Below are 72,089 nucleotides of genomic sequence, written 5' to 3'. Positions count from 1 at the left end.
CTATCGGGGACAAAAGTACGTGGAACCACGCAAACTGCAGCCAAGGCGCATGACTGTTGTTTCGGCCAGTAGTCTCAAACCATACTTGTCGATGTGAAAGTTGGACTTTAATTCTTTCATATGTGCTAGAAAACTAAGGTGATGATCATTTACATCATGCTTCAAGTCCAAAATCGCTGGACGTGCTGTCCAGAGACGTTTGTACGAACCACAAAAAACAACGGGGATCATGCAGCCTTTAAACGCATCCTGCATTTTAACGGCTAATAAGGGCAATATTATTTTTTTTCGACGCGGAACAAACGATACTGACACAACATATGACACGCAGACTGAAACATGGAATCGCACAATGAGGGAAGCATACGACCTTTGTGTGGCAACCAGTAAAAACTTTAATGCAGGATGCACTATAGTCGCCTGATATGATGCTGGTAAATTCCACTGACGAACGCGACGCACACATCACGGTTACACCATCAGTGAGTATACACACGCATCATCTGCAGCAATGTATTTTAAGAATGCTTCTCACGCACAGGTTACTATAAACTACAGTGCAGAAGCGACGACGAGCATAAACAAATACATCTCTGCCGTCGTGCAGTGAAGTTGTGCAGCGAAGCTTTGCGAAAGTTTAGAGCCCATAAAAGCTTTTTTCACCTTTTTCTTTCTAAGCCCTGTAGTGCAGCTCCTGCAGGATTCATTGAAATCATAGTTATAGGGGGCATTATCAAAACTAGTCTTACCTTAAGGAGGCTCACAACACTGGAGATGTATTACAAGCAACACAGTGCGGCTCACAGGCAGAACCCTTAGGCTACAAGCTTTTGACAAAACGGTGTACTTCACTGGGTTGACGACCACTCCAGTCTTCGTGTGCGCACGCAAGCTTTCCCTAATGCACAGATCAGCCTAGAGCTGCACAGGTAGTTCCAATGCGAAAGGAATCCGGATTCACCCAATGAGTTGGTAAAAAGTACACTTTTGTTTTCTTCTCTGAACGGACAATACCCCTGAGAATGCTTCAGCGCAGAAGTAACAACTCAATTCGTTGCTCTGCACTAACATGACGGTTCTCTCTTGCATTGGAGCTCCGTGTGCACGTTATCCAGATTGTGCATGTTCTGTAGCATCGTTCCCTGCAAACGATAAATGAGTGGCACGTTGCAAAAGCGAAACGCCTGCACAGGGAAGCGCGTCGACTTCATCGATCTCCAGTGAGAATCGGCTGCTCCCTACGGAGTAGTATAGGGCTCCACCATGTCACCGGTTGCGGGATTGTCGCCTCTCGTGGTCAGTGTGGGCACATGTTGATATATTTTCCTCCTACATTCTGCGAGTTACCTCACTACTGCGTAGGTCAACTACAACACGAGTGCAGTTCATTCCGACCGTCAAAACCTGGCGTCTGTTTTTTTTTTTTTCCTTATTATTCTTAAAAGGCGTTCCTGTCTCTCTGTTAACACAGGTACGCCCCCTCACACATCCTGGCAGCTCGGCTATCCTATCTTCTCAGGATATAGCGGATTTTGGATGCAATGCAAGCAAAGTTCGCCTGTAATACTTTTGCATCAAAAATGCACGCCAGCGCTGTTTTAGTTGGCTACTACATAGGCGCAAAGCTATACTTATATGTTTTCCCACAAAATCGGCTATGTTTCATTTTTTTTTTTATTTTACGTCTCATCGAAAGGTATTGCATAAAAAAATGCTTTGAAATATTGTTTGTTTCTTCTTCGTTAATGATAACTACCAATCCACGCATTGAAAACTAGCTGCTTTGTAGCAGTTTCGTTTTATTTTAGATAACTGCTAATGAACCGTGCTGTTGAGCTACAATTTTTACTGGTTGACTGCTGGCTTCCTCTGGGGCAAATGACAGCATATTTCAAATACCCTCCGTAATTAAGACATATTAGCTACTCAACAGCGATAGTTTAATTAAGATATGGAGTAGTGCAAGCCCTAAAATAGTTTGTCAATATTTTATCGTCCTCAGCGACAATAAATGCCTCGTCACATTGATGCTCGTTTTGTTAAGACAAAAAAAAAAAATACTGCGCACCCTTCACGCAGCTCGCATTATGTTCGCTATCGTTCAGCATTTTACGCATTTGCGGAATCAAAGAAAGTATCGTTGAAGGGTAGAAGTAGGGGCGCATTGTTGAAAGGTTTTCGGTAGTGATGACGGCACTTATGCGGTGACATTTATTGGCAAAGTGAATAAAACAACGACAAAACTATATTGCACTAAAGCCATTAACAGCTTGCGCCACAGGAAGCAAGTGAAGTATGTGACGCACAACTTGTTATTGTACCTATTGTGCGGAGTGTGAAATCGTGACAGATATCCCAGGCGACATAGACAAGTTCTTTCATGAAGAGAGCTCTGACTCAACTTCACTATCTCGTGTGCTTCGCGCTGGCGTGTCCCTAAGAGCACCCCTAAAAGACTCATTGTTACGTACCCTAGCTAACTTATCGCACAGGTAACGTAATTCAGCATTGTTAGACCTTCTCGAAATACCTTTAGTTTAGGATAACGAGTGTTTATCCACTCAAAGGAGTGGGCCGGGGAACAGACTGGGCTAGGGAATAGCGGCGCGTGCTTGTAAATAAATTTTTATTCCGTTGAATTTTGTTTGTCGCCCCGCTCCTATTGCTGGAGGTGGCGATCAGGAGCAGTGACTACCTGGTTGTTCTGGTAATACTAAATGGTTATTCGAAGTTTTGTTTTACTTTCTGAAAAAACTCACATCAAGGATTTCAAATCGAGGACCTTCAGCAGAAAGCGATGTAGTGGGATCGTATTTGTCTAGTCAGGGACCGTACGTCCCCAGACATACATTTTGTCCTACCCACTTGACCTAGCACTCTAACCAATAGGCTGTCACGGCTGGGTAAGTGCTGGGTAGGGTATTTAGGTCGGTACGGTACTATGACTCTATAGTATTAAGATTGAAACTGCTCTCATGTAGAACTGGTGGCCGTTGAAGAGAGGATTACAAACACTAAATAACCCACTGTGTCTGATGGTACCCCCCCCCCCCTCCTTTTCTTCGTTATAAAGGTTGCAGAAGTGAAAATCGGGGCATTCCATGTTATCTGTGCCTCCAAACGCACGCATAAAACAGGGGCCCCTATTTCCTTGTGGCCAGCTCTACAAGAGGGTATAGTAGACTCCGCGTGCGAGATGCAAGGTTAACTATCGGCTACTCAACGTATACTTCTTGAACACCTTGACAGAGATCGTTTGGGGGACAAGAATATTGGTAGAATTAAAAAAAAAAAAAAAAAAAAAAAAAACGGACCGATTTTAGAACGTGGGTATAAACGGTACAATGTCGGCCACTTCATTACGTTGTTAGAAGAACAGAAAATTTAACTAGTAAATGTGCATTATACTGTTTCATTCCTATATGTCGGTGCTGTGTATACCGGGTGTTTCAGCCAAACGTAGTCAAGCTCTTCAAGAATACGGGGTTGTCTAACTCAGTGAGTCTGCTGAGGGCAGAAAATCGTACTAGTTTGCAGTATGGACACTTTGCTCTTCAAGCCCATAATTGGGGAAGACTATTAGTCTTCTCCAATTAGCTCTAGGGATTAAAAAAAAAAAATACTGCAGATCAGCTAGCAACGAGACCTTCAACACAGTTGTTTTCACTAGGACTACGTGACCTCCCTTTTTTTAAAAACCTTGGTTACATTTACCTGCGACACCTGACGTACTAGTTTTTTCCATGCAGCACGTTGGCCCGTGCCCTACGCACGTACGCTCGCTCCGTTTCAGCAAAGCAGAGCCGAGCTGTTGAGTTTTTATTTATTTTTTTTCTGTTCCTAATGGCGCCCCTAACGTTATCGGATCTGCTTTCAGCTGTGTGCGCGTGATCCGGGGGCGAATTTCGACGTGCGACACGGTTAGCGAAATGCTATCGGCTGTTTATCTCAGCCCAGTGCTGCAGCTGAATGCGAGGCTGGTCTCACTTGTATGGACACACAAAAAAGGCTTACTGCCGAGGTAACCTATCAGACTGGAATGCTGAGTCGTTACTTGTTAGTGAGCTCAGAACAATAACTCACTAAAGTTATGCAGTGCAATAATAAAAGACCTCGCGAGACGAAAATGCACCGTTCTGTAGCTGCACCACAAGGAAGATGTACAGCCTTGGTCAAAAGTCCTGAAGCCAAAGGATTTTTGTCTCGGCTGCATAATGAAGCATTCATGTCGTCATTGAAGACTAAAGAGTCGTGAAATGCTATATGACAGTTCCTTGCTGGGATAAGAAATCATTTCGTAGCATTTGAAATGCCTTTTGACTTTTAATAATGGCATGACGGCTCTATTTTGCAGCTTATACGAAAATCATTTGGCCGTAGGTTTTTTGACCAGACTGTACTTGTTGAGCGCATGCGACGAGCCTCATAAGCGCTGTCCCTGGTTGCCCCGAATCGCGCGCGCGACACGCGCCCAAAAACGAATTTTTTCTTTTAACGTGGTTGCCACCAGCAGCCCCATCGTACATTTAGGCTGGGGTCCACCTGACGTCGGTAGATGGGTAATGGGTGCGTTGTGTTGTTGCGCATGAGATTACGTATAGTGCATTATGAGGAATGGAATGATAAATCGATCGAGGTTCGACTAGATTATAAACACGAGGTAGAAGTAGATGTGATTGTACGCTAGCTGACGTCAGTCCTAGTGTGTGTCCCAGTTAATAAGGGTACTGGTTAGCAGTAGCAAGCATATAAAGCGAAAATTTGTATACTAGTATACTTCAGTATAGCTTGAAGTATACTAGAGATGCAAAGAAAAATATTGAATAATATATGCGCATGTTGCAATCACATCCGACCGAAGACACCCATGCCTTTTCAACAGATCGGCATGTGCTTACTTGACCCCTTCCCCACGTAGACGTCTGGCTCTTTACTGAAAGGCTAGAGTGCAGAAAATCAGCTTCACCGCCTAGTGGAAAACACAATATTGAGAGAACAAGAAAGAACACAATCGCCAGCCCCGAGGAACGCGAAAGGCTATTGCTTTGGTTTTGAACGTTTACGACAGCAGCGCGAATCCCGCTAGCTGTTACTAATGCTTTCTTTTTTCTTTCTACATACCAGGCAGGTATTTTGTCATTATACCTAAGAATGGGCTGCATCTTAGGTTGTATTTTCTGACGCTTTTAAGCAAGAGGGGCTCTTTGAGTCCGTGAAAACATCTTTTCATCGTCTGTTTTCTTTCGGGCACCAATAGATGATTTGGTTTATGGGGTTTAACATCCCAAAGCGACTTAAACTATGAGAGACGCTGTAGTGGAGGACTCCTGAAATTTCGACCACCCGAGGTTCTTTAAGATGCACTGACATCGCACAGCGCACGGGCTTTTGGCATCCATTGAAAAGCGGCCGCGATTCGATCCCGCACCCTTGGGCACAGCTGTCGAGCGCTCGAATCACCGCACCATTGCGGCGGGGCGGTATACTAGTTAGCGATTAGGGCTTAGTACAACGTAGTGTTTAGTACTATTATGGGTATTACCAGTTAGGAGAAGTAAGTGTAGTAGAGTGACTGCAAATTTATATGTTGGATGGGGTCATCATAGTGGCTCCGAAGAAAACGCATAGCAGTTGGAAAGCGATAGCGAAACAAAAAATATCGAAACAAAGAGACGATGACGCTGACGCACTTTTAATGCATAACGTGGATCGTGCGGCCCGTTAGCATTCCTGCCTGCAGCTTCTGTAACGTAACGCTCTTCCACTAGCGGCATTAGCCGCTCAACAGAGTACGCAAACTCGGCATTTGACGGCATATTCTGAAAGACTCGGAGTGTCCTTTGATCCCTTCTTGAAGTGATAAGAGGCGGATCGGGAGCGCTGGCCGCGTCAGAAGATGCACTACCCTCCCCTACAGCAGCCATAGAGGCAGCTTCGCGTCTGTTCGCAGCGAAGGGTCCGGACCTCAGCCAATGGTTATTGCGCATGCGCATGAGCCTTCGCCGATTGCTTCCGCTTGCTAGAAATAAAAAAAAAAAATCAGTTGTTTTATTGCAAAGCGAGTAAACCGATCTGTCGCTTACAGATCTTCACAGCTACACATAAGCACTGATGGTGGTACGCTGAGGAGAAGAGCGCTTGAGATCGCCAGATGCACTTCTAGAATTAGCTATAGTATATATTGTTTCTAGAAAGCGAGGCAATCGCGGCTTGATTGACGAAAACGTCTATACTATGGTCGATCTCTGAAGGCATGCAAATAGCGGGCCGACCTGACTTGTGACGAAGATCGATTCGAATGCATAAGCAGGTATTGAGAATATTGTTTGTTCCAAGTAAAGAACGATTTGGCAGAAACCAGCCGTTTGGTCCATCCAGCGTGAGGAACACACATCAAGCTACAGCCTACAGCTGTTCTTCGCTACACGCCCAATAGACTCGGCAAACTTTTCCACCGTCCAAGTAAAGCTTTTCCGCTGGAAGACGAGGAAGAGAGCGCTTCGGGCGAACTGCGAACACGTGGCGCGTACCGCGAGCTAACCGGAGCTGTTCCATACCTTCGGTAGCTTCCGGACGCTGCGCTGCCTCGGCGATCTCCTTCGGCGGCGTCGGGTTGATCATTTTCGAAGCGCTGGTGCCGGACACTACGGCAGGCATTCCTCGCTCGGACGCAGGAACGGCCATCCTGGACGGCCGCGGCAGACGCGCTCAGTCGTGGCGGTACGAAGGCAGTGCACAGCCGGCAGCCCACCGCTTCCTTCGGAATTGCCCTGCGTCATCGTGTGGCACGCGCTCCGGCTTGTGCGGTGGCCCCACGACGACTCCCATACGGCGTCTGAATCGATACCAGCACGTGTCTGAAGACGACACGTGTCGCGATGGGGCTTGCGATGGTGCAAGTGTCTAAACGTTTCCTGGAACAAGCAACGTATCGAAAAAGTTAGAAAATTATGCAGGGTGCACATGCCTCGTAGCCGAGAAAGCGGCATATATACCTGGGGGAGAGTGAAAAAAGGTGACGTTTTCTGCCGCGTTTCAGAGCTGCTATAACAAGGGGATATATCTGCAATGCTGTGCCCTGAGAATACAATAGAAGTGATCCGTGCGAAAACGCGCATTCAACGGAACCGGGCAGGATACGAAAACATTGCATCCTGTCCGAACATGTGTCGTCCTCTGTTCTTTGCCTCTAACTACGAGGTTGTGCGAGAGAGGCCTTGGGCATCAGCTAATCAGAGGCGTATTTAACCAGGCTTCTCATGCTTATATATATACCACCAGGCTTACTGCATGGTTTCGATGCAGACCTTGTAGATAGTTTTGTCTTGGCTATTTCTGTTTTCAATCAGCATCAGATTCAATCGTCTGGCGCTGTTTTCAAACCTGCTTCTTTCTGTTACAGAATTTACGGGCTTTATATAATAGTTTGTCTTTCAACATGGCATGTTTGAGGAGAAAACTGTTCATGAAGGCTCAGTGTAAACTTTCTTCGATATGCGATTGCATTGGGTTGAACATCGTGAAATATTTTACATCTTAAACATTTTGCACACATTCATATCCAGCGCGAGACAGGATCAGAACTGAGCTGCTTTGTGTTCTCCCTACAGACTAATATTTTCCGTTCCTTTGCTTTCCCTGATGCTATCATCTGTATTGATCGCGTCCGTCTACTTGTTTGGCAAAAAAAAAAAAAAAAAAATACTGAAAAGGGCCTACTTTCAGTGCTAACTCGCAGCAACTTCAGGGATGATAACCTCGTTAGGAGTGAGCAGCAGTCGTCCACAGTCGTCCATCTTACCTCAACAAAGCGCGCCACCACCGGCAGAATAGCCAGTGCGTTTGTTCCCTGCGCAGTAGTACATAGGAACACCCACAACCACCGTCACTTCGATAGCGTTGCGCACTGTGGCTGGCGCCGATTACCATAACATCTGCTACCATAACAGGCCGATTACCATAACATCTGTTATGTACAGGTTGGCCATTCAGGCGGTGAAATTAAAGATGCAAGAATGGGTAGAAAGCAACAATATACTACAAGAACTTCAAAACGGCTTTAGAAATGGTAGGCGCTTAGATGATAGCCTGTTCGTGCTTACCCAATGCATCGAAACATCTAGAGTGGAAAATAGACCTTTGTATTTGGCCTTCCTGGACATACACGGGGCGTACGACAACGCAGACAGGAAACTCCTGTGGAACATATTAAAAGAAGGTATCGGTCATGAGATAACTGATTTCCTAGAGGAAATATACCGGGATAACAAAGTAGAAATTACGTGGGAAGGGATAAGAAGTACGGAAGCTGTCAAGGTATGCAAAGGATTAAGATAAGGTTGTCCACTATCACCGCTGCTCTTCATGCTTTATATGATAAATATGGAACGGAGGATACAAGAAAGTAACCTAGGTTTTAACCTGTAATATAGCTTAGGTGGAAAGGTGGCAGAGCAGCGCCTCCCCGGTTTGATGTATGCAGGCGATATTGTGCTGCTAGCTGAGAGTCTGGAAGAATTGCAAACTCCAGTTCAGTACTGCGGAGACGAAGGGGACGCTCTAGGCTTCAGTTTCAGCGCAGTTAAGTCGGGTCTGATGCTTTTCAACGGCTCAACTGATCAGGGTCTTAAAATACAAGGCCATGAAATACCCAAAGTGGCAGAATATAAACGCACTCCCTCACCAGAACAGTAGTTGGCCACCCTGGTGCAGTAATTGGCCGCAACCTCCCATGATTAGTCCTATAAAACACCGGCCCTCAATCATCAGCGGCTGCGGAACAACTGACCAAGGCAGCGGTCAGACCTGTGACGCAGCAGGGGGTGCTAAGAATTCCTGGCTCCGCTGGACAGGCCGCCATTGGAAACTGACCCTGGCAACGTTTAACGCAAGACCACTAGCTAGTGAAGCTAGTTTAGCAGTGCTGTTAGAGGAACTAGAGGGTATGAAATAGGATGTCATAGGGCTTAGTGAGGTTAGGAGGCCAAATGAGGCATATACTGTACTGAAGGATGGGCATGTACTGTGTTATCGAGGTTTACCGGAGAGGCGAGAACTAGGAATAGGTTCCCTTGTCATTAAGTATATAGCGGGTAATATAGACGAATTCTATAGTATTAATGAGAGGGTGGCAGGCATCGTAATCAGGCTTATAAGCGGTATAAACTGAAGGTTGTACAGGCCTATGCACCTACATGTAGTCATGATGACCAGGCAGTTGAAAGCTTCTATGAAGATGTAGAATCGGCAATGCGAAAAGTAAAGACGCAGTATACTTTACTAATGGGCGACTTCAATGCCAAGGTAGGAAAAAGCAGGCAGGAGACCAGGCAGTAGGTGACTATGGCATTGGTTCTAGGAGCAGCAGGGGGGAGTTGCTAGTTGAGATTGCAGAGCGCAACAACTTAAGAATCATGAATACCTTCTTCAGCAAACGGAAGAACCGGAAATGGACATGGAAAAGTCCTAACAGGGAGACTAAAAATGAAATTGACTTCCTACTGTGTTCAACCCCCGCCATTATGCAAGGTGTAGATGTAATCGGGAAAGTGCGATGCAGTGACCACAAGATGTTGAGGTTCCGAATAGCCTAAATCTGAAGAAGGAGGGCAACAGATTAGTAAGAAAGAAGTCCATCAACGAATTAGCGGTGAGGGGGAGGGCAGAAGAGTTCAGGATTTCGCTAGAAAATAAATATTCAGCTCTAACCGAGTATGGCCACATTACCCTAGAAGCAATAAACAATATTTTCAGAGATGTAATTACTGAGTGCGCTGTAGATATAGGCGGTAGGATAGTTAGAGATGATACCGGTAAGCTGTCTAAGGAGACGAAAGATTTGATTAAGAAACGCCAGAGTATGAAAGCTTCCAACCCAACAGACCGGATAGAGTTGGCAGAGATATCAAAGCTAATCAAAAGCGCAAAGTGACAGATATTAGGAAGTACAACATGGAGAAAATTCAGCATGAAAAAACGGGGGAAGCCTTAAAGCGGTGAAGAAGAAATTGGGCATAGGCAAAAATCAGATGTATACGCTAAGGGACAAGGCGGGCAACGTCATCACGATAATGGACAAGACAGTCAAAGTAGCTGAGGAGTGCTCTAGTGATCTCTACAGTAGCCAAAATAGTGAGGACTGTAATGAGATTGGCGGTAGGGAAAAACAGTCAGACGTTCCACCAGTGACGAAGGACGATGTTAAGAAAGCAATAGAAACTATTAAAATGAAAGCAGCTGGAGAGGGTCAGATAACTATAGTTTTGTTGAAGAACGGGGAGGATATCGTGCTAGAAAAACTGGCCACCCTGTATACGCAGTGCCTGGTGTGATCGACGGTACCGGAACCATGGAAGAATGCAAACATTATCCTCATTCACAAGAAAGGGGACTCTAAGGACCTTAAAAATTACAGACCAATCAGCTTACTGTCTGTTACGTATATGGTATTTACTAAGGTAATCGCTAATAGAATCAGGACAACCTTAGACTGCAATCAAGCAAAGGATCAAGCAGGTTTTCGGAAACGGTACTCTACTGTCGATCATATCCATACCATCAACCAGGTGATAGAAAAATGCTCAGAATATAATCAGTCCTTATACATAGCATTCATTGATACGAAAAAGCATTTGACTCAGTTGAAACCTTGGCGGTGATGCAGGCATTGCGAAATCAGGGGGTAGACGAGCCGTACGTGAAAGTGCTGGAAGATATATACAGTGGCTGCACAGCAACCATAGTTCTGCATAAAGAAAGTAACAAAATTCCCATAAAGAAAGGTGTTAGGCAAGGAAACACAATCTCCCCAGTACTATTCACAGCTTGCTTAGAGGAAGTATTCAGAGACTTGGAATGGGAGCAGTTAGGGATAAGGGTAGATGGAGAATACCTCAGTAATATGCGATTTGCTGATGACATTGCCTTGCTAAGTAACTCGCGGGATGAACTGCAAATAATGATTGATGACCTAGACAGGAAAAGTAGAAAGGTAGGCTTAAGAATCAATATGCAGAAAACTAAGGTAATGTTCAACAGCCTCGGGAAGGAACAGCAATTTACGTTAGGTAGCGAAGCACTGGAAGTAGCAGGCGGATATGTCTACTTAGGACAGGTAGAAACCGCAGATTCCGACCATGAAAAGGAAATAACAAGAAGAATAAGATTGGGATGGAGCACATTTGGCAAGCACTCGCAGATTATGACTAGCAGCTTACCGGTATAGCTCAAGAGGAAAGTATACAACAGTTGCATCTTACCTGTACTCATCTATGGGGCTGAAACGTGGAGGCTAACCAAGAGGGTTCTGCTTAAGTTGAGGACAACTCAGAGGGCCATGGAACGAAAAATTTTAGGGGTAACATTAAGAGATAGGCAGCGTGCAGAGTGGGTCAGAGAAATATCTCAAGTTACTGACGTTCTAGTGTAAATCAAGAAGAATGGGCATGGGCAGGACATGCATGTAGTGCGAAGAGAGGATAACCGATGGTCGCTTAGGATAACAAACTGGATTCCAAAAGAAGGAAAGTGTAGCAGGGGGCGGCAGAAAGTTATGTTGGCGGATGAGGTTAAGACGTTCGCAGGGGTCAAGTGGATGCAGCTAGCACAGAACCGGGTTAATTGCAGAAATATGGGAGAGGCCTTCGATCTGCAGTGGGTATAGTCAGGCTGATGATGATGATGACGACGTGCATGCGGTGAGCAAGTCGTAAGCGAACATTTTGACAGGCTTTATATTCCGACATTCATGCAAGCGCTGCAGGGACTGAGCTGTACGGAAAGAAGCAAAATAAGACGAGGAAACCGCCCAGAAAGCACAGGACGATATATGAGATCCATAGCGATACCACGGGGAAAAATAAAATAAACGAACAAATATTTAGCTAGCATATGTGCTCGTTGATAACCTTGCGCGCACCCACCTGTTTAAAAATAATTGTATGCCTTCAGGGATTTATGCCTGGAAGGTCTCTGTAGTGAAGCCATTCGGAGAAAAAATCAAATACACTGCAACATTTGCCATGCCCAATGGTGGCAAAGCGCCCGCGTCAGTCACTTCTCAATGCGTTTCAGGTATAAAAAATGGGTCCGGGTGCACACCGCCATCAATATACAGCTTTCTATCGTAGCGCTGTTTATCCGATATCGACAAGCTTTTCACGTAGTCCTGCATTAGTGCAGCGCACACTACATTCCCTTGCAAGTACTGCAAGTCTGACGATTTATGAGACTGTTCACAGCCCGATAAACTGACCGCGCACACTTGCAGGCGACTATGTACCACCGGCACCGTCGCTAGCAGACGCTCCGGAGCTGGAGGCCGCCGCGGTCGGTATCGCCAGCAGCTCCGTCGTCTGCTGCAATGCACGACTCTCGTTCGGTCCGTATTGTCGTATAGCGTTTACAACTGTTTTTTAAATGTAATTCTGTCTAGGATGAGTCACCTGAGTGATAGTATTATCAAGCTAATTTACCCCATGCGGCAGCATATCAGACTTTATGTAAACAAAACTGGCCGATTCGCTACACGAGACTATTGGGGGTGTCCGGATTCACAGCACAGATTATTTAAGGGGTTTTAAAGATAGACTGCCTCTGCAATGACGCAGCACACTTCGTACCACATTTCTTCAAAGCGCTGGTCAACGTTTAACGACAGGCCGCCACTTCTGGGGATATGCGAAACGAGGAAAATATTGCGGTAAGTTGTGTTTACATGTGTTTCTATGGGTCGCCCTCCCAACTCGCACCCCCATACGTTTGGCGGTGTTTTAAACACACTTCGCATCGGTAATGAGATATCAAACTTTCACGATCTGTTCTGGGATGTTCATGTTTACTCTGCACCGAATAACGACATCATAGGTGCATGTGAAATGAGAAAACTGCTTTGGAATCATTCGGTTTTATGTATTCCTATGGGCGCTAACCGTACTTTTTTGTAAGCACGGTGTTGGTCTATATGAAGCTGACCCCCGTCGGGCGTCCGATCCAGGCGTCCATGCGGCACCTTTCATTTGCCGCTTCCTCGAACGCCGCACCACACAGAAAACAGAAGCAGACCTAGATGTCTAGGAGGCGTTAGTACAGCAGGCATCAGCGGCGTTTGAAATTGATTTTCAGGATAGAAAAGGCGCTATATCTGTCACAATTCTAGGCGGACACATATACCACGCCGTAGAGGAAGGGAGGAAGGTGGGAGTGAAAGAAGAGAGGGAGATAGAAGTGCCGCAGTGGAGGGCTACGATTAACCGCGCTGTAATGGTTTTCGCCTCATCGCACTTCAGTGGTCCAAAGCACTTGCCCTTTAGAATTAGAATCTAGAGTGGCGATCATTTTTCCAGACGATGTTTTTGCTTAGAATCCATTGAGAATGCATTGAATTTTGAATTGCGATGTTTTGACGTCCTGAAATGACACATAGGAAACGCCGTTATTGAGTGCTCCATAATAATTTATGCCACCAGGAGTTCTTCATCTTGCACTGTCGTTGCACAAAACATGGACGTTTTTTCACATCCCGCCCTCATCTCAATGCGGTCGCCAAGGTGGCGGCTTTCTTTCTCTTTGATATAGATGTCCACGGATATAACAAATCTTCTGGAAATGCTTCTGTAGCCAATTGTTCCCTCACATAGTAACACAAAAGTCAGTTCCGCTAACGCTCTGAATAGTTCAAAAACATTTGAAACCTGCTCTACGTTCTTGGTCTTAGAATGCGTATACTATCACCAAGTAAAACTACTAACAAATAGATTTTCTTGACGCACATTATTGTTTACTAGAATTGTCATAATTCCACAGTTATTGCGTTTTATATTGCGTACATATAAATGCAAGTACATCATTAGACACCATCCTATCTTGGCAAAGTTTGAATTTGGCGCCATACATATTCTACCCTTTGTGGTGGTTAAGTGGTCAAGACGTTCGGCTACTGACCAGAATAGACTGATTAGAGCCCAACCGCAGCAGCCGCGTTTTCGAAACGCAAAAGGCGTCCGTGTGCAGTGCGATATCGGTGCATGTTAAAGGGGCGATGACAGCTAGGTCGTTAGATGTATTGCCGTATTATAGTTCTGTGAATAATATACAAGTCTGTGATCCTGCTCGCAAAGTATTAGTGCTTAGAGCGCCAGCGCATATTACAAAAAAGAAAATGCGATAGAAATCGGCATCGGGAAGCAGCTCCCACTAAGAGCGACCACCATTTTTAAATGCTGCTGTGACGTCACAAGAAAATAGATGGCGGAGCGTCGCCTGCAATGCAGGCTGCAATATCAAAAGACGCGTCTCTCTCTCTCTCTCTCTCTCTCTCTCTCTCTCGATTTTTCTAGAGGTCGCACCACTAAAGTGCGATTAGGCGAAAGCCATTACAGCGCGGTGGATCGTAGCCCTCCACTACGCCACCTCTATCTCCCTCTCTTCTTTCACTCCCACCTTCTTCCCTTCCTTTATGGCGTGATACATGTTTCCACGGAGAATTGTGACAGATACTGCGCCTTTTCTGTCCTGTATAATCAATTTCAAACGCCACTGCTGCCTGCTGTACCAATGCCTCCTAGACATCTGGGTCTGCTTCTGTTTGCTGTGTGGTGCGATGTTCGAGGAAGCGGCAAATGAAAGGTGCACCACACGGACACCTCGATCGGACGCCCGGAGGGGTCAGCTTCGTATAGGCATGAATCGCCTAGTTACGTCATGACCTGTTGTGGCTGTACAACCGCGCGCCCGTTGTCGAACACAACCAGCATTTCATTGAACGCATCAAAGTTCACTGGCGTTCTATAATTCGTTTACAGGATAAGAAAGGCGCAGTAGCTGTCACTCGCGGAATTACGCTATCATACTCACGGCATAGACAAGGGGAATTATGAAGAGCGTTTCACGATCCGGGGCGTAGCGGAGACAACAAACTCAGGCAACAGACGCCGCAGCCTAACTTGGCAGAAGATGCGCAAGAAAGGGTCGGAAATATCACGAAAAAACAAAAATCGATTGAAAACCTGGCGTAAAAAATTCAGGGAGCACTTTGACTCACTAAAGTGCTTCAAGGCGAAAGCCTTCCCCGGCGCGTTGCTTAGGCATTGACTGCGAGAACGTTTGTGATTGACAAGAATTGTGACAGATACTGCGCCTTTTTTTTATTTCTTTTTTACTGTCAACCAATTTTAAACTCCGCTGATGCCTGTGTACTGCGTCTATTTCTTTATATGCTCTGTGGTGCGGCGTTCGAGGAAGCGCCAATGAAAGGGGCCGCACGGATGCCTGAATCGGACGCCCGGCGCGGTCAGCTTTGTGTATGCGTTATGGGGGTTATTCTCGCAAGAATGCGCCACGGAGGTGCGGGGGAGGGGGGGGGGGGCTAGACGCTACAGTTGCCTTCTAGCCCCGACGTGCTGCCCTAACAGACAGAGCGGTGACCCCCAACCCGCGGTGCGAGAAGTCGCTACTGCGGCGGGTTCGAGCCAGAGGGGACAGACACCAAGTTAAGTACTCGAACAGTTTATTGTGCTCAAGTAACGGCAAGGAAAATGCACTCAAGAACAACCGCCGTGTAGCGAGCGAACGCCGCGTACGGGGGTGAAATAAAAACCACCTATTGGGGAAGCACGCGCAGGAGGTGAGAGGAAGAGTCTGCTCACCTGGCGCGGCTTCTCGCTCACATACCGTTGCGGTAAATGCGTACGGTGAGGGAGCGATTTTCGGTGACGGCGGTGGTCTCCTCGGCGGATATCATGAACCGCGCGCGTGCGAACCGCCGAAGAACCCCGCGAGAGTCTTGGTTACGCCGGCAGGGAAGAGGGAAGCTCGTGGCAGCGTCACCGCAAGAGACCAGGAGGCAGCGGGAGGTGGCCAGCGTGCCCTCTCCTCCGCCAAGCTCTCTACCAGCGCGCGTAATCACGCGTGTTAACTACACGCGGTCGTTATATAGGAGGCAGGGGATTGTGAATCCCCACAGGGTGAATCTTCTGGTGACGTCATGACGTCATGACCAGATGTGAAGTCATTATAACTTCCGGTTATTAGACGTGACCGGGTGACATCCGGTCATGACGTCACCATGTCACTGCTATGGACGTCTCGAAACGTCTAACCATTACTATTGGTTAGTGATGGTTAACCATGACTAGCACTTTCTGAGTACTAGTTAATGTCTGGTTAGTGTTAGTTAAACACCCCTTAACTAGTAAGTGATGGCTTGTGATAGTTAAGATGACCTCCAAATACATGGGTTCCTTAGGGCATCAGTTAATATTTTATTATTAGTAGTACATTAACATGGACATTATCTTGAAAATGTCTTAAATCATGTTTTGATATCATCCGATTGCTATTTATGAAGTATCGAGTCAATGGTGATTGGCACATGCTTATATAAGGCATGCACCCGATGCGAGGACACATTTGCTAATGACAGTATGAGGCATTAAAGGTTTTCGCCTTGAAAGAGATGCCCGAGCCCCAAACCCCCGTCTTTAACCCGCCGGAACAGATTCGTCCTGCTGCAGCGTTCCCATTCCGCCGCCCAAATGAAAACGGCAAAACATTACGAGGGACTTCAGCGACTAAAGTAGGGAAAGGCGAAAGCCGGAGTGCCGCATTCTGCTACGCAACTGGCCATTAGGTAGTCATTAATTATCCATTAATTAAATTGATCAGTCATTAATTAGTAATTGATCATCAGTCACTGATGATTGATAATTAGTCTGTAATTAGTCGGTAACTAGCATTAATTGCTTAATTATTATTTATGCATGCCTAATTTGTCAGTCATGAAAGCAATTAGTTATTAATTGATATATTGTCATTGATTAGCAAATGATTACTCGTTGCTGATTAGTTCATTATTTAGCTAATTATTGGACATTAATTAGTGATATATCATTAGTCATTGATAATTTGTCAATAATTAGCCGTTAATTAGTAATTTATCATTGATTGACATATGGACATATAAGGCACGCACTCGCGCATACTGTGGTGGTGCTCTTTGATTGGTCGAGACCTGTCATCCCGTCTCGACCAATCAGAGCCGCCGCAAAAGCGGGACACATCTTGTCCACGACAGCATAAGCCATTAAAGGCTTTCGCCTTAAAGATCCTGTGAATATTTTGTAAGTGTACCTGCGAACAATGCAACACTTGCAACGCGTACCATAGCTTGCTGATGAAAATAATATTACATACTGTAGCTCTGGCGAAAACGGACGTGTTGGCGCCTTTCCACTTCTCTGCTTTCTCCAGTAGTTCTTGCGCTTTCAATTTCCAATATTGCTCGCTTTGGCGGTAACTATCCAGCTCGATACATCAGTACTTGGTCGGGGTTTTCGCCCACGTCACATTGGCAAAGTGGTCAGGCTTTGATGGTCACTGCCCATGCCATAGACCCAGGCACTTGGCCCAGTTCACCCCACTACCGGTAACATGAGAAAACTCACGGACACATTTGACAGCCTCAAGTACGCTTTCCTGGTCAACCGTAAAAACAGCAACATCGTCCGCTTACGCCAACAAATTTAACCTCGGCTGATTCCAACTTAAACCCATAAATGGTGTCATTTTCCATTATTTTCATACAAAAGGTCTCAATGTAAATACAAAACAATAGAAGGCTGAGGGGGCAGTCCTGCCGCACCGAACGCTGCGCGCTAATGGGGGCCCCCAGACTCTTGCTTACGATTAATCTTGTCGTGCAGTTTTGGTACGCCAGGGCTACGCCCTTGCAGATAACTGAACCAATGTTCGCACGATCCAAACTAGACTGCAAAATTTCGTGAGCAATACTGTCAAAGCTTTCTCGAAGTCGATCTGGAGCATGGCTACGTGATCATTCCAGCCCCCCCCCCCCCCCCCCCCCCCCTTTCCCATCGCAACACTCAAGAACACTTCGCGCCTTATGAATATTGAAAAGAATCGAGCGTCCTTTTATACCACACGTCTGGTGGGACCAGCTATAGTAGCTTGTGGGATTTATGGATATTGCAGGGAGGTCATCGAGAGTGTTAGATTTCTTTCAGCGCGTTTCTCCCTGGAATATTTGTTTGGTGTAAAGAGGAAAAAGTTGTACCGCGATCTGTGTGATATTGTCTTCCCAGAACCCTTGTACAGGGCCATATACAGTGGAGGCCCTGGCGCAGATGTATTAAAGAGAGTAAAGAAAATGCAAGTTCCACCAGGAGCTAAGGCCTTTTTTTTTTATTATTGTTAAATTACATGCTGGAACATTACCAGTAAAGAAGTTTTTGGAGGGAAGGGGCTTTTTTTTTTCTTTTACCGTCGGGAGCACATCGTTTAACAATACATCGTTTTGTTTTTTTTTTTTTTTACAATTGTTGGGAAGGGGTATATTTTTGGGATGTATTATAACGGACCATAAAGAAGGATTTTCCACTAGACTCGCACGGCATTCGATATTTAAACATAGAGAATGAGGATGAGCTTCCATTTGATGTAATTATGCTTATGGGCCTCCACTCTATATAGCGCTCCAAAATGGCAGGCTATCACTTTGACAGGGATGCCAGGCCTGCTCGAATTTATTTTCGAGAGAGTATCGAGTGGTTCATTGTCATTCAAAAAGTGGCTGCAGAACCTCCCGAATGGCACTCTAGGGTAGAGCCTTTGTTGTCGCTGCGGGAGTTTTAAAGCAACGAGGCCAGTCTAACAATGGCTGATCATGGCATTCATTCATGTACGTACAGTCTTTGTCAATATATACGGCCCAAGGATTTTTGTTCTAAGCCCTGTAACGAGGCTCGTAAAGCAACTCTCGCGTTCGAAATCTCGTAGATGACAAATCTCACCCTCAATCTCCTCTAGCTTACATTCATATTCCAGCATTGCGGCCAGCAGCCGCGTTACAGCGCCTAGAAGCAAACCTTTTGGGCCGTATACTTTTGACAAATACTGTACATTGCCTTGTGTGTCTTTTTTCATGTTTTGATCGGAGTTTCCTTTCGTGTAAGGGAAGGTAAGGTTTATTTTCCAGTCAAATACATGGCTGAGGAGAAGCTCCCAATCCCTATATTGTTTCGGCTAGCGGTTGGTAGAAAAAAAAAAGAAAGAAAAGCCGGCATCGCGCAACAAATTAAAGTCAGCACTCTTGGCTCTTTACAATGCACAGACTCTAGGGCCATTCATAAATGAACAACTGAAATTCAAAGAATTGTATAAAGAAAAAAAAGAAAATGACATCTGATAGTGAATAAACAGCAAGCTTTTCCCAAAATGCATTGCACAGACACGCAAAACAACACACTAAAGGAACAGATTTCGGATGTGATTGGCGGTTACAGAGCGAATGGAATCATTTGCAAGTGGAAAGCAAGTGGCTACAGGATTATGTTGCTCGTCATTGTGTCATGGACTGGATACGGGCCGTGACGACGGCATTTCTATAATATGGAGGCGAGGTGTGAAGAAGACGCCCTGTAGCAGAGTTTTCTTTTCCGTGCACTCCTATTCGCGGAAACGCCTTCACAGAGACGGTTACGGGCTCGTTTTGTGAGCGAATCCTGATTGTACTATAATCTTGGCAAACGGGAGAGTTAACGTCAATTTCAACGGGTGACACGTACTCGCCTTCAGTCATTCACGCAGTGTCACAGAAACTTCTGTGACAACAGCTGCAAAACGAACTTGGTGCTATAAGCAAGTTCAGCGAACCCATTTCACTCGACTTATATTGCCCACATGCAGACAGGCTCCCTGTGTAGTGAAAAAGTCTGCATTGCAGTGTGGTCTGTTAATTACTCCTTTTTTCTTTATCTACAACGGCGTTTGCTTTCGATGGCGACGCCGCTTTGTACGTAATTACTAACTCCTAATTAGTATACTCTTAACTGCAGTCAGCATCAGTATATATCCTCAAGACACGCCACTAAGTCAAACACCGCAGCGCATTCATTAGGTACCCTTCAAATACACCTGAACCAAAGCCTTCGTGGCCTACTCGCCTTGCAATTAAAGGGCTTGGTTTCGACCTCCAAATATCCGCCCTAATTGACCGAAATTTGTATCTCGATACCCTTATTTGGCTATGTTACAGGAATTGCATCTCCAATTTCGGCTTTATTTCGACCTTTCCCCGAAGTATTCTGTCCTTTAGGGTTCCTCGAATTATTCGGTGACGAAAGACGCATTCGCTGGCGACGACGACGCCGCGTTTTCAGCGACACCGGGCCGTTACGCTATCGCGTGAACTTGATAGCAGCGCCGACTTCTTATAAGCCGAACAGGTGAGCGCTCTTCGCCTGGGGTCACACTTGACACGCACTATATTGCCGCAATGGTAACCACTTACTGGCGCCACCTTGTGTTCGAGCTCGGGAGGCTGGCAGCCGTGCCTTCGTTCACCGGTGTGTTAGTGCCCAGTAAACAGACTTACTTAGCTCTACTGGCTTCTGTGACAATATGCTGTCAAGGGTGCACTTGATTCACTTATGAAGTAGCAGCTTGGGAGGGTTGGTAACGCAGCTTCAAAAATAACGCGACACCGCACAAGGGCGAAAGAATGCGCAGAGTGTGTTGTTCGCTCTCGTATTTGTTTGACGTTGCAATAACTTTCAAGGCTTGATCCTCTTGCTTCCGACTCAAGAACGCAGAGAAACCAGACCATGTTTTTTCTCTTCATTTAAGTTGGTACGGGGATGACGTTCGTATCTGCGTAGACTGCAGAAGATAAATATAACGCCCCGCAGTTTGGCGTTTCGATTCCCGAGGAAATGCCTGTCGGAGTCGAACATTTCTGGTGGCTTCGCATGTAGATCGATAACGGCGGCGGAGAGGCAAGGTGCTGCATGTTGCTGGGACAGCTTCACCCTAAATGACACTTTTTTCCGTATAGTAACATGCCGCGAAAGTGACACTTGACGAGGCGTAGTGCATCCGTTGGGGCCACAGATTTCTGACAACGATTGCCAATAATCGCTTGGGCTTGTCGCTCTTTCTTCTTTCTCTGCGTTGGCGCTTCTTACACTTGTCCCCTTGACATTCGCAAAGCTGACTTTATTAGCCACCCCAATGGACCATTGTCTATCAAGTCTGGTGGGACCATTGTCCCGAAAGTAATTCGAGAGATTAAAATTATCTTATTTCAAAGCCGCGACTGAATGCGCTGCTATAGCTTGTTGTCTGACGGGTAACAGCGAACGCCAGCGTCATTCCGGCGTCTGGTGGCGGCGGTACAGCGGAAGGCTGCGTGGACCACAGCCATGCGCTTTTCTGATAACGCAGCATATGGGATATTCAAACGGCGATCCGGACCACTTTCAGAATCCACGAAAGCGCAAAATGCCTGGAGAGTTTAGGGATCATATTGTCGAGGTCTAATCAGAACTCAACACCTGAATACAATTGGGTCTTCGTTTTCGAAGAGCAACAAAACCTGCTCCCGATCACGCACTAGAATATTCTTGGTGAGAACTAAGACAAGCGGAAGGCCATCACAGCCGATATTAAGCTCGGTGATCGGCAGACGCAGCGCAATCGAGCGCGTCTGACGGACGCACGGAAGCAATTAACTCCCGTTTGTTACTCAGGCGCCCGGAAGCACTTATCTACTAGCGAGTTCCAATCGGCAATCCGGACCAAGTTCGCTTTCTTCATGAAAGAGGCACTTTCAATGAGCGACATGGATTCAACCCTTTCGAAAATTATGCGTGAAAACCAAGTAGCTTGAAAGGAATAGCAATATTTTGAGTAATTAGTTACTTCTGGCCAGGAATTGGTAGTGTAACTTATACATTTTCGCGTTTTCAAAGCAATCAGTGGTGTCATTTCAAGTCTAGATTCCTGGGACACTTTTTAATTGTGAGGCTACTGCGATATATTGGACTATACTTTACGCACGTCGGTGGGAGAATGCTCGAAGCTCTCGATGCATGGCAAATATTTGCTTCTGAAGTTTTTCCTGCACTGGTGACTATTAGGACTGACATGGAAAACCAGCAAATTTCCTGGGTAGCTTTCTGGAGTATGCAGATCTTGTATTCTTTCTTCGCACTACGGAATTATTCTTTCGGAAACGAACCACAGGTTTCTCTAATCCACATTTCACGGTTCTCGCATCTCAACTTTACTCCCATCTTCCTATAGCTCACCGCGAAGTCCTTAATCCGATCGCTCATTGCTATGACAACGTAAGCCATTGCACTGCCACGTTGTCCTTGAACTTCGAAAGATTTTTATCAGAAATAAACTACAGCTTCTGCAAAGTTTCGCAACTTTTTTAACCTTTGAGACGCTATGTGCACAACTGTATAGAAAACTATTTGTATCGGTACATATCAAATATACATTGCCTGACGCAATGTCACACAGCCGTCCAGTTCCCGACTAGCCTTTCCCTCCACCGTCACCGCTGGTCACCTGACTCGCCTCCTGGGACCTCCCCTTTCAGAAGGTCCCCGACACCTGTTGTCTAGACCCGGTTATGGTGTCCTCGAGATTCGTAGAAAGCCACGAAGGAGTCGCGCGCTGAAGCCAGTGCTTCGGCTGCGTTTCCTTGAAGTCCTCCCACATCCATGGAGGAGTTGAACCACAGTGTCTTACCATGCTTAGCCGAACTTCCGCTCTGTGTTTCCTCGCCGCTTTTGTGCATTGTCACGCTTTAAAGAGCTCAATTATAACTTCGCTATTTAAGCCACTGTGCACCTTCGAAATAAATTACCCCAGAAACCTTCGAGAGCTTGAAATATCGCGGCATTTCGATTCCGCTGTCATTTCCAACAAATATGACACTGTATGAAATTTTGCATATTCACACAATAATTACGCGATATTCCACGCCAAAAAACTAACATTGCCCTAAAGTCTGAATATACTGGTTGAGCGGAAACTTTCGGAATGGTTAAGAAATTGGCGTGGGAAATGGTCAATGACATCGCAGTGCTAAAGGAAGTTTTCTTGTGCATTGCATAGAAACGCTGTCGCGACTAGAAAGCCACTGTACATTTTATAAAAAGGAGCATAACAATTCCGTACCGAATTTTGTCTTTCCCCCTCTTACTTTCGCCACAACCCATTTCTGTGGCTGTGCGCCAGTATTGTGAAATTTTGGCAGAGATATCTTGTTTCGTTTCAACCAAAATCAATGAAACTGTTCAAATGATTTTGCTGCAGGCGGAATAAAGAGCGCGCTCGAGAACAGTTTGGATGTTTATGAATTAAAACGGCTCAGATTTAACGCTTTGAAACAGTGAGGAAAGGTATTTACTCAGTGAGCGGACGTATTCATTTTTTTTGCCGCCAAAACCTCTCCTGCTGGTATGCAGGGCACATCCAGCGCTCATGTCAGCAAAGAAGGTCAGTATGAAGCTTGCTATAACTAACCTGTGTGCGTGTGTAAACATGTGCCTTCTCTCAGAAACAAGTATATAACACCTGTTCCGATTGTATGCTGGTAAATTTATGTCAATCCACTGGAAAAAAAATTAAACAGGACTCAAATGCTCTTGGGCACGAATACTGTAAAAAGCAAATACTATGCGCCGTATGCATGCAGTCTGCTGACGAGATGCGTCAGTCGCAAATTCAATAAGCGAACATACAGAAGGCGGAAGCGTCGCGGAATTTCATGGTTGTACACAGCAACCGCGAACGCATTTATTTAGCGACAAAATGTGCCAAATAAGCTAAAACAATAAATGTTCGTGCAACACTTAAGTTACAGATCTTTCAAGTGTAAGACCATATAAAAGGTGGGCGCACTCATCACACTCCTATACAAAATGTACACTGCCAGATGGCACTGAAGGGCTTCGGCGCACTCAGGTGCAAAGCAAATGATGTGTGCCGCCCTTGCTGATGTCGTTCAGGATGGTGTCGAGCAAGACTACGCCGAAGATGAAGCTGCCGATGACCACCATGACTGCGCCGATGGCGAACACCGTCATGGGCCGCTTCAGGCCGAACTTCTCTTGCTGGTGGAACACGCCCAGTAGGCACAGCCCTGCAAGCAAGCGTGCCATGTCACAGTAAGCATGCATGGCGGACAAGCACGCCCCTGGGTGGCTCCGAAAAATTTCCTATCCCTAGATTACACGACGTCAGCGTTACAGTGATGCTACACTGGTAGAAAATAAGAACGTGTGAAATAGCTGCGGTTTATTCAAACTGAGGTGGAAATGAAAGATGAGTGCTCGAGGGAGCCTTGAGGTACGAGAGAGCCTTGAGGTACGAGAGAGCCTTGAGGTACGAGAGAGCCTTGAGGTACGAGAGAGCCTTGAGGTACGAGAGAGCCTTGAGGTACGAAGGAGGTCGTCCTATTTCACTTTAATCTATAATCTAGTCTTTGCTCTGACACGTTTAAGCCACCCGCGATGTTTGAGCGGTACGGGAATGTTCTCGCAGCTTAGGCAACTACTTGTACCCGAAACGCTTATGCAACATGCGAGTCTGGCGTTTGCACATCTGCGGCTTTGAGAGCCAAGAACAAAATCCTACGCCGCACTGAGCTGCCCGACTGTTACATTCCAGTCTATCACCGCTTCAGCGACTGGTACGTCACGTGTCGAGTGGTCTCGACACGTGGCAGGGGACATCTGAACCAATTTTCAGGAGACAAGGTTCGAAAATTCGACCTCGTGACGAAAGGACAAAAGATCTCCCCCAGGCACCAACGCCGATTACACCAAGCAAGTTCCTTGGCGCAGGTGACAACACGCTAGTACAGAGACAAGCAGAAAACTGCATTTTCACATGGCCGCGAGGTAGCAAGTGCTTACCCGGAAAAATAAAAATATTGGCAGCTGCCAAGCATCCCAGGAGCTCGATCACAACACCAACGTTGGACGTAAACGTGGCTAGGGCGACGGTGGTCAGGAACCAGCCTGTGGTGATGTAGATGCGCCTACGGGGCTCGCCTTCGATGAATTCCTTCGTGGGAAGCTTGGTAAGCTCAGCATAAAGGCCATCAAAGGCTCCCCTGCGGAAAAGCACGGCACACCGGTCACGCGAGATAAGCGACTGGATCACGCACCCTTTTGCAAACTGATGTGATGACTCTAAAGACGCATATTCTGAGCTTACGCGTGCAGAGTGTTATTGCTACGACTACAAAAATGCAACTTTTAAATTAAGATCAGCTCGAGGACTTAGACGCAATAAAGACATCATACAAAGAGCGCTTCTCACTAATTGTGCGTTTAGGCTGTCACAGTGGAATCAAGTAAAACCCTGCCTCGTGCAAGAGGTATCCTCCAATATTTTGAGGGGTACAACCCTCAGAATAGTGCCAATATTTTCGTTTCACGCCGTCCTGTTTTACAACAGTGGAACGTGGCAGGGGGTGCAGCTGATGTAGCTTTCATATTTACGAACCAGTTATTTTCAAAGCCATAGCCGGGAACTCCCACAGTTAGACCCACAATTCTCTATTATTTTCGTCCCCTTTTATTTGTGGTTTCTAGAAAAGGGCGTCAGTTTGGAAAAGTGAAGAACTTTCGGCTCTTAAACTTCCTGAAGTTTTGTAAAGATTCCCTTTTTGTCAAAATTTACTTGTCCAATTTCCTGAAGATGGGAAAATTCTCCATGTAGAATGTCACTGGCCCCAATGCGTTGAAAGAGGTTCGGTAATAGAGATCGAGCGACACTGAACACTCAGTTCTGTTGTTTTGAACGAGAAAAGCACAAGGAAAAGCTCAGTCCTCTTTTCGTCCATGTCTGTGTTGAGCAGCTCCCCACCCAGTGTGTGACCGACAACGTGCTCTCTTGGACGGCACCCATACGATCAATGCCGAACTGATAACATAAGCAGTGCAAGCGCAGAACGTCAAAGAGGCGAGCAAGACAGCGTCAGGAGGAACATACCGGCCGCAAAAGGCGAGTAGCGGATACGTGGTGACCATCTTGACTATGAGGGCGCCGATGCCGAACAGCACCCAGGGGTTCGAAGCGTCGAACATCTGCATGATGTCTGGCTTGACGGCCGAGCCGTAGGCAATGTAGCCGAAAGTGCCCATAAGCGAGTAGATGACGAAGAGGAAGAGGGTCGTCATGATTGTCGCCTTGGCCAAGTTCGCCAGTCGCCGGTCACGCATGTTCGCGTATATGGGGACCACCACCTCGTGTGCCTGAGGAAGAGACCATTAGTCACCATCTGGTGCACAGCCAGTCGAGCGAAGCAATTAAACTCCGGCACAGTTTTGCTCCTAAATGCACCGTCACCGTGATTCTGTGTCGCACTCGCCGACAGATTACGGGGCCCAGAAGGACGATGCGCAACTAAAGAAGCACCCGAATAACATGCCAAGAACTCTTGCAAGAGCGGTACGACGAGTGGGCGATTCGAATCACTGCTTTGTATCCCACGCGATGGAAGTGTTTGCAGTTCTGCTGCTCATCGGAGATCTGTTACTGAGCGGCAGACACGGACGTTTGGGGGGTTTTAACTGGTCTTAATCTACCAAAAAGTAATGGAAATATGGAGAGCTCGTCCTGTAGCCCACAGCTTTTTGGAAGAGGGATAAACCAGCGAATTAAAAATGGTGCACAATCTTAATAACCTAACCGGCTGTATCTATAGTAGAAACTCAGAAACGAGAGAAGCATCGCGAGTAGAGCGAAATGAGCATGTCCTTCGGGTAAGCCAATGTCTGCAGTCCAGCCGCGATCGACACTGCCCGCTACCACCAACTGCGTCAAAGGCACCAACGTAAGATTTGAATATGGACACGGCAGTAAATTCACTTTGCACGATAGAAACGCATGCCGCTGACTACGCTTGCTGTTCTCTGGCGAAGTTTCCCTTGCGTTATGAAAAATGCTTTCTATTGCTTCTTGTTGGAATGCCTTTCAGTCTTACAAATGTTAAACAGAACACGAAACAAAATTAACGAGCGTTGAGGGGAAGCCAAAGTGTGCTAGCCAACGCTCGGACAAGAGGACTTGTCTTTGTCTGGTTACAAAATGTCACAGGACGTTTCATTATTCGCCGTTTACTATGAATGAGCGATTATATTAAATTGAATGAACTTTTCTTGCACGTGGGTGTCGCACGCATTAAGTCAAAGTCGTCAGTATCGTATACGAAAACCATTCTTGTGACATCGAAGTGGCATCGGAGGCCTCTATTCTCTCGTGTTAGCAAACTACCGACATGAGAGCCACACCAGCACTGAAAAGGCGCACGCGAGAGGCGCGCAGGAGCAGAAATGACCCCCCGTCTGTGCGATGCAGCCTGGCTGCATCGCACAGCCGTGCGATGTACACGGCTGGGGTTAAGCCGACGGCGGTTGCCGCCAACTCCCATCTGGCTGGCGTTGAAACTGAGCAGGCAGGAGGCACTGAATGTATGTTCACGCTGGACGAAAGTACCGTAATACGACCTGTTTAGAGCCATCTATTCACCTACAAACTGAGTGCAGAAAAAAATTTCCCAAACACTGGCACGAGTGCGGAAAGACATTCGCAGGCAACACTCATGCCAACGCAAATGCGTCCGTAAATCTGGGCACCTAAACTAATGAAAATAACTACACCAGTGACCAAAGCGTACAATACTGCCTACGTGGCACACTTGATTATATTCCGGGGACATGTTTGAAGTGAAGCAGGTATGTGAGAAAGTACATTTTCCTTAGGAATTCCAAAGAGCCGAAACCATCGAGTCTTTCCCGATTACACCTACCTGGTAAGCAAAGCAGATCACAGGTAGAGTCACAACAAGGTCGATGAAGCTGTCTGGTCTGTAACGCAAAAGGAGAACATATTACTCTTGCGCGTAACACCTACCGCCAGCACTACAGATGCCACAAAAAAAGCTTAAATATAACATTTAATATTTCATCCGCAAACCGTGTAAATGCGTCATGTTTAAATGTGCACCGCAACATTAAAAAAAAAAAAAAAAAAAAACAATGTGATCACTGGAGGCAGACGATAACGCACTTTCTTTGCTTCGTGTCGCTAATAGTATTTTACAGTAAGCACGTTCGCGAACAAACGCAGCATCATCGATGGACGTATTAAATTACTTGCGAAAGTTTTCAAAATTTTAAACTAAATACGAGCAAACGTGAATATATGACAGCAGTGCTGAATGGGTAACGACTACAGGCTTACTTTGTCTTCATGGGGACTTTTTCGAGCTCCTCCGTGGTGAAAATGAACATCGTCAGGAAAACAGGATACAGCATGACGAAGATCCCGAGCGAGCTGAAAAGAAGTGCACGGACAATAGTTATTTCGCCACTGCATACTCCGACTGAAATTCCTTCCAGGCGACGACAAGGGACAAAGGAAAGTTACTTATCGGAATGGGACCAAAGCGTCTCGAAGCGGTCAACTGCATCTATAGTTAAGCGCGTTAGGAATCAACTTTTGAGAGTTAGGACTCAACAGGCCCATTCCTGACAGGAGTTCACTACTCCGACGAATACAGTGAAATTCGGTCGCAGGAACTTTTAATCGGAGGACGAATACCCGATACTCTACTAGCCGACCTCACCTCCTAAAGGGGAAATGAAATAAATTAAAAAATTGTGAATTATGAACGACCTTGTCGCATTTTATATACGCACTTTTTTCAGCGAGTCGGGCGAAGTGTTATAGAAAGGGGAGACAACTAGAGCGTACGCAATGTTGTCATGCAGGAACCGCCGCCAGAAGAGGGTTTCTGGAATAAGCTCAAGACCACAAGGCCCTTAATAGCACTCATTCACCGAGCTCGAAAAAAAAAAAGAAAAAATGAAGGCCGACGCACGTTGACGATAAGCTAGCTTCTGGCAAGCCGGTTGATCCACAGACGTGCTCCAATCTATCTGGACTCACTCTTCGTTTCACTGCGAACTCTAAGACAGCGATCCCCTTCCTGTTTGCTTTGAGCCCCGTGCGCTTCACAATACGTGCAAGGTAGGAATATCGGTACTTGAGAAGGGCTTCCTGTTAAAGCAACTGGCGCATGCATTTTTGAAGCACAGCGAGCACATATGACAAACAAAAGTGGCCGATTTACGCAGTTTTTTAACACTTCCAGTTATGAAACACTAGAATGATGGTGTGCAGTCACTTTCTGGTTTTAGGTAACAGGCAGCGGGAGGAGGTCGACGGGCCGCAAATTACCTATTGGTGATGAGCCGCCGCATTTCTTTTTCCGCGGTGTCCTGACTGAGCAGTTCACCCTAATACCCCAAGTGGCGGGACAGTAGCTTAACCATACGGACCAATGATGGAGCCAGATTTGGATGCACTGGTTATGCCAAAACTTTCGCAAGCGGTGCATTCTGGCGGGATAATTATGCTCCCTCGCCTGTAGTGGTCCATAGTCTGCCACTGCAGTTTACGGGAATAGCGGTTCCAAACGCTCAGCTACTTCAAGATGCAAGGTAAAGTAGAGAATCGCACAGCCTCAATGCACGTAGCGATTGTCTAAAGTGCTTGCCACTGGTACAACGACAAGTGCGAGCCAACCGTGGATACAGAGGTATCCAAAACAACGTGAATAAATCTACTAAATTTGTCCAGCATGGTGTTAAATGTTGCATGAGCCTGAAGTGTTATTTTAAGATGCAAGGTCAAAATATTTGTGCTCATAAAATCGTTGGTCCTTTCGTCCTATGGGTTTATAAAGGTTAGCGAATAAATCTGTACTCCAAGTCTAATACTATAGATACCCGGGCTATGAAAGAAGCAGAAAAACAGTAAGGTAGTATTAATGGAACTGTTTACCGATAATTGTTTTTAGTTACACATGGTTATAAGTGATATCAGCGGACTATAAATCAATGTATCACCCGGATTGCAAGAGGAGAGGAATGTTATTCGGCAATGCTCTCTTGCGAGCCTTATCCTGACACTAGAAATCCTTTAAATGTTAGAGCGCCAGGCGATACAAAGTAGAGCGAAGTATGTATTGTCGCGCTCTAACAAGGACAGGGACGAAATGCGCGAAATATAACGACCACGTACCTAGCATATTTGAGGAAATCCAGGCGCTGAAAGTAGCACAGTGGCATTATGAACAGCAAAGCAGTGACGAATGTGGTGAACTGGCGGTTCAGGTACCACTCGTGACAGAAGACAGGTCCGAATAGGGAGGCGAATACTGCGAGGACATGACATCGACTCTTAGTCATGAGGGGTTTAAATTGGCATGACAAATTGTTGAACAGTACATATCCGCGCATCGTTAGCGGTATACTCAATCTACTGACGGCATACTCAATCGCTCCCCGGCCGTGAGCGAATTTTCGTTGATTTCATCCTGGGGTCAAAGCATTTCGGAGGATACGGGGAAAACAAAACTAGAGCGACGATTTTCTTTAAAGCTGGTCTCAGTAAACAGGCGTACCGCTTCGGTCATTCGATAAAATGGCACGGACTGCAAAACGAGCAATGAGAGCACAATATCACGTAGCAGCAGTGTTGTCACGTTGACACCTGTGGGGCGCACATTAAGCGACCGCAATGTCGACCGCGCAGTCGGGTCCCCTTATCGGTCTTGGCAAAAGATCTCCTCCGGTCAAGTGGGTCAATAGCGCAAGAGGATGCGTCACACTCTGCTGTGCACACAATTGCGAAACTTATATCGAGCTATGCAATGATGTGTAGGCTCGACCGCATACTCGGAACCGAAAGAAAAGACTCATAATGCAACATCCCATGTAACCTGGTTCAGCAGTGGGCTGTCAGAGAACGCATTTAGCGATAAAATGACCCGGTTTCTCTTTGCGACGCGCACACATTGACAAACAATGCCAGCTGCGCGGGAGGGATGGTGTGTCCCAATATGGTGAAAGTCGGACAAAGCCGGCAATAAGTTATAAACAAAACAAAACAAAAGTAAGGTCAGCGCTCACTAGTACTTATTAAAGCATTTCGCGAGACAGAAACCAAACAGCTTTCATGTATTCCATGCAGCAGACTTGGTTATCTTTCAGCCATCTTCCTTTTATTACGTGACACCACGTTGCACTACAGCAGCTTTCAGCCGTTAATAATGCTCATCTCTCGACGTATGTAAGCCAAAGAAGTTTCTGCCTTCTACATTTATAGTAGTTTTCAAACGTTGAAGGCAAACACGAATGAAATAACGTCAAGAACGGATTTAACGCCACCGAAGCACCACCCAACCCCTATGGGTTAGACGGCGTCGGTTTTAAGGGCTTAGCCAACAGTAAGGATACACTTGAGATGTGGTATCGTGCTGCGTTAGAATGAGGAAGAAAAGCTGCCTATATCTTCGCCAAACACCCGGCACGGAGTTCCGGAGCAGCGAATTGAGAGACGCGAGCCTTCGTTTAGAAAAGGAAAACAGTGAAAAAAAGCAAGCCAAACGGTATGATCTCGTTAAGGGTGAAGAGGCCAGCGCCTATCTACGGTTATCAGAGGCCTCGTGCGCATCGCGGAACTGACCTGCACACTCGGTCAGCTTCTGCGTGCAGGCAAGGCCGCAAAGCGCTGCCCACGCAAGAGCTAGGTAGCTCAATAGAGCTTTCCTCTGACTTGCTCATTGCCCTCTGATCCCTGCTTGATCATTGACCATTGATCATTGACTTGACCATTGCTCTGAAATACACGGAAGTTTGTACAGTCATCTACACAGCAGTGATTTAGAGTCACGGACTATTGAAATTGTTCTACGCAGATGCTCATTCCATTTTATTGCAGAAGTCCATTGATTGCAAACCTAATTATCATGGGTCGTGGGCCAATGAAACGGGCCCATTTGAAAAGTAATTGCATGCGCGTACTGTCAGCGGATGATTAACGATTACGAATAATAATAACTGAACGGACGTGATTCCATTTGCGCTGCGCTGCGCTCCATTTGTAATCCAATTGGGCCAGCGGTTCTGGCAATAACCCGCCGCAGTGGTTCAGGGCCTATATGCCATTTGGCTTTCGAACGCGTTCGTTCGCCTGCGAGAGGAGCAAACGTGGAGATGTCGACATGTCGAGTGCACATTGGCTGCAAGGTAATTGAAATAAACCCGCAGCCATCTATTATATGTATACAGTGGGCATCACATCCCAAAATATTGCCCGGTACATTCCATTAACCGTCGCTTGTCAACAACAAGGCATCTCTGGGCATTGCACCTTTACTGTGGGGACAGCTGGTCAGCCATTAGATCAACGAAAAAACGTAGCATTTTGTCAGGATAAGGAAGACGAGGACAGGACAGAGCTACAAATGTCCTGCCCTCGTCTTCCTTGTCCTGTCAGAACGCTACGTTTTTCGTTGAGCTAACGTTTTCTACGACTTCGCTTTAAGCTCACTCAAAAGGAATAACACGGAGCTCGTGTTGTCTACTGCATTGTCGTCTCCTGCGCTATTTTCTTCTACCAAGAAAGTATAGAATCTCACCGGGATTCATCCCCAAATCTCAACACCCAGCAATGCGACTTTTCGCGGCACCCAGTGAGAAGAACGTACCCAAATATTCAAACAATGCAGACCCAGTATTGATGCCCATCCCCACAGCGATGTGAAGAACCATAGCGTACCTGTTAGTCACAGCCACATATTCCACTGAGGCATGACATTTACTGACCAGTCGGCTGACTGGCCCGTGGGTTGTGATCCGAATTCCGCAACGCCTCAACAAAGGCGTCCGCCGTTTAGCAATCGCACATAGAGTTACCGTGCACTTCTTTCATGCATGCATGATTACTTTCCGGCGCTGTCCGCTTTTTCGAGATATTCAATTGGTGCACAAATGGTTCGTGTTCACTTTGGCTTGAGCGACTAGCAACAAACAGCATTAAATGTGTCGCGTGTGGAATCGGGAGAGAAGTCACGTGACTCGAAACCACTTAAAAGGACCATGCAACATGTGCGCAACATTGAAGCATCGTCTGCCTATTGCATCGCACCTTGTCATAGAGTCCAATAATATCGCTCGCAACTCCTAGATGGTAATTCCGCGATCTATCAGTAATATATCACCACGCAACTTTAGTACCGATGCATACGCTTTACATGCATAAAGGGGGTCCCTCATCGGGAGCTTGTCCCGAATTCCACTATCCACGTCAAGATATTGAGACATGTAGGGAGATATTACCTACACGCCATATTTATTCGAAACAATTTTGGGACGTGCTACTCTTTAGAGAAATTCTACCGGCGCAATTCACGCGTCGCACTGCTTTCATCGTTATGAGGCCTCATTGGTTGTAGTTTCTGGGTTACTGTTCGCCAATCGTTTCATAAAAATATGCGTCGAATTTCAAGTACAATTTCAATTGTGATCCACAGCCTGATCACGGCAATATCAATATAAGCGCGCCATAGGCGATTTCAGTACTCTCATGCAACAGATAGGTCTGAAAGAACCTAATGGCGTTTTATACCTAGAAATAAAGCCAAGATAGAATAAAGAAGATACTTCAGAAGCAGCAAGTTGCGTGAAGTGTATGCACGTTATGACTCACTGTACCTCGAGACCTGTGAAAGACGTAAGATTTTGTCAGCTGCGTCGAGCAATATCGAAAATATCTGGGAGGAACAGCTGAATCAGACAAATATCACGGGTTCGACGCCCTTCGCAGGCGGGAGAGTTGGAACAGAAGCGGGAGGATACTCACGTCGGTCGTACTGGTCGCCGATGACAATGAGGAAGGTGATGCTGATGCCGTAGCACGACAACAGGATAGAGACTGCGGCTAGCTGCTGAGCGCGTCGCCCACACGTGGTAAGCAGCACGTCGTGGAACGTGCTGTCACCGTTCAGGTCGGAGCAGTAGCCCAGGATCAGCATGGTCACCACGTTCAGGCAGATCATGAGCTGCGCGCATCCACTGCTTAGTGCACTATAACCGGAGCTTGAGCACCGCACAATCGGCAATACTTGAGAGAAAGCAGTGCTCTAAAGGATGGCAGAAGCAAGACCAGCGATCTGTTGCTCGTGCTCTTCCTAGAGTCTAAACCTAGGTTCTTATGCATGTTACTCGACGTAGTATACCCTATACCCTGGAAGCGACATATATTATACACTGTAATGGAAGCAGATGCCGGAAAACGCGATTTTCTGGCACTGACAGTAATCCTGGGCATCCCACTAGGAGATGACCACACTACATAGGCTGTTATGAAGAAATTTCACGCCAGCATCAAGCCTTCGGGTTGATATCTTTCACCGAGGTATCGAACGAACGCGCACTTCCCGGGTAATCGATCGGAGAAGCTGTGTAGTGATGGAGCCATGAAGCCCGGGCTTTTTATTAAGATCTCGGCCTAACATAAACAAAACGAAAACTAACCACATTCTTGTGTCCATTTTTCAGCTGACGGCGCGCACATTCCTATTTCCTCGAGCGTTTTGCAACAACTGAGTAAAACAAGTCTCAATAGTCGATCCAGGTGCATAAATGATCTTGCTTTATTTTCCGGAACTGTCAATGATAGCTGATAATATGCGACTCATTATCCTTTGAATTGGAAGATGACGGAGAGTGCTGCAGCCCCTCTAACCGATAGTTTATATGGACTAAGGCCACTTGAGCGCTGCTATACGGGCGGCTCCAATGACATTCCAGTCAATACATCTATAGTAGCGCAGACCTCTACCGAGACTTCGAAGGCCTTGACCGCTTGCGGGAACGCGCTGGGAAATAAAGTAAGCAGTATTTCTGAACTAGATATAGACCTTTCGCATATGCAACATTTACTGCAAAAAAAAAAAAAAAAGAAACAAGACAGGTCTGGATACAAAGCGCTGCAGCAAGCATAATGCATTAATTGCTAGCGTTACGACCGACACCCCGGTTCATCAGTGCTGTACAACTTGCCCAAAACAGCGTAAAGAATGATTAACATTAAATAAATAATTGGTTTCTAACCTTTTAAACTGGTTAAACTCGTCAATTGATTACATTTGAGCCTGTAAAATTACTGGCGCGGCGACGGTAGCGCCACAACACCTTGGTGAGAGAAACTAGACGATTGGGTTTGCCTCAATACAATGACACAACTCCTATTCGGATAGCGTCTGAAATTTTCGAAGGCCCTCAAGCTCTCTCCGATGCTCGCGTTTCCTTGTAACGAGTGCGCAGGAAACGGAAAGCTACACCTGCAAGCAAGTCACACGTCTACCCTAGCTGGCCAGTAGGATTTTTTCCATAGAACCTCCCTGCAGCGGGGGACTTACTATCTGGAGAAGCGTAGCCGCAAGGATGCCACCAGCGCGGTCGTAGGCGGCCGGGTAGTTGAGAACGCCGGCCCCGAGCGCAGAGTTGACCAGCAAGAAAGCTGCCACGGTCCATCCAACCCCTGCGGGCCAACACGTTACAGGTCAAACCAACACGCAACGCACGCAATTTGCAGCAAAAGTCCAGGGGCACCCGGCATGAGAAACAGAAGGACGAGGCACTCAAGCAGAAAGTAGCCACCTCTCAAGAAGTGTGCTGTTTCTGGCCCCGACTGTAACTGAACAAGGAGGTCAGGTTCACTTTGAACGCGTGGCAACCTGAATCCACTCTCAGCAGTTAATAATCGCGCCCTTGTACGCGCTCAGCATTCTATGCCAACAAAACAGATGCCAATACGATGCATAGGAGCCCACAGAACTCGCTGCAAAAAAAAAAAGAAAAAATTGTGTCGCGCCCGAACAATGTGAAACATAAAAAGTGCATATAGTGGAACGGCTTTATGCCTATCAGCAGAAAGACTTTAGAGCCACATGCTCTCGAAATATTAATCAGGCGTACAGCTAACGTGAAAAGCAAATGGAAGGAAAAATAATTTGCGAAAGAAATTCATGGCATCACCCTCACTTTGTGCAACCTTGAAAAGATATACGCAAACTAATTTGACTGTGCTGGTTCACAGTGCGCCAACAAATCCCGACCGGATTCAAACAATTATTTTTTCGACCGAGTCGTCTTCCATTTACATTTGACGGCATGCCCCCCCCCCCCCCCCCCCCCCCATGTAATCCATTACGGCGCATACTGCCGCAGCAACGTCTGGGATAACCAAGTGGGACGTTTGAAAACGTCTATGGAAATATCAGATTTCACCCAAAAGGGTTAGGAGAATTTAACGCTCGAGAACATTGGCCTTCAGGTTTCGAAACACAATCTCAGGTGTCAAGTAAAACGGGCGTCGTTCCCAGCGGCGCATGCGTTTAAAGCGCGATCAGACCCCGCGGGCCGACAGATTCCTTTCGGATACGGCACGAGCGCTGGAAACGCGATCCTTGTTGTGCTCAACATCGTGCACAGCTCGGTGCTATCGCTGACTGACGCCTTCTTGACGACTGCGGGAGCGGCACGTGGCAGGCAGGTGCCGGGAATAACGTTCCGGGAAAACGCTGCTTAACGCACCCGTGCTGGCACGCCGAAAACAACGTGCATTCTAAAGCATATTAAATGCTTCAAAGACTTGTGCATGGTGGCTCAGTGGTATATGACGCTAGACTGCTGATCCCGAGGATTCGCATTCAATCCCGGAGACAGCTTTTCGATGAAGTCGAAAAGTCGAAGTCTCCCATCCCCCTTTTTTCAACCACGTATCTCTTCTTTGGTTAAAATAAAACGAGTGAGATTGTTGACTGATTGATTAATTCATTAATAAGAGCAATGAGCATATGTACTGTACGAAATCAGTTTAAAGAAACCCACAAAACCTATATAAACGAAACCGAAATATTCCCGGGTCCCATTTACCGTGAATACGGGCGAACATCATCCGAGAACACTTCGGGTTGAACAAGAGGCAGAAATCGAAAATTACCGAACCCTTCAATAGTACTGCAACTAAAATTCCATACCAGCGCCGACGCACACACGCAGAGGAGCCTTTTCCCAACTACATGGCTACCGCCGCTTCCACTCGAGCAAAGTGATCTCACGATTTGTTCCTCATATTTCTTTGTTCCTTCTCCGCTTCTAAGTGCTCTTATCCAAACTGCCACCGCGGTTGTGAGAGTCGCTAATGGTAGCTCTACATACGCATCCGCACAAGAAGGTGAGAATGCGACCACCAAACAGGTCGCTAGGGCCAGTGAAGTTCCCAGGGAGACCATGAGCACGGCCGAAGAACAGAGGCGAGCGAAAACTGGCACGTTGAGCATGACTATAGGACCATATGGCCTGCATAATGTACTCGTACAACATTCTTGATTTTTAACAATATGGTGGAAGCGTCGACCAAACAGCTGGTCAGCGCCTTAATTTGTAACGGCGATAAGCGTGCAACACGACTAAAGTTGGTTTGGTTTGTGGGGTTTAACGTCCCAAAGCGACTCAGGCTATGCGAGACGCCGTAGTGGAGGACTTTGGAAATTTCGACCACCTGGTGTTCTTTAGCGTGCACTGACGTCGCACACCACACGGGCGCCTTGCTTTTCGGCCCCATCGAAAAGCTGCCGCCACGACGGAAATTCGATCACGCGTCCTCGGGATCAGCAGTCGAGCAACCTAATCAATGAGCCACCGCGGCGGGACGACTGAATAAACAACGGTTACAGCGGAAAAAAGAAACGGCGAGGGTCACCATCGCGAGTCAACACCGCAACTCATAAGCAACGCCTCCACCTAGTAGCGCATTTCTAGATTTTCAGATTTTCGTAACTGATGAGACTAACGATTTCTGGCTGGAACCCACTACTAAATTAGGATCAAGCCCGCTGTGTCGTTGACGGTGGTTAAGTGAAAGCGATTGAGTGGCGCATTCGATTAAGGTTGCTGCGGCCGTCCACCATGCGTCTACGCCGTGGCGCACAATGCTGCGGTGCAGCAGTTGGCTTTTATTCCGCGCCGACGCACGGCCCCATTTCAAGATTAAAAAACAATACGAAGGCAACGCCACGCGCTCAACCGTTTGCAGCTTCTCAATGGGATAACATAAAACGCTGCAGACCGCGCAAACGGCCTTGTTTCTGAATAAAATTGATTGCCATTGGCCAGGTTGAGGACGGATGGCAGCGGCTCTTGCAGAAATTACCTGAGCAGGATACGAAGTTAGGCGCTATTTATTGCGCTCGCATCTGAAATATTTCCCTAATTAACTTCTCTAAACGAAAGCTGTAGTAGAAACATTACATAAAGTGACATTCTACTACGCTTTCTGTTGCCTCGCAGAATGGCAGCTCATTTCTTTGCACACCTCTTAATGAGCCCATAAACTGCGTTCTATTTACGTCTACTGTCGGAGCCGAGATGTCCTTGGCTGAACATGTCAGTACTGTCGGAGGTGCATGACAGCTGCCTGAATTTTACAGCCGCAGTCACACATCGTGTGCGAGTAATATTTCTAGCTCCCTTCCAATCAACTGAATGCGCCACCTGTAGCGTGGGACAGCGCGATGGAAAATGCGGTGACTACGAAACGAAGGTCTACACACGAGCGCTGGTGTGTCGATAAGAGGTTTTGTCGTCCCGCGGTCTCCACGAAATTCCGACGAGAAAAACTGCTCACCTAGCATCAAGTACCTCTGAGCTTATACAGCGGTACAAACAGTAACGCTTAACAATCAGCTTCTGCATACATAGAAAAGCGACCGATGCGAAATCGCATACTTTGCAGCACGCGATCAGCATGAGAGGTCACGTTGCCAGCTCAGCTGCCCGACGCTGATTATCCGACCGGCATTCTCAGAGGCGGGAGAGTGCTGAACCAATACATTCCTTCACAGTAAAGAGTTCTTTGGCACAAGTGAACAATGCCGCTCGCAACTGTGCTCTTAGATAAGAGATCAAGATCTTAACTCATTAAAATCGCGCACCGCGGGCTACAGCTAATCGGGAGCCCCTTCGCAAAGCTGCCCATGCGTATAGCAACGGCTCACGACTGGTAGGCGCCGGCACCCGAAGCAATCAATAGCCGACGATACGACCGCCAAGGTGCACAGGTCAAGTGCCATAACCATGACAGCGAAGAGGACTTTTGGTTCGTTTGTGAGGCATAGTTTGGAAGAATGATTGAGCGCAAACAACGGACAGAAAAAGTAACCAGCAGCGGGCCAAACACTTGTTTACCTTGTTTATTGTGAGACTTAACATCTGCATTAAGCAACAAATGATGCGTGACTGTGGCGTTGCGTAAAAAACAGTTTCCTTTTAATACACTGGTGAACCGCGAAGTGCTCGGCATGAGATATGCATTCTCGCATTCCAACATTAATTAACGCCCACATTTTTTTTTTTTTTTTTTTTTTTTGCGGAGTTGAGCCCCCGCTCAGCAATACCTTTACCTCACCCACCGTTTTCGTTCGAACTGAATAAAATTCGAACCTACATAAAGCAGATATGTCGTGGAATTACCATATTAATTACGTAGTTCAGAAACTTTCCATAACAGTTGGTATCGTGCGCCGAAATTGCTTTAATTTTCCTACGTCAGTTAACTTGTTACTTTACCACACTTTGTTCTCTTCTATAGCCAACTACGGATGTATGGTGTGGGCAACAACAACAGCTGAAAATATTAACTCACTGTCTTACAAAAACGCATTATACGCATTGCATGTAAAGTGCCGTATTTCTTCCACACTGCGAGCCTTTTCCATCAACACAACGTTATGCAAATGAAGTCCATTTATCACTATAGGCTGTGCTATAAATATAAACTCGACATAATGAAAACTGATGACTTCTTACTTACGCTTGCTGGGTTAGAGCAAAGCAGAACTGTGTATAATACCTGCGCAGCAGAACCTTGGCATGTTAAGAAATGCCGCACAAAATATGGCAAACAAATATTGCAGCATACCTTACCGATCCTTCTGAACCAGTTGTACTGCTTCGAAAATATAAATTTATCCAATATTTCTCTGAAAGAACTGCCCCAAATGTTCGTGTAGTTTTGTACTGTACAAGTACAATGTACTGAGTACTGAACGCACATGTCTCTTTCTCTGTACCGAACATGATTTTTTTCCCCTCCCATCTTGTTTGATATTGTACTCCGCCGCCGTCAATGCTGCACTGTAAGATCAAGCCAGGACCTCTCAAGCTGTCTATGCAGCTTTTTCCCTGGCTGTCCTCGCAACGCTAGTTGCGCAAATAAACCTTCAACCTTCAACTCGTACCATACGAAAATATCCTGCTCGCGCGAGTTTTGCCAGCACCAAATTATCCGCCTTTACCGAATAGAATATCTGCTGCATTCATTCCCGCTGGCTTGAAACAACCTGTGCAGTCGTTTTTGGGAGTAGGCCATCCATACCGCGAACGAACTAGGCATGCATCGGCTGTGATGTATAGTACAAGCTAGCATTCTCACGGGGCAGTTTGGAATGACTGCCTCTGTACCCATGCTGACAACGGATCGAAAGAGCGATGTCCGCGGAGCGCTCCCAGAAATGAGTGCCAGATGTTTTTCAGACTCGCTAGGATAGCTTCGGTTTGTAAGGTTTAACGTCCCAAAGCGACTCGGGCTGTGAGACGCCGTAGTGGAGGGCTCCAGACAATTTATATCATTTGAGGTTCTTTAACGTGCACTGATGTCTCACAGCACACGGCCGCCTCGTCTCCACCAAAAAGCGACAGCTGCGGAAGGGATACATCCTGCGTCCTTGGGCACAAACGTCGAGCGCCCTAACCATTGAACCACCGCGGCTGGCAAAACTCGCTAGGATAATGCATCATAGTGGAACAAAAACATTTAGGGAGAATTCCAACCAGCGATCCTGAGCGCGCTCTGAATCCACGAAGGACTAAGTTGTCTATAGGGAGCCTATATAGGGGCCATGCCGTCTGGGTTTAATCAGAACTCGTAATAGTGAATCCAAGCCCTTCAGTTTCACGGAGCAAAAAGCTAACGTCGATTCACATTCACCATCTCCTGCACCAATGTGTTTCTGCATGCAAGCCCGCGCAGCCACCGGCCGGTTGCAACCAGTGCAAAGCTTAAGAAAGCACGGCCATATCGTTGTCGACACGCCGCCGTGCTATCAGACCTACTGCGACCATCGCGCTAACTTTGCACATGGAAACGCGGAAGCTAGCCTTCAAAATGCGCCGCCGATAAGGGTTTCGAAAGCAACGCAAAAATGCGAAAACAACGGCTACATATGGCTGGGGCTTTTTGAAATCGAAGAACAACAGAAATTTGTCAAATTTATTGCTTGAAATTCGATTTTCAAAGAAAAAAACTTAATATTTTGAATGCACGTAAACAAGTTCCAATATTCAGTGCCAGTTACAGTCGGTTACAGGAGAAAACTAGAACATGCTATAGGATCAGAAACGCAGTGAAAAACGGTATTGAGTTGTCTGGAACTGACGCGCGGATCAAGACACGCAGTTGAAGATCGAGACGCACCACGCGGTGCACTAAAAGCAGGTTTCTCCCCTGTATGCAAAGACACCGACAACTTTCGGAACCGTTAAGAAAGCTCATTGACTCCAAAACCAAGCGTGCATGTAAGTCTCATGCATGCTCTGGCTTTCGTGACGCTTAAGCGGCAGTTTCATCGCTTTTTATGAGCACGCACATCGCGTGATGCCCGGTCCTACCTTTCTAAGCATAATAATAGTAATAATTGGTTCACAGGAAGGGAAAGGCGCAGTATCTGTCACACTTGCTCTGTGGACACCTGAACCGCGCCGCAAGAGACTGGAGGAAGGTGAGAGTGAAAGTGGATAGAGAGAAAGGGGATGGTTGGTTTTGGTTTGGTTTTGTGGGGTTTAACGTCCCAAAGCAACTTAGGCTATGAGAGACGCCGTAGTGGAGGACTCCGAAAATTTCGACCACCTGGGGTTCTTTAACGTGCACTGACACCGCACAGCACACGAGCGCCTTGCTTTTCGCCTCCACCGAAAAGCTGCCACCGAGGCCGGGATTCGATCCCGCGTCCTTGGGAACAGTAGTCGAGCGCCGTAACCACTGCTCCACCCCGGCGGGGTGAGAGAAAGGGGAGCCGTAGTGGAGGGCTAGGGGTAATTTCGACCACCTGGGGATCTTTAACGTGCGCTGCCATCGCACAGCACACGGACGCTACTTCGTTTCGCCTCCATCGAAACGCTGCCGCCGTGGTCGGGTTCGAACCAGGGAACTCCGGCACAGTAGTCGGGCGTCTTACCACTGCGCCACCCCGGCGGGGCTTCTAAGCACAGTGCAATCGCAAAATGAGAAACAAGCTTCAGAAAAAAGCTTTTACGTTTTTGCCTAATGAACTGATAATTTTACTTTCACTGTGGAACTTGCTTCTGCGAGGATAGCTCTTGATACGGCAATTCGTGTGTTAATTGCTGCTAGATTACTCATTAAGAAGTCAAAATAAACTCTCACTGTTCAATACTCAGATACTATACTATATTTCAACGAACATAGCCGAAAAATCATACCCAAAAAATACTCGCTGAAAAGGAAAAACATTGAAGGTACGTTTTGAAATAAACACCGAAAAAAAAAAAACGATAACCCCAACCTCGTTTCATGGTGCATGCTAATGGACGATCATGAGAAAGCTTTCTTAGGTCGCGAAGTCGAATAGCCGGTTCCAATGGCTGATTAGGACTCAGATCCCGAGTCCTATAATTGAACCACGATGGATATACGTTGCTCTTTCGAGGATTCAGATGCCTTATGGACAGCAGACTAATACGCCATTACGACATCGCAACAGTGTCTGCTTTGGTTGGTTGGTTGGTTTGTGGGGTTTAACGTCCCAAAGCAACTTAGGCTATGAGAGACGCCGTAGTGGAGGACTCCGGAAATTTCGACCACCTGGGGTTCTTTAACGTGCACTGACAACGCACAGCACACGGGCGCCTTGCTTCTCGCCTCCATCGAAAAGCTGCCGCCGAGGCCGGGATTCGATCCCGCGTCTTTGGGAACAGTAGTCGAGCGCCGTAACCACTGCGCCACCCCGGCGGGGTACTTTCATATAACCACGTGGGAATGTTCAGCGAGCACGGACATCGCAACAGCAGGGCGCCTTTTCGCATTTTAGATCCATCAAAACGCGTTCGCTACTGCCGGAAGGACATTTTTTTTTTTTTAACTTGCCGTCGAAATTCCATGATGAACAGAGCCACGGGTCTCAACCCTTGCTGCACATGCAGGCGGACCTCAAGATGATGCTGCGTTATCACTTTCTTTCGGTTAAAAAAAATTAACAAACTTCGAGTGTGGCAGCAACATACCATGTCAGAAATGCTAGCACAGCTCCGTTCCAAATACTGCGGCCCATCGTGCAGCGCGTTTACAAAATCAGAGACCAATGAGAAAGTTTCGCGCTCCTTTGTTTTCGACAGTTTGCCACATGGCATAGCCTCTTTCCTTACCGATGCCCGGTCATAGGTGCCGAGAGCACACGATATCGGCTGTCACGTTCAAGGCCCCTAAACTCGCGTCGCGCAGCACTGGGATGCAGTCGGTCAATTAATACGCACTCTACGTGAGTTGTTCAAGTCTATACTTGAACCTGCATGACGTACCAGCTAAATGTAAACAAGTAAAGAAATACGGAGTGTCCTAGCACAACAAAACCAACTGAGAGTCGCCTGACCTGGTCTAGCCTACAGCATTGTTTCGTTCGGCGAAGTGTAATAATTAGTAGAGAATAATTAACTATGAACTTATTGGCTTTAGGAACAATGTGTCAATACAGATGTAGATAGTTTTGAGAAATTGCTACAGTTGGGTACAACACAGGTCTTCAGTAACCAGCTCAAGCAATTTCTCCATTACACAAACTATTACGATTGTAAGGCTTTCCTGGTTACCTTAGTTCAGCATCATGCCAGACTACAAGCTCATAACTTTCAATGTCTTTGGCTGCTTGGTACAGCCAAATTTGAAAAACTGGCTTCGTTTACTGGTTAGTGGAGCAGAGGTGGGCATTTGACCTCAAAAACCTCGACCTCACCTCAAACTCAAAAAATATTTGGCGACCTCACTCAACCTCAACCTCATCAATTGAGGTTGAGGTCCTACAGGTGACCTCACCTCACTTTTCAGGTGACTATTGGCGACCTCACTCAACCTCACCTCAAACTCAAAATGTGAGGTTGAGGTCGGGCGCTCGACCTCAAAAAAAAAAAAAAGATCATTAAAATAAACCGTAACTTAAAGCAAATAAACATTTCTCTTTAATCCTAGGGTATATAGGCTAGCCAGAATTTTGTCGATGAAGGCTGTATTTTACTCCTAATTTTATACCATAATTAATATCCCGGATAAAAGCAGAAACAATCCGGACACTACATGTTCAACTCTGCACTAAAGTAGCAATCCTCTCCCCCTTCTCACCTACCCTTTTGTGGTCGGTTTCAATCTAAGGTCTACATGGGTACCACGTTACTACGCATAGGCCCATAATGAAATACAAAGAGTTTGTCCCATCTGACCCACGTGAATAAGATTCGTATTAGAAATAAAACAAGCCAGTTCTTACTAAAACTGAAAAGGCAAATGCTGTTGACCCTAGTGACGAAGACAACAATGATGATATGCTCTTTTTCTTTTCTTGCCACATAGCGCTAAACAGACAGGGACACAGCGAGACACACGCGACGGGTGCTTTTTTTATCGCCAGTCACGTATTTCTGGCTGTCCCTGTCTGTTTAGCGCGCAAGAAAACCGGCACCAACGCGCCCAAGCTTTCATCATTGCTCTTTTTCTTAATTTGAAAAAAAAAATTGATGATTGCCGAGCTTTTTTTTAATACACTGTACATTGTTTTGCTAAACAATACATTAAATTAAGAAAAAATAGGAATACAGTCGTGCCTCGTTAGTATGGAAGCTTTGGTTTTCGACCAAAACTGTCCATAAAGCGAGTCATCCATAATAACGAGTCATGAATAAAAACGAAAAGTATATAATTGAGAAAAAAGTTATATTAATGGCTTCTATTTAATTAATTTGGGTATATAAACACAGCCGAGATGTCGATGCTACCCTCTTCTTCATAAATCCGTCGACCCGCAACGTCATGTCTGTTCTTAAACCTTGTCAGCCATCCTCTTTAGTAGCTGAAGTCAGTAACGCCTAGACAGAGCGTAGAATAATATTTCTCAGTAAACATCTCCCTGTTTTACTGAACAAAAATTCCGTAAGTCATCACAGGTAAAACCTATCAAGACGAAGGAGAAGAAGCACCCATAATGTTGCCTTCTCTTGAAGCATTTCGTCGCTCACGACAGCACCATTCGCGAGCACATTCCCGAACCACATTAACAAGGCTGACTCCATTTCTTCGAACTGTGCTGGGCGCTGTCGGACTGTGGCTTACGCTGTGATGCCGACGTTGAGCCATTTATCGGAGTCCGGTAGTATATACAGATGGTATACCGTCGACCTGACGAGGCTGAGGCCTAGTTGAACTTGGGTCCAGTCTTTCACGGCTTGGATTGACTGAGATTGATTTTGCCGCTTGTATTCACAGATTTCCCGCTTCGCGCCTAAGTTCAGCTCCATTCTTTTGCGTTTAACTCCCACCATGCCAAAAGTCAGACTAAAGTTGAGAATTACAGGCTCCTGCTTCTTTGCACTCTTTTTCCCTAGCTAACCTCCCTGACTTTCCGTTCTTCTGATTCTCTTTCTTGCCTTGTAATGTTTTTGTAAGGAAGCGAGGGAATCAAGTTGGCAGGCTACTATACAGAGGGCTATCAAATAGCCCTTTCCTGTGCCGTTTGTATGTGTTCCTATGAAACAAACACTGCAAGCTGAAGTACAGTTTAGAACGACGGCTAGCCGACTACGAAGAGTTCAGACCTTGTCATGGCCGCATCGTTGACTCAAGGCGAAGCCGACATGCGGATCGCTGTGGTGCAAAATGGGGTAGTTCGGCAGCGCAAGTGACGAAAACCAGGAGCATGAGAAGGAAGGGCGTCCAGGACGGGACGCCCAGTCCTGGTTGCGTGGTCGTCACGTTTCTTTTGTCGCTCTACTTCGTGAGTGTGTCTTAACCCTGACCGAAAAGCGTTAACGGCTTCATGGAACACACTTTCTGTTCTGGGATAGAAAAACTTCAGTTCCCACCCCCAGTTTTTGGCGCTTGTCTTTCTTATCGTTTCTTTCTTACGCTTTTACCGGCCTCTCTTGTTCACGTTCAGCAGAATTTATGGCTACCACATGTTGCTGTTTTCCCGACTGCGGCCTCTAGTTGCGGCGCTGCCGCTGCACCCAGAAAACTCCCGGTTCCCTCCTTTTGGGGTCTTCTTAGTTAGCTGACCCTCGGTTTGCTGTGTACGATCCCTGTCATCCACCCTCCTTTTCTCCTCCTCCTCCCTTCCTTTCCGCTCTTGCCCCCCCGCCCCCCCCCCCCTCCCCTCCTAAAACGACGACACGCCCGCTTTGGTTCTTTGCAACTCCACAGGACTCGTTCAGGCATCCGACTGTATCGGCTGTCGCATAGGTTCCCGGCCTGCGCACCCTTCTTTAACTTGCGTTCGGACTCCCCAGCTTTTTTCAAACGATGTCCATATTAACGTGACAAAAATACATGGGCCGAATAGGCTGTGTGCATTCATCCCATCTCCATTGTTCAGAGAGCGAGTTTCTATATTAACGAGACATAAATACATTAAAAATCTTCGCCGGGTCCTCCATATTAACGGCTGTCATATTAACGGGGCACAAATTTTCCGTAATAGCCACTCATGAAACGACTTGTGAAGACTAAATCCCCAACAGTTAAAACAAACAAAAAAGGAAAAGACAGCAAAACACCAATTAATCATAAAACTCGGCCAACGCCGAATAAACCCTCAGAAAATTTCGAAGAGGAATGCTGTTTATCTTATGAGGTCCCAACCGGCTACGCCTAGGCGTTAGTTGATAATTCTGTGATCCCGTGGCGTATTGCAAGAATTGGCGAAATTGCTTCTTCGAACACCACGCTTACAATAAAAAATTACAAGGGTCGGAACTCCTAGGAAAAAGGGTTAAACGTAAACCACTTTGCAGTCGCGAACATCGGCTCGCCCGTCAAATTTCGCCGGAGCAAAATGTCCAACTCCCACCCAACTAAAAAAAAAAAACGCACACACGATATAAATACTTGTAAGTCCGAACCGAATACTGGATGCCATTTCGCCAACAATTCTGAGACGAGCTTCTTTGTGGTATTCACTTGTTTTCCTTTGAAGACTGAACTAATAAATTGCACGTACGGTGGTGTCTCCGAAGCTGCTTCGCCGCATGCACCGTAGGTGAAACTAGAGAAACCGATTCCCCGTTAGTGTCGCATAGTTACAGCACATAAACGTAAACTAAAGACAAGAACAACAGAAAGAAGGCGAGCAAGCGGCCCGGAGGAACCGCGCCACCCTCAGTGCACGCGCTCCTCTCTTCGCCGTCCGTCTGTAGGCATCTGGTTTTGCTCATGCGATGAATGCCGAACTGTCACCAATACACACCAAACGGCAGTGGCGTATGTGTGCCAGCTCCGCTTTCAGAGACTAGATCGCGCTTTCCAATACTTGCAAAAGAAAAAGAAAAAATCTAAATGACCGCGCGGGTAAGTGGAAAGGAGGGTTGGGCTCTGGGCCTCTGAAAAGATGCCAAAGAAAGAGCGTAATGTGAGGGAAGAAGCCTGTTCTCTTTTCGGCAGTGTACGAACTTAATTGACATACAAGAAAAAATATATAAATAAATACCATGTTGCCGAAAGTAATAACAAATATCGCACACTAAAAACAGAAGAGAACTGCGCTTCCCAGAGCGTATAGAAGGTTTGAGGCATCGGCTTAATACTGCATTCCTCAGTGCTAACATGTAATTCGCTTCATATCACGTACATCTAAATTGATTTTTAAGGAAAAAAAAACAAATATCTGAAAAAATTATTCTGACATCTCGCCACAAAAATTTTCATCCGATTGATTTGTCCGTCTCGAGCAGACTGGAGCACAAAAGAGACACGCTCAGTTCGCCACACAAATTCGTCCGTCTAGACACCAAAATTTCGAGCCGGAGGCCATTTCAATACCTTGTAGTTCATAAAAACATGTAGGAGAACGCTTTTCTCTTTTTTTTTTTCTGCGCCTGAATAAGAGATTTCAAGAGAAACCTGATATTATGAAGTTAAGAATCCCTTACTCTCCTCCTTTCTCCTGCATTGCTTGATTTCACTAAAATTTGAGAGAGAAATAAAGGGCCTTAGCGGAGCGAAATCATTTTTTTTTTTCATTGCGCTTAACTGCATACAAGCCCCATATATTTTTTCGTCTCTTCTATCTCGGCAAATGGTTAACATGCGCAGGCTTTTTCCTGTATACCAGTTGTGTCTTATACGCTGTGCCGTCCATTTCATCCTGTTGCATGTTTTACCGCTACACTAGCACCTTCATCACCTTTGAATCTGTTAGAAGAAACAAGCACCACAAGACCAAAGAGAGGTTGTTCTGGAGGATACAAGAATACAAATTTACAGGACCGGAATATACAAATTTACAGGACCGGAATATAGAACGATGACGTACAATTCGAAGGGGAGGACTTCGATAAAATGCTCAGATGGTATTGTGCCGGTTTTTCTGGTTTGTTCATGTTTTTTTTATCTGTCAGTATCACGTCCCCTAACAATTTCGCTGCACCATTTTCTGTTAAGTTTCCGTGTAATGTACAGCGGGGTCCTTTATCGAATGTAAGGCAGCAGCCGTGACGTTAGCGCCTGGAAACGGGCATGCATAAGACACAGTTCCGCTCCGCGCCGTCTGCGCAAAGACAAGTTGCTTTGGTTTTTAGTTTGCTGGTTTCTTTGCGGCATCCGACAAAAGCCCCGCATGTCAACGTGAGTTATGTGCTTTGCGCGCTCCTGGGTGTTGTAGCCTGCGGCGAGCATCGGCACAAACAACTCAGAGGAAACGGGGGTGGCTGGCGGGGGGCATGAGGAGTTCGTGAAGTAAAAAAAAAATATCTCCTTCCAAGTAGACCAGAGGGAAGCATCCTCGGGCTGCGGACATTACGGTGGAATGCCGAAAGCTGGGCAGGGGCTGCGGGCTTGCGGTCGTCCGATGGGGGGTAACCAAACACCGAGAGTCGGCGGGCACACCGCGGCAGTACGCTCGAGCTCCGCGTCAAAAGGGGCGCTCTTCGAAGAAAGCCGCGGCAACAGCAAAAAGCCTGGACCTCACAATTTCGACCTCACACAATGACGACCTCACTCAACCTCAAACTCACGCGTGAGGTTGAGGTCCAATTTCGTGACCTCACTCAAAAATTTTCGAGCTGTCACCGACCTCACCTCAACCTCACCTCACTCCGTGAGGTTGAGGTCATTTTGAGGTTGAGGTCGACCTCATGAGGTCGAAACCTCATGAGGTTGCCCACCTCTGTAGTGGAGCAATAACCGCGCCGAGTACCATGACCCCATATATAGCACCTGCTCTTTTTAGTTGCATCCTACTACGTCAGCGTTTTTCCATCAAGGTACAACTTACATAGCTTTATATCCCTGTCACACGGCCGACTCGGAACTACCTTGAACTTCCTTGGTCTAAAGGAGCGCAAGGGAGTCGCAGGGAGTTTCGCCTTAAAGGAGTTGTCCCCGTGTCACACGGCTTGCAACGAGCTTCTCAGAGCAGCCAACAGGGGGCCATTAGGCGCTGTTTATTTTGCACAAAGATATAAAAAATAATGTCCAAAACAAACTGAAATATTTTTTATACTACTATTTTCCTCGCAAAATGCAATTAGCTTTAGTCATAACAATATAAAAGAACACACATTTGCTGAAAACAACGACCATGCTCTAAACATAGCCATTTTTTCCGCTCTGCTGGACACCATGCGCGGCGTTGTGCAATACGTGGTGCAGTCGCGACAATTAAACGCAACTAACCGAGTTAGAATACAATTTTATGCAATAAAAACTAATATATTTAGGAGTAAAAATTACATTATTGAAGAAATATGTTATTTAATGACTCGGAAGCAAAGCACATTGGAAACGAGAGTACTCCCTTCGCCCATCAATGGAGATCGTCGATCTCCTTTGCTTCAAAACTCCATTTAACTTCCTTCCATAATGGACTGCCGTGTGACACGGCACGTATCTCCCTCGAGGTAATGGCTACCTTGGTTGAAGGGAGTTGAAAGGAGTTCAGCCGTGTCCGTGTGACAGAGGTATTACTCCCGTCTCATTCTCAGCCTAAGGGGGAGGGGGGGGGGGGCGTAAAGCCTCATCGGGGACAGCACTTAATAAAGAAGGCATACTTTTCCCTCGAGTCGAAGTTCCGCAATAAGCAAACAGTCGCTGGAGCTATTTTTAAAAACAACCTAGCACTTCTGTATCGATGCTGTCCCTGAGGGCCAGAAAAAAAAGATAGCCAATTCGCTTTCAGTAATAGATAAAATCTGGAGAACGAAAAAAAATCTGAACTAGGCCACGTGACATTCAAGAATCTTCAGTCAGTTTCAGTGGGCAGCCTTAAAATGTTGGTTACATTTGGCCGGAACATCAAGCACAATAAAGGTAAATAGCGAAGAAGGAATGGTGGGAAACTTCTACTCTGCCCATAGGTGGTGGTCGCGTCTGGTTACGGCGTAATAACGCTCTTTAAACATTTTTAATGCCAAGTGCGCTCAGCGCTGGGACAAGAAACAAGTAGCCCGCCGCAGCTCTCGTCTGCGTCGCCGCACTTGTTCCTGCCGGCATCGCTACCGCAGATGGAAAAGGCCTTGCACCCACCTTGCTTGATGGCGGGCGTGGAGATGGTGGACTCCGTGAAGCTGGTGTCGCCCGGCGGTGTGAACAGCGGAGTCTTTTCGCCGTTCTCCTCGGTGATGGGTGCGTACTCGACCGTATTGGTCCGGCTCAGTCGTAGGGAGCCCTGTCGCATACGCTCAGACAAGTCGGTAGACAGGGTTTGCCACGCGATGTAGGTGGGGTAGTCGGTGGAGCTGTGGAAGCTCTCCTGGATGAAGCTGCCTCCGGGGCCGTACCGGTGGAAGGCGCCTGGAGGGAGAGGCGCTCCTCCGGCCGTCGAGGCAAACGCCTCGCTGAAGCTGACCATGCTCCTGCGCCGTGTGCTTGCCATGGGGGCGACCTGGCCTGTGCGCGGAACACAATAGACTCCGTCAGCAACCCGACCTGCGCTCAGCCTTCAGCCGGAACGACGCCGATGAGCCAGCTCCTCCCGTCAAACTGCGCTCCCGTGGCTAGCGTGCCGAGCTTTGTCGCAGAAAAAAAAAAAGTCGAATCGTTTGAGTGCCGTCCGGAAAGCGCTTGCGCAGTGGGCCGCAGCGTATGTCAAGGGCATCTGGTAAAACACTCTGGATGAATCCAGCGTCGTGGCCGGTGTGATCCCGCATCCCTCCTCGCCCTCGTCTGTTTGTCGCCAAGCTTTCAGCGCACGCAGCGGCTATCGGCGCTGTCTAGATTAGTCAAGCCGAGGACCGATAAAATAGACCACACAGCAGATCGTGTTCCACTGCATCCGCGTGCTGCTCGCGAGCGGACGCCCCTCTGTGCTGGGCAAAGGGGGCTATCGTTCGCCGCTGCCTCGCCAAACGTTGTGCAAGGCTGCTCGCAAGGGGAACTTACAGCATCCTATTCTAAGAACCTGCTTTCGGTTGCATGACGCTGGCACTCCTACCTGGCCACTTTTTTCGCACAAAGTAAGGACCAAGAAGCAACTCATCTTGCCGTCATCGAAACATTTGCCGCCAGTCCTTTTGCAATTTCGGGAGATTAAACGTAACGAACGCATTATGCACCATTTGTTACCAACGAACGAGCACCGTAGACTGCTCGATGGGGTGATTTGCCGAAAAAGATGACGCGAGCATCATTGAGGTTTCTTTTCGTACGTATCAAGTAGCGAAAGGTAGATGGACGACGCGAGCTGCTGAACTTGATCTGTCATCTGCAAGCTGGATTTTTTTTTACATCCAGTAGCTTATTGTTACTGTGAACGATTGTTTCTCAAGGGTTACGGCCATGTGCTATGCACAGTAAGATATGTTTGTGAAACACTCGCAAGATCCTGCATGCCTAAACTTTCCATCACTTTTTCTCAGTCACGTGGTTTTATAAAGAGCTGGAGCGAAGACATGCCTTCAAATCAGAACAATAAGATACCCCTGCCCTATTTGTTTTCCCACTCAGGGCATTCCGCCCCGCCTGTTTTCTAATTGGCGTTTGATTTTAATTATATTTTGGGCTGGTACTTTTTCCAGCCTTACTTTTTTTTTTATTCTGCTTGGATTAAGCCCGTGATTGATATGCTGGAGGCCTATACGCACACTCACATTTCTTTAAAATATTTTGTTTTTGTCTACGCCAACTTCAAGAGGGGAATTTTGAACAATGGGAGCATGCAGTGTTTCTTCAGCCTATCTCAAGCAGAACACTTCCACACAAGCAGGCATAAACCCACCAAGGTCAAGGATAAGAGCGCTCACAAAAATGTCGCCCGCGCAAAAAGGAAAACAATTCATTTTCTCTCCTTCGGGCTCGTTCCATTCCAGAGTACCTTGGATAACATATTGTCGACGTGAGCTGCCCACGGAAGGCACGGGAGCTAACCAGGAAGCAAACTGTAAACGCCTGTTCATATTTGAGTTATTTTTCAGGGCACCTTCTTGTGACAACAATGAACGCGTCACATCGCAGACAGTATGCCACGAGAAGACGTGTATTTGCAACGAGCTTACTAAGATTTCTCGCCCCGTTAACTGACACAATTGTCATGAAATTGGATGATCATGTAGTGTGGATACGCACAACCTGCAGCTTTCGTGCCCTTCGACAACCTGCGACATCACCCGCCATAACGGTATGACGGTGTTATCGGCACATCCGCGTATAGGCAAGATTCAGTTACGCTTAACACATCCTGTAAGCGTCTTGGCAGCGCTGATAACACTGGCTACACACTGAACAGTTCCAGGGCGAAGAGGGTAGCGTAATACGACAGCAACAGAGATGACGGATAGCGTGATACAGTGAGGCTTGCAAACCCTTGTGTCGAGCAAGCGCTGCTTTCGAAGGCGCAGTGACCGCTCGCGAGAAAAGATTCAAGTTTTTCTTTTGCTTTTCATTAGTACAGAAGTACGAGACGAAGGGTAGGCGATCGCGCACCCCTGCCAACTGCGTATACAGAGCTGGCAGATTACCGTGATGAGGAAACGCCCCCGTGTATGCTTGGGTTGCTGAGTTGAGGCGACTCCTGTTCCCAACTGTGCGTAACAAGAGCGCCAGGTTACAGCCCCTAAAACGCCTTACTCTATAGAATCAAAGCTGGGCGTGTGACTTTAAAGCCTTATGAATACGTGGTGTCAGTCAGCGACACCTAGACCGGGAAACTTGCACATCGCTTTAATTTGCAATGTAAGTATTGCATGACAGTATTGTTATAAACCTCTCGATGACAACAGTCAAATTTTGCGACGCGCTGCAAAATCTGGCCTTTAAAGTTTGTCCTTCGCTGCCACCTTTAGTTACGACGGCCATATAAATGCAATGGAGTACTTTATTGGTAATCAATAGCGGAAAGCTATGAAAGTGTACCGGTAGGTGATCTGCCGAAATTGTTATGGCGCATTCTTACGATCAGCGAAAAATTTCGCGCACAACAACCCGCTAAGAAACGCGTTTGATTAGGATCCCTGGGTATGGCGCTATCTCTATGGCACGCATCCTGCTGAAGAGAAGACAAAGAATAGGCCTTAACTGATAAATAAAATCAGCATACCGCTCTTCGTGTTATGCGAGTGCGTGAGAGTAGCTTCGCAAAATACTTTCGAGATTTCTGGTGGTTGTAGAGGTTATTTCACTGCCAGGGGGAGGCTGATTATCCTAAACGATGGACACAACTCCTCCTCATCCCGTCCTTTGCAGACGTAGGATGGAGCCATACGCGCATCTCTAATCTATCGATCGGAGTATATTCTCAATCGAGGTTTTCCAGCACTAACGACCACGGTTTCTGCTTCGCACGTTAGATTTCGGATGATGCCTTCTACTGAACCGCTCCTCTCGTCCAATCTTGCACTTTTCCCTGGAAACGGCTCGAGAATAGATAGATTCAATACGAACGAATGTGACGACAATCCGCAAAAAAACAAACCGGTTGTATAAGATCCTATGCAAAGTTGGCGAAGAGACTCAAGAACAAAGCTTAAAAAGGATTCAGATTGTTCATAAGTAAGTAGTTTTAAGGCGCAAAAAACAGACAAGACACATAGCTAGGTGACAGGACGAAGTGCGGAACAAAGCACAGGAGATCGTTCGTGAAATTTGCTGAAGGGGCTGTCTACGAAATCCCCCTGTCTTGCGGGCACTCCTACATAGATCAGACTGGCAGGTGCCTGAATGAGCGAACGAGGGAACGTGAGAGAAACGTAGAGCAGAACAAGAAGGGCACACATCTAACTAAGCACATTAATAGGTGCCCGTCCCGCAATTGTGAACCATACTTCACTGATGTGCGCATTCTGGGCAAAAGCAAAGCTACTAATGCTAGGGAGTTGTTTTTTATCAAAAAGAAAAGCAACTTCTGTGCGTAAGCGACACATCAATTTTATTGTATAACAGTGAAAAGAAATTCCTGGAGCGCTCCTTATCATGCCATTCCTGAGCTTTAGGTGACCTACCTGCGCATGTGACGACCAGCTATGTAAGTACGTTTCATGCATGCAATAAAATCAGTTGGAAGTTGTCAGTTGTCACCTAAAATCAGTTGTCACCTACCTATTTGTCTTGATTGTTTTTTGCGCCTTAAACTATTTAATTATGAACCAGAACCAACCAGAGACGAGAGACGAACACCACGAGCGCTCTCGTCTCTTGTGTCCTCGTCTTTTGCTGCGCTATAGTGTATTAGAACCAACTAGCCCAGCAGCAAGCGCTTTTAGATTCCGATTGTGCTTCTATATAGACGCGTGGCAACATGAAGCAGAACAACGCGACAAGGACGCAGGTTATTTGGCTTAACAGTAGATCTGGGAAGACACCAACGGTTTGCTATACGTGTTGTCGACCACGCGCCTAAACTTACATCACAATGGCGGCACTGAAGCACGCGAAGCTAAAGACCTGAAAGGGAGGTCTTGTTTATTGCAGACGGACGGCGCGCATATAATTACAAAGAACGAGTGCCAATACGTGGGATAACCCTCCCTACCACTTCAAGCCAAACAACTAAGTGAAACCATTGCCGTACCGATGTTCAATTTGAACGCGATTAGTTTCTGAAGAGGCTTTGCAAATAGGTGAGGAAAGGAGGATGGTAAAAGTTATGGGGGAAAGAGAACGATACAAGGTTCTCAATGCGGATTTTCAGAAAATAGCAAGGAGAGATAAGAATGCCTTCCTGAACATGCAGTGCCAAGCAGTTGAGGACAACAGCCAATTGAGGAACACAAGAGCTCTGTATAAGACAATCAAAGATATCAAAGGAAACTTCTGTACTAAGCTGGGCGTGATAAAGGACAAACGAGGCAGGGACCTCACGGAAGCCTCGGAGATAAAGAAGAGGTGGCAGGAATACGCAGAACTGTACAAGAAGAACCCGGATGTGCAAACCCAACATAAGACGGTTGTGATTACTGATCTCGAGCCGCCAGGCATCCTGAAGAGTGAAGTTGAATGGGCCTTAGCCAGCCTTGCTAAGAACAAAGCTAGCGGAATTGATGGCATTCCAGCTGAGTTGCTTCAAAACCTCAACCATGACGCTGTTAACATTCTGTATAAATTATGTCAGAAAATTTGGACAACCCTGCAGTGGCCACAGGATTGGAGGAGGTCAGTTTCAGCCCCATTCCAAAGAAAGGCAGTGCCAAAGATTGTTCCAAGTACCGCACGATCGCGCTTATTTCGCATGCTAGCAAGGTGATATTGAAAACCCTCCTAGGTAGGCTGCAGCAGTATGTCGATCGGGAGCTTCCGGACGTGCAAGCTGGGTTTCGCAAGGGCAGAGGAACTAGACCAGATTGCCAACCTTCGTTGGATCATGGAAAAATCAAAAGAGTTCCAGAAACCCATCTACTTCTGCTTTATTGATTATGCGAAAGCATTTGACTGCGTAGATCACAGCAGATTGTGGCAAGCTCTCCAAGAGATGGGAGTTCCAATTCACCTCATCTGTCTCCCCAGGAACCTGTATAAAGGGCAAGAGGCCACAGTCAGAACTGGGCATGATCTTACTGATTGATTTCCGATTGAGAAAGGAGTGAGACAAGGCTGCATACTGTCGCCCTGCCTATTTAACCTATATGCTGAGTGCATCATGAGGAAGGCCGGTCTGGACGAGTCTTCAGCTGGAGTGAAGATTGCTGGAAAACGTATCAACAACCTTAGATATGCAGATGATACCACTTTAATGGCAGAAAGTGAAGTGGAACTCAAGAGACTTCTGATGCGCGTAGAAGAAGAGAGTGAGAAGTTTGGGCTTAAACTGAACATTAAAAAGACAAAGATCATGGCGTCTTGCCCTATCAAGTCCTGGAGCATCAATGGACAAGAAGTGGAAGCTGTGACAGATTTTCTCTTCTTGGGCTCCAAGATTACCTCGGAAGGAGTCTGCAGCCATGAAATTAGGAGGCGCCTAGTAAAGAGCACAGACATTAATCTGCGAACCAAGATCCGTATAACTCGTGCTATGGTCTTTCCAGTTCTGATGTATGGATGCGAGAGTTGGACTGTGAAAAAGGCTGACCGCCGAAGAATTGACGCGTTTGTATTGTGGTGCTGGCGAAGACTCTTGAGAGTTCCTTGGACTTCCAGAAGATCAAATCAGTCGATATTTTCGACCATAAACCCTGACTGCTCATTGGAGGGTCAAATTCTAAAGTTAAAGCTCAGCTACTTTGGTCATCTGATGAGAAGAGAGGAGTCGCTGGAGAAAGATTTGATGTTGGGAAAGGTTTAGGGTCACCGGAGAAGGGGTAGGCAGCGAACGCGATGGTTAGATGGCATCCTCGAGGCACTGCAGATGAAGTTATGTGATGTTAGGAAGATAGTGAGAGACCGGAAAGCGTGGCGTGACATGGTCCATAGGGTCACGAAGAGTCGGACACGACTGAACGACTGAACCTAACTGAAGTTTTGTAGCTCATGCGCCCGCCATCACGCGCGTTTACCTCTTATAATCGGAAAAGACCCGCTTTCACCGACATGACGCCGAGCGTCAACGCCATGACGCCGAAAGAGCACGACCGCGTGCCTCGACTTTCGCATACAAGGTTTCCCAGGCCACTGCAAGCGTACGTATCGTAAATGCAAAAACAAGAAACACGTGTCAAAATGATGCGGGCGCCGTATATGTGGTCGCATGCTTTCTTTGAAGTGATGCGTAAGATGGTGCACACGCATCACCGCTAGCAATAATTATTAACTGAATTTCCAAAGTTACACCGGCTTCAACAACTGCAAGATGGCTATTACAGTAAAGTTTGGTTGAGTTCATGTGAGGTAAACACAACTGCAATACAGCCATTCCGTCGTCCTTTTATTTCGATAGCAGCTGTTACATCTTCTTGCTTCAAGGACCGGATTAAAAACTAATTAGGAAGCAATTGCAATATATTACTGTTTTCTGGGTGCCTCGTGTGAATGAATTGCATAGACACTGTTTGGTTGATAAATCCGGAACAGCCAGACGGAAGACATTCGCTTATAAATTATTTAGCAGACACAGGGGAATCCCAAGTGGCAGTTTAAGTTTACAGATACCTCACGCATCATTATACAAATACAAAACAACCGAAATGTGACCAAAGGGGAGTGAACAGTTTTGAAGCGAAAGTTTCACTGGGTTATTAGCTGCGCGGCGCGTTTCGTGTACGCCGCAACTTGACCTTCAGCCGACCTTGAGCAGCGCCGCCGGCCGCTTCTTGGGCGGAGTGGGCGGTGCTCCATTCTTTAGAAGAACGGCTGATTGGGCGAGTTGGTGAACCATGATGGACAGTAATGTATATTGCGCAAAAAGACGAGACAAAGAGGAGAAGTGGACAACGAAGTGGATTCTTGTTCAGCTGCTTCGCTTCCTCTTCTTCTACCTGCTTCTTAACACACCTGCCAAACTTCATTCGTACCGGTACATATCGCCGGTCTACGCGGAGGGCCGCGTTTGACGTCATCACTCAGCTATGCGCCTCACTGCGCATGCGCGGCGCTCTTCAGTTGCTACGTTACAGCAGGGGATATAAGCCTTGGAGCAGCCGCTCGCTTGCGAAGACGTATAATACGCTGAGAATTGCGGCGAGTCTTTAGTGCTTTGCCATGGATGAGGCAACAACGCTTAGCGAGAGCGCTCGCCTACAACCCGAATCTACTCATCCTGCCGACATCGCCCGCGAAGAAGCTGCACGATGGAGCTGAGAGAGCTAAACGAGCGATGGAAACTCCCGAAGAGCGAAAAGAGATTTGCAAAGCGACAACGCAAGGCGGCGGAGTAGAAGATACGACAAGAACGACAACAGATAAACGATTTACTGGCTTAGCTGAGTTAAGCCACTGATTTTTTTTTTAATTCGACAAGCTTAATAAGGGTTCGAATGTGTTCAAGTAATAAGGCAAATACCACGAAAATTTGGTAAAACGTTTTTGAGCGTGATTTTTTTCTCATATTGTAAAGCTGCATCATAACCAATATATCCGCATATCCTCCTCACTCGGCAGGCTGACAGTCTTTTTATTTTTTATATATAAATATATATTGTTGGTTTTCCATGACAGCCATAATTATACTCGTTGTGAGCACCAGACAAATTTCATAACTGAATCTTGCTACGCGTGGGAGGCTGAAACCAATTCTATAAATATGTTCATAAAGGTATCTTTTAATATCCCACAGTTGTCTCAAAATCGCCAATGGATCCGACACACCGATCAGGCCCCCCTTCAGAACATAGCGCTGGGGCTTCTTCGGCGTGCGCGATTGCTGTCTTCTACGGATGCGGTACATTCCTTACGCAGAAACGCTTATCTGAAAGATGGAAACAAACGCCACACAAGGTGTACAGGGTGCTAACCTGTTTTGTATTTGGCAGCATTCGGCCCTGCAATACGAAGGAGGAACTCACCTTCACCTAACAGGGCTTACTTTTGTGGCAAATGCAAAAATCAGAGGAAGATGGAGTAGCGATAACTGGTGACACTAGTCGGACTTCTTATCTTCTTTTGTTGAGGGTGTGGATTATCGCTAGCGCAGTGAGCAATTTTAGAGAACGCCCCTTGCTAAACCGAGTTGAAATGCCTATAGTGGGGGAGTGTAGGGTGGGCGTGTAGAGTAAGGCGTCTCCCGCGGGCGTGTTACCAGAGAGGGAACAGGAGTAACAAAAAAGGAAAATCTAAAGAGCAAATAGAAAGTAATCAAAACGTCCCTTCGATTTCTTTCTTTTTCTGTCGTGTTCAAAGTTTGTAGGCAGGCCCCTATCACGAAAATATAGATAGGCGGGGGCGACCGTAGGTCGAGGGATTTGTCACTGCTATTGATTATCACAGGGAAAATAAGAGGAACGATTGAGGTGCGCCTAGAACAATGGCTGGAATCCAGCGGGCCGTGCGTTTAGGACCCCGGATTTAAGGCGTCTGGTGTTAAAGGCTAAGCAAAGCGCCGTTGGCACCACGTTCTTGTCGAGTGCTTGTGAGTCATTGTTTGCACTATGCAGCGTTGCGCCGGCATGGCGTCCTCGTGTTGTCATGTTATCACCGACGAGCGTGGCACGTATACCACCCGTCGCTTTGCGCCAGCGATGCCGTTTAAACGGGAAAGGTGGATTTAATAGTTACCGCTGTAAAAAGATGGCACTCATTACGAGCAAGCTTCGTTGATTAGAACTATTGAAGCTCTTTGAATTCCTAAAAAAAAAAAAAAAAAAAGCGTCCCTTTCGGCGAGTCGGGTTAACTACGCTAACCATAGTCGGAGCTCAAGGATCGCTTTTAGAGTTTAGCACCTATGAAAAGAAAAGATAAAAACAGATATTGCAGAGAAGAAAAAAATATAAGTAGCTAGACGCAGAACACCACAGACTGATGGCGATTTCCACTGGTCGCTCCAGACTCCGGAACACGTTTTCTTGCTCCGGGATGACGATTTCGAATTCGACTGGTCGACCAAGATAGGTTGCGCGTATTCCGCTGGTCGTTTGGAGCAGCTCGAGACGCTCTAGCTCGATCCACCGACCGGAGTCGGATCTCGCCGGAAGTCCTTGTCGCTGATGCGGTCACTTCCGGAGGCTGCTGGATTCTTTTGGTTGTTTTCGGCCGTTTCAGCGATATTGGCAGAGGACACTGGCCATCACCATTTTTTTACGCGCATATGTCGAAGTGCGTCTATCGATAAACTGTCTGCAGCACGAAAACAAGTTGCTGAGGGCCGCACTCTTGCCTATTTATTAACCACAAAAATGTTGGCGCTGGGATGCGGCTACAACTTTCGAAACCGGCTCAGCATTACTTCCGCCGCGCGCTCCACACGTTCCGCTGGTCGTCCAAGGCTGATTCGCTCTGTAGCGCTTTAGGTCGGTTCGGGCGCCCAGCTCCGATCGACCAGTGGAAATCGCCATAAATGTTCCTGGAGCACAATGTAAGCGGAAAGTTTAATTTTGTAGCCGTCGCGGCGCGCAGTGTACAATGTCCACGTGCAGTGTAATTCAGAGCGTGCGAATTACGCAACGCACAATGAACTCGGAAGCAATGTGCTGCAAAGAAATCACATTTCTTCGCGCACCGGCCACATTTAGGACGATATAAAGTGTCTTCCTCCTCCTCTTCGTCATAATCACGCTCCATAAAGCCTAGGGGTGGGCGTGCCGTGCGGTACACATCTCCTGGGCGTCGTCAAAAATGAGGGCAACTGTCGCGACCCATTACGACAAATATACAAAATGCGGGGCGTGCACTGTTTTAACGCAGCACAAGGCGGTATCGACGGACTCGAGGACGAGTAAAGAGAATGTCGCTTTGGGCCCCGGGGACATCAATCTGGTGCGCTCACTCATCGTGCCAGAGATCGGTCAACACAGGCCGGGCCTTCGTCACCGGCGCAGTAGCAACTCCCTCGGCTGCAGGTTCGGGTTTTCCCTCTCTTGTCACTCAATTCTCACTGAACTGACTGAGCGCGAGGGGAAAAAGAAAGCCATGTCTGGTCGCATAAGTCAAAGAAATTCGGACAAATGCTACCGGTTTGCCCAGCTGCCGCCACGTGCTGCGTGCCGCCGAACACTCACAATCACTACGAGAATATCCAATGTTCTGTACATCTCATCGATTTTCGACGGCCGTCAGAAACAGTTGATGGAAACGCCAAAAGCATTTTATTGGCCGGGTTTTGCAGCGAAGAGAGAGTCGGCAGAGGTAATCACAGTGTTCGCGCAATACGCCGACTGAGTTACGCGGTTTTCGCTTCTGAGGCCCAACAGATGACAATGGCTGCTGTTGTCCAAAAAAAGTGGTCATGAAAGAAATACATTTTACATAAGACACATTATTTCTCATATAAAATCATATTAGATTTTGTGTGTGTGTGTGTTCCTCTGCTTGAAATGGTGGCTTTTTTGTGCTCAATAAAGAATTAACATTGGCATGCCCACTTGTACCTTGTTGGTTTATAACGGTAATAGGTAGCACATTAAAAGTACACAACTGCGGCATGCGAATACGTTTTTTGTTTTCTGTTATTAGTTTATCAAGTGATGCAACGGAAAAGAAGGAAAGCTGCTGGCAAACAAACAAATAAAGCGAAAAGGTGCGCACTCCTTGCTCTGACTACAAATTACCAGCCATGTCAGCGAAGCAGCAGAAATACAATTAAGGAAAAGTGAACGCCGCTTATCTTGTCAGCCTAACTGTTCTTTTCCCTGAATGCCCAGTCGGCAACAAGCTGGTCGCCTTCCCGAGAACTTGGCGTCGCTTCCCCGTTATCGTGACACCCCTTTCTCTATAGCGGTCATTGCACGGCTTGTTTCTGCGTCGTTACAGCCCCGCCTCCTCCAACTGCCGCGTTGGCGCAGTAAATTCCCGCGGTGTTGCTCAGCGCTCGCGCGCCGTTTTCAACTATTGTAACGCCACAAATTTCGTCAGAATGCGGCAGGACGCAGTTCAGCGGCCAGCAGAGTTATAATGTCACTAGTGTGAAGTTCGAGTAGTGCTGAGGGAGCTGCATGCACAAATTCTGCCGGCGTACATTTCACCTGAGCCTCGGTTTGCTGATCGGACACGAGGGAGCGCTTTGCGGCCATTCACTGACGGTGAGAGAAGACGGTCGCTACCGGCACACTAGTAATCAAGCCGACAGTTTCGCGTTTCGAGACGCTTGAGGAAAGCGTTCCGAAGCCCGAAACCGTCTGCCCGAACTAAATAAAACTGCTCATAAAAAGAGATTTAATGCAGAATGGTCGCTTGTAATGCGAATGAGGCGAGGAAGAAACAGGCAAACGCGAAAGTGAACAGCGGGGCGACTCACCCAGTAGCAATTCCCGGTGTCCTGGCCGTTCGCTGGACGTGTGCTTCTCTTTTGCAAAGAGATAGTTGCTGCCTATCACACAACCATTATCGCTAACCCACATCGGAGAACGTCCATATTCGTTGCACAGCTCGGCGGTGCGACGCAATCTGAAGATTGCACAGGGTCCGCAGATACATTGTTTGACGGCGCCGCGTCTTTTGTCCCCATGAGCCGCTGGACAAAGGTTTTCGGGTCAGGTGTGCGAGTTCATAACACCGGCACGCATCGGGCTCGCTGGACGCGCAGCCATGGCGGCGGGAGGTACCCAAAGGCATCTTCGCGCCCGCCGAGGGCCTCCGCATACGCGTCCCGCCGCGCTTTACCCGCGTCTTGCGCGGAAGCGAGGTCGCTTTCGTCTGGAGGAGCGTTCTGCTTATCTCACAGTGACAATCCCTTCGTGAAGCCATCTGCTCTGTTACTGCCACGCGCCTATGTATTGCAGGTAGCGGGGTGGGTGGCATGCATTACGCTTTCTCTTAGTCTGCTGAGGAAATACTGCTCATGTCGTTGGAACGTGTCTGCATCTGAATTGGAGCCTCACTGTATGGCTCGGAACGCATACCAAGAGACGATCACCACGGAGTGCGCGGCTGACTGCATGCATCGAGCTCCTTGAATGACAGCACGTGTGAATGACAGCAGCGGCGCACTACATTTTAGGCGAGCCGCAACAAGGGCTGCAGTTTCAGAATCCACGCGTGACATGGCTTCCTTTTCTGCTCATGTCATTCATGCAAACGGTAGCAGGGAGGAAATATATTTATGGAGGAAATGAGGGGGGGGGGGGGGGGGGGGCTATACCTGAACTAAGGGGAGACGGTGTACACACTTGCGGTCACCCACAGCTAATCCAGGCGTACTTTAGGGCAAGCACGCATCAGCCGCTGCGTCTTAGACATCTAAACGAGCATGTCATAATCGACCAGCCTCTCAAACAAAGTTTGTTGCATGTTCCACCCAGTCCGTCTAACAGGAGCACTTTCCTCCTTCGTGAAACTAAAAATTTATTGCGCTTTTTAAGTGCGATCGAGGCAATCTGCAGCAACACACAAAACAGTGTGATTCAGTAGCCATTTCTGTTTTAACCATTTCAGGTGTACTTGTGAGGAAACCGCGCCTGAACAGAACCAACGCAAAAATAGTCACAAATAGTTGAAAACAAACTTACAGGAACCGGAGGTTTAGAAATAGCCAGAACCAACGCAAAAATAGTCACAAGTATACTCGTAACTCCTCCGGTTCCTGTAACTTTGTTTTCAACTATAGTTGAAAACAAAGTTACAGGAACCGGAGGTTTAGAAATAGCGTGCTAACTCTTATCAATGAAGTGTTTGAATAGGTGTTTGCGAAAGGTATCATGACTGCATTGCAAAGCGATGCAGTCCGGGAGGTCGTTCCAAAGGCGAATGGCTCGCGGCAGTAACGAAAAGTTAAAAGCACGTGTACTGCCGTAAATGCGGGCGTAGCTCAAGCTATTATGTAATCTGTGATAAGTAGGAGGGACACTGTAGGGTTGAATAAGTGACGTGGACGTATTTATGAAACGGAGATAAAAGGGCAATGTCTCGACGAGTTTTCAACAGATGGAGGGAAAATTCTAGCTCTATAGTGGGGTTACACTAGTTCGGTAACAGTAATTTCTCGAAATGAAACAAGCCCTATTCTGAATAGTGTCACGTAGCCGTTTAAGCTCGTAACTAGACGGTTTACTGGGGGGTTAATAGAGAAGGCACCGGAGAGCAGGTCCAGAGCACCGAGAGATGGTCAGCACCAAAACTTCAGCCTCTTCTAATCGAATATTACGGGGCCACTTCAAGTCAGCGCGGGAGACTCGCGATGAGCAGCCGCGTAGAGGCATAGCCTCCTTTGTAGAGGCTGCTGTTGCACATGCTACATAACCCCCCCCCCCCCCTCCCCCCGCTCTCTAAAAAAAAAAAACATAAATAAAAATAAACGTCAACCTGATGAATTCGAAAGCAGAAAAAGAATAAAGCAAGAAACATGCGATAAGGCGGTGTGCTAATTTTCTCACGGAAAGTACGCTTCATGCGCACGACGTCAACAACCTCGGGTTTCTGCTGGCGACGATTAGTAGAAAAGCCGTCCGGAAGCACTTCGTACGTGACGTCACTCAGCTGACGAAGCACTTTGTATGGGCCAAAGTACTGTTTGAGAAGTTTTTCGGATAGTCCACGACGTCGAATCGGAGTCTAGAGCCACACTCTGTCGCCCGCCTCGAAAGTCACTACACGGTGGCGGTGATCGTAACGCTGGGCGTCTCGGCCTTGCTGGTTCCGGATGTGTGCCCTCGCCAGCTGTCGCGCTTCTTCTGCGCGTTGAGTAAACTCCTCGGAGCCAACTTCGAGGTCACGGCTGTCATGGGCCAACATGGCTTCCAGCATAGTCGAAATTTCACGGCCATACAATAGGGAGAACGGCGTGATTTGTGTTGTTTCTTGCTGCGCCGTGTTGTATGCAAACGTGACGTACGGCAGGACGTCATCCCAAGACCGATGTCCAACATCCACGTACATGGACATCATGTCGGCGAGAGTTTTGTTCATGCGTTCTATCAAGCCATTAGTTTGGATGGTAGGCGGTTGACCGCGCTGGAGGGCCTTTGTTTCAGCGTAACGCGTGAGGTAATCTGTAGCGACAATTATCCACCTGTTGCCCGAATCAGAAATTGGAAAAGGACCCAACAGATCCATGCCAACTTGTTCAAATGGATATCTTGGCACTTGAACAGGATGCAGTAAACCGGCCGGTTTCACAGGCGGTGTTTTACGTCGCTGGCAATCATGGCATGTTCGCACGTAACGTCGTACTGCGGCCTCAAAGTTTCGCCAGTAATAACTCTTCTTAATTCGGGTCAGAGTTCGAGCATACCCCAGGTGACCCGCGGTGGGCTCGTCATGACATGCCTGCAAAACTTCTTCGCGAAGAGACTCTAGCACGACGAGGAGATAATCTCTTCCCGTCGCAGCGAAATTGATCTTGTATAAAACATTGTTTCGCATGCAAAACGATGACTGCGCTTTGGCGAAGAGACAGAAAACTTCTGTAGTACGCGCTCCAGAAAATCTATAAGTGGTGCGAGGGCCGGGTCGTCACGTTGCTGCTGCGAAACAGTGAGGGCGTCGACGGCTGCGATAAGGGGAAGTCTGGTTCTTCGTCTTCACGCGCAGCTCGACAAGTGAACGGGACAAGCAGTCGGCGTCGTTGTGCTGACGTCCAGACTTATACACGATGGTCATGTCGAACTCCTGTAGCCGTAAACTCCATCGTGCAAGGCGTCCGGAGGGATATTGCAAGTTCTTTAACCAGCACAGAGAGTGGTGGTCGCTCACGACCCGAAAGTGCCATCCATAAAGATAGGGTTGAAATTTCACCACCGCCCATACAACAGCCAGACATTCTTTTTCGGTGGTGGAATAGTTCGATTCGGCACGAAACAAAGTACGGCTGACGTATGCGATGACTCGCTTGGCATTGTCTTGCCATTGGACGAGTGCTGGCATCTGTGCGGACCAGTCTCGGCACTCGCATCGAAATGGGCAAGCACAGATGTCTGCAAACGGTGCCGTAACTCGTCGAATGTCTTTTGTTGTTCGTCTGTCCAGGTGAAGGTGACATTATCCCGGGCAAGACGTGTCAACGGAGCGGCAATGCGCGAAAAGTTTTCAATAAACCTGCGGTAGTAGGCGCAGAATCCCAAGAAACGGCGAACTGTCTTCTTGTCACGCGGAGTAGGGAATTTGGTGACGGCTAATGTTTTAGCGGGATCGGGCCGAACACTTCGATGTCTGACGACGTGCCCAAGAACAGGAGCTCTTCATAACCAGAGTGACACTTTTGGGGTTTTAACGTGAGGCCGGCAGATCTGATAGCCCGTAGCACAGGGGAGAAACGTTGGAGGTGTCCTCGAATGTTGGCGAAATCACAACAACGTCGTCCAGGTAGACTAGACACATCTGCCATTTTAGACCAGATAGAACTGCGTCCATCATTCGCTGAAATGTCGCTGGAACGGAGCACAATCCGAAAGGTAGGACCTTGAATTCATAAAGTCCGTCGGTTGTGACAAACGCTGTCTTCTCGCGATCACGTTCATCGACTTCGATCTGCCAGTAACCGCTCTTAAGATCAAGCGATGAAAAGTAGCGCGCGTGGCGCAGCCGGTCTAATGAGTCATCAATGCGTGGCAGCGGGTAGACGTCTTTTTTTGTGACCTGATTGAGCTTACGGTAGTCCACACAGAACCTTGAACTTCCGTCTTTCTTCTCAACGAGAACAGGTGAAGCCCAGGGACTCATCGATGGCTGTATGACACCGTCAGTTAACATCTCGTCTACCTGTTGAGCAATGACTACTCGTTCCCGCGGTGACACTCGGTAGGGGTTCTATCGGACTGGTCGGGTACGGTCGTCGGTTATTATGCGGTGCTTGGTCAGGGGCGTCTGTTTAACCGCGGAGGCGGACGAGAAGCAGTCTTGAAACTGAGAGAGTAGCCCGACAAGTCTGTCCTTCTCTGCCGGTGATAGAGCGAGATTCACATCAAGGTCGAAGGTGGGCGTTTGGCTGGCAGATGTGTTGGTCTCTAGAAGAAAGCAGTCGTGAGCTACTTCTGCGACACCTTCAAAGTAGGCTACCGTGGTGCCTTTAGCGATGAGTTGGCGTTCGTTCCCGAAGTTCGTAAGCACGTGCGCTAGACCGTTGGTCAGATGGACTATACCGAGTGCAACGTAGACGCCTAGAAGCTCTGTGTTCTGATCGCCAACGCCGGCAGCACAGGACTGGTCGTCGCACCTGACTGTGACAAGAGCAGACGAACGTGGTGGCATGGATACATCCGCGTCAACGATGCGTAAAAGTGCGTGACGTCGTTCGGAGTCAGCGGTCGTCGTTGCAGGCATTGAAAACGTGACAGTACGGCGAGGAACATTAATAATGGCCCCATGCTCATGTAAAAAGTCCATTCCGAGTATGAGGTTTTTGCAGCAGTGCGGCAGGATAACAAAAACGGCTACAAAGGCTGAATCGGCGATGGTTAGTCGGGCAGTGCACCGTCCGATCGGTGTCATAAGGTGACCGCCAGCAGTACGAATTTGCGGCCCCAGCCATTCAGTTTTCCCCTTGGAGAGCCGATCCGCGAAATTCTTGCTTATTATGGAGAAGTCTGCTCCGGTGTCTAACAAAGCTGTCACTGGGTGTCCGTCGACGAGAACGGGAAGGTCGGCGCTAACAACGTGATCGGCATGAGGTGGATTCGGAGTTTCGGGTTCATGCGGCGGCGGCATCCTAATCACAGCATCGGGCTGAGTCGTCACGGGGGGGTCTTCGGGACATCAATTCCGTTCATCAGCAACCTGCCCCCCTAAGGTCGCCGCCTTCAGTTTCCCCGGCGTGGGCTTGGCGACCGGCGCTTCGGCGCATCAGTAAAATCACGGTGGCTGCGGGTGACGAGTAGCGCACGGCAGAAGACGACTGTGTACGGTCGGTCGAAGAGGCTTCACGGGTTGCTAGGTATTCTTCGATTTCAGGAGGGAGTTCGCCTACTCGGGGACGCGGGGAATCACGAGAAAATCCCCGAATACCGAATTCACGATAGGGACAACGACGGTACAAGTGGCCGGGTTCTCCGCAGTGGTAGCACAGCGGCCGTTGGCGAGAAGTGCGCCAGACGTCTGCCTTCCGAACCGGTGGCTGCAAGACGGGGCTCTGTTGGGATGGCGGCCGGTAGGAAGGCTGGTAGAATGGTGACCGAGGAGTGGGCGGCTGCTGTGATTTGAAAAAAAGCTGTTGCGCGGGAGGCACTGCTGGCTGACGAAGAGCTGCTGTGTAGCTGATAGAACGTGGCTCCGACAGCGACTCAGGCGGTGAAAATGTTTGACGGATTTCTTCGCGCACGGCTTCGGTGACAGCAGCGGCTGTCAGATTAGGCGGTCCAAGACTGAACTTCAGGAGCTCCTCGCGAACTACCTCGCGGATCAGCTCACGCATAAAGTGATGGTCAGTGGACCCGTACAAAGTGTCCACACTGCTGAAGGGCTGACCACAGGGAGACTCAGTGCACCGACATCGCTGCTGCAGGGCTCGCTCAATGAGGGTAGCTTCATTGATGAAGTACGCGACCGTTTGAGGTGAACTGCGAACCAAACCAGCGAAGAGGGGTTCTTTTACGCCCTGCATCAGGTGGTGCAACTTCGCTGATTCAGTCATGTCGGGATCAGACCGCCGACAAAGACGGTTCACATCCTCAGCGAACATGGCCACGCTCTCGTTAGGCAGTAGCACACGAGCTTCTAGGATGCAGCGTGCCCGATCACGGCGGTCGTGGCTGGAAAAAGTATCCCGCAACTGCTGGCTAAAGGAATCCCAGCTTTGAAGAGTGGCCTCCCTATTCTCATACCACGTTTTGGCGCAGTCCTCAAGTGCGAAATAGACATTGCGCAGCTTCTGAGCAGGACTCACTGATTGAATTGAGCCACGCGCTCAAACTGGTCGATCCAGTCGTCGACATCTTCACCAATACCGCGATGGAAATTGGGGGGCACACGAGGCTGCTGCAGCAGCAAATGATGTTCTTGCCTGGGTCATTGAAGAAATTTCGAACTATTGGTCGGTTGACACCGGTTCAGGTAGAGGAGCAAACTCCGATGCCAGACCCCGAAGGCGACGGCTGCAGCGATGTAGAGGTGTCGACACGAGCGGAAGCCGGTCGGGATTCGATGAGCGGCTGCGAGAGGCCCGAGACATGGAGTTCAAGGCCGCACCTCCACCAGTATAACGTAGCCATTTAAGCTCGTAACTAGAAGCTTTAATGGGGGGTTAATCCAGAAGGCACTTTAGAGTAGGTCCAGAGCACCGAGATACGGTCAGCACCTAAACTTCAGCCTCTTCTAATCGAATATCGCGGGGCCACTTCTTCAAGTCAGCGCACGAGACTTACGATGAGCAGCCGCCTAGCGGCTGCTGTTGTACATGCTACAGCATATCAGTCAAGTGCTTCTGATGGGGTGACCAGATTGATGAAGCATATTCTAACTGCGGTCTCACAACTGCTGAGCTTGTTTACGCACAACTGGGGTAGTATTTTGCAGGTTGCGGCAAAGGAAACTTAACTATATCGAAGCGTTAGCGAAAATCGTGTTTACATGTTCAGCCCAAGAAATATTTTGTGTAAGGTAAACGCCTAAGTATTTATACTGCGTAGACCGAGCCAAAGTGTCATTGTTAAAGTAGTAGGGAAAGTTCCAGGTTGTTGTTGTTTTTGTTTTTTTTTTTTTTGCTCTTTTTTTTTACCTTCGGGTAAAAGAAACCAGGCTGCATTTGGAAATATTCAGGGTCATTTGCCAGGTATTGGATTAATCGTAAATATCTTGCATATCTTTTTCTTTCTCTGGCATATCTTTTTATACATCAAAAAAGCAATCGTAGCAGTTAGCGTGGTCTCTCCACTTTTGCTCACGACTGTACATACAGGATGTTAGAATTATCTTAGCGAAAACAGATGCGAAAAACGAGTTAAATAGTGAACTACCTGGTACCGCTACGTACTTTGACACTATAGGGCCTAGCATGCAAATATTCCTGCGTTACTCCAAAGGCAGAGCTGTAACAATGCTACACGCCGTATAGGCGGCAGACGTATATGTTTCCAAAGTCATCGATGAAACGAAACAGGAATCTCACAACGTCATTTACCCGTTGTTTGTTTTTCCTTGTGGATGACTTTGTTTCTACACGCTTACAGGGTTCGAGAATGCTTGAAAGCAGCCTTCGAACATGTTCGAGAATCTCGATCGCAATTGGCGAAGCGTTATCGGGCTGAGCAGAATCGAATTGAAGCGTACTTGAAAATGATGCATGTAGCAGTGCGCTCGAGCTACACTTTATAAGCTAGAGGCGGCACGATCGGAGTAATCTGCAGCTGCTGCCCACTCTCTGCGTTCGCGCTGTCTAAATTTCCTGAGGAGTTGAATAACAACGTTCTCTCCTACTTTGGCAAGGAACTTATAGAGCTTGCTCTCTCTCTCTCTCGGCGGACAAACAGGGATGGAAGATGTTCTATACTTTCTCCAGCTACCTATTGCATCAGCGCTCACTTGTCTGTGACTTGGATGTCATAAATTCCTCACAACACGAAAAACAACACCATTGTTTGAATTACAGGAAGGAAGTGGTGCACCTCGGCGAATGTAGTCGCCGAGTATATCGTTGAGTAAACTTTCCCCTAGTTGTTGCCGCTTTCAGCGGAGGAATTTCGCCAGATTGCTACATTAATAGATCGCATTTCATCATTACGTGAGCCGGTAGTGTCGATCATATTTTAATGCAGGAATGCATTTACCGGCTACATTTTCAACCTACTTTGTGCGTCACGGTTCCGTTCACCAAGCTTCTGGACAACCATAGATGTCTTAATGAGGCTCAGAGAAATTTCAAAAATTCTCGTGTTGTTTTTCTATATACTACTCCAAACATATCTTCAAGTAAAGTGCACTAACTGTGAACGGACATTTTAATTACTACCTACAATAACGACATTGTAAAAAGTAGAATAAGAATATAATAATAATAATTGGTTCACAAAAAAGGAAAGGCGCTGTATATATCACTTTTATGTGGACACCTGAATCGCGCTGTAAGAGAAGGGAGGAAGGTGAGGGTGAAAGTGGAAAGAGTAGCCGTAGTGGAGGGCTACGAAGTAATTTCGACTACTTTAACGTGCGCTGACATCGCACAGCACACGGAAGCCTCATCATTTCATCTCCATCAAAACGCAGTCACCGGTGGTCAAGTTTGAATCCGAGCACTCTAGTACTGAGAGAATTTCTAGCGCGTGTGCCCCGGAACCGTAAACGTAAATTGTTTTATAAGGAAGGCAAGGCGCAGTATCTGTCACACACCTTCATAGGCACCTGTACCAAGTTCTGAAAGAAGGGAGGAAGGTGGGATCCAAAGAATATAGATAGGAGTATCATAGTGGAGGGTTCTGTACTGATTTCGACAGCTTGGGCCCTGTCGCGGTGGCGCAGTAGTTAAGATGCCCGACTACTATTGCGAGTACCCGGGTTCGATCCCGACTACCGTGCGCTGTGCGATGTCAGCGTAGCCTTCCGCTATGAGTCGATATCCGACACCTCTTTCTCTCTTTCCGCTTTCACTCCTACAAATTCCTCCCTTCCCTTACAGCGCAGTTCAGGTGTCTACAGAAAAAGCGAGATACTGCGCCTTACCTTTCCTGTAAACCACTTATTATTGTTTGTGCTTATTTGTGCTGCAGCACAAATACCATATGGTTATTCCTGCGTACATTAAATAAAGATTGATTGATTGATTGATTGATTGATTGATTGATTTATTTATTTATTGATTGATTGATTGATTGATTATCTTTAACGTGCACTGACATCGCACAGCACAGGGACGAATTAGCGTTTCGCTTCCATCGAAACGCGGCCGATGCATTGCGCGGGCACTGAAGCATCTCTCACCATCTGCAGCAACTTTAATGTCGACGCTAATCTCAGTGGAACACTGTGGAGGGCTATGGAACGAAAAATAGTAGGGGTAACGTAAGATAGAAAGCGTGCAGAGCGGGTCAGAGAAATAACTCAAGTTACCGACATTCTAGTGGAAATCAAGAAGAAGAAATGGGCATGGGCAGGGCATGTACTGCGGAGAGCATAACCGATGGTCGCTTAGGGTAGCAAACTGGATTCCAAGGGAAGGAAAGCTTAGCAGGGGGCGGCAGAAAGTTAGGTGGACGGATGAGATTAAGAA

At 47.3% G+C, this 72,089-nt stretch overlaps 2 protein-coding genes across 2 annotated transcripts in view; both read right to left on the bottom strand.

Annotated features, from left to right (window-relative positions):
• Nucleotides 1-6,881, bottom strand: part of LOC146205711 (sodium-coupled neutral amino acid transporter 7-like) — a 33,849-nt gene extending 26,968 nt beyond the window's left edge. Inside the window, exon 1 of the mRNA XM_084590369.1 lies at nucleotides 6,558-6,881. Within this exon, the coding sequence (XP_084446495.1) occupies nucleotides 6,558-6,684 (127 nt within the window). The 5' untranslated portion in view covers nucleotides 6,685-6,881. The remainder of the gene's footprint in view (nucleotides 1-6,557) is intronic.
• Nucleotides 6,882-23,386: 16,505 nt separating this feature from the next.
• LOC146205710 (sodium-coupled neutral amino acid transporter 7-like) lies at nucleotides 23,387-51,176 on the bottom strand. Its single transcript, XM_084590368.1, has 9 exons — nucleotides 50,536-51,176; nucleotides 35,096-35,217; nucleotides 33,535-33,733; nucleotides 29,911-30,046; nucleotides 28,066-28,158; nucleotides 27,632-27,689; nucleotides 25,813-26,075; nucleotides 24,729-24,928; nucleotides 23,387-23,953 (listed from the first exon to the last, which is right to left on the bottom strand). The coding sequence occupies exons 1-9, from the start codon at nucleotides 50,882-50,884 to the stop codon at nucleotides 23,772-23,774; spliced, it is 1,602 nt and encodes a 533-aa protein (XP_084446494.1). The 5' UTR covers nucleotides 50,885-51,176; the 3' UTR covers nucleotides 23,387-23,771.
• Between the last annotated feature and the right edge of the window lie 20,913 nt (nucleotides 51,177-72,089).

Source organism: Amblyomma maculatum, chromosome 1 (assembly GCF_055883805.1).
Source record: "Amblyomma maculatum isolate TAMU_Amacu chromosome 1, ASM5588380v1, whole genome shotgun sequence".
Classification (NCBI taxonomy): domain Eukaryota; kingdom Metazoa; phylum Arthropoda; class Arachnida; order Ixodida; family Ixodidae; genus Amblyomma; species Amblyomma maculatum.
The sequence above is the reverse complement of the archived record's forward strand: the minus strand, read 5'-3'. Positions and strand labels throughout refer to the sequence as shown.

Excerpts from the sequence above, each read along its gene's own strand:
- LOC146205710 (XM_084590368.1), bottom strand. The coding sequence starts at position 50,884 with ATGGCAAGCACACGGCGCAGGAGCATGGTCAGCTTCAGCGAGGCGTTT. Across the intron at positions 33,734-35,095 it reads CGGCTACGCTTCTCCAGATA|CTCATGATCTGCCTGAACGT; the intron begins GTAAGTCCCCCG and ends GGATGCGCGCAG. Across the intron at positions 30,047-33,534 it reads CGGCGACCAGTACGACCGAC|TATTCGCCTCCCTATTCGGA; the intron begins GTGAGTATCCTC and ends ATGTCCTCGCAG.